The sequence below is a fragment of the Python bivittatus genome, unplaced genomic scaffold, assembly GCF_059951505.1.
Source record: "Python bivittatus isolate LINGU-HERP-01145 unplaced genomic scaffold, Pbiv_v1 ctg000350_np1212, whole genome shotgun sequence".
NCBI lineage: Eukaryota > Metazoa > Chordata > Lepidosauria > Squamata > Pythonidae > Python > Python bivittatus.
The window spans coordinates 14,315,342-14,387,430 of record NW_028277074.1 but is presented as its reverse complement, the minus strand read 5'-3'; the positions used below and the strand labels follow the sequence as shown (position 1 = coordinate 14,387,430).

Genomic DNA, 72,089 nt, shown 5'->3' with positions numbered 1-72,089 from the left:
TACTAGAATTCCCATATCTATATACTACTAAAACTCTCCTGTCTATAACTTTCAACTGGACAAAATGGTGTTTAATAGGGAACAATTTTTGACCCAAGGTACCTCAAATGGACTAACTTACAAAATGTGTCCAAATTCCAGGACTCATTACTCCCGTGGGATTGAAATTTGGTAAATTTGTGGCTGCTTCAGCAATGCACTGCAGCAGTCAGCCCAGGTAACATTATCATAGGCATATTTCTGTCCTATTTCCCACCTCCCATTTGGTTCCTGGATTATTTATTAGAGATGTCATCAGAATATCCCCATGCATTGCCTGGTAGAGACCCTGCTTTCCTGAAAAATATCCTTGGCACTGTCTAAAGTTATGATCAATTCCCTGATAAGATGGGTTAGAATGGATGTGGATTGGAATATCTTTCTTTATCAGTTAACTCTCTTAATATTTATTTAATGTTCCTGTCTGTTTGTGAGATGGTGACTATAATTTGATGAATGGAATGGAATGGAATATATATATTATTGAATTAAATATTAAATATATTAAATAAAATCCTTTTTGGCATTTTGTCCTGGTTTGAGCCTATAGTCCTTGAATCCTAAAAGAATTTATTTGCTCCTAGATTGCTCCTGGATTGCAACCTATTCAGCCATACTAACAAATATTTTACCCTGAGGACAGATCAAACAGAGAAGGGAAATATTTAACCCATAAATAGAAGATAAATCAAAGAAAAATAAGTAGTAATTCCTTGAACTGCCACCAAAGAAATAGTTATGTAGTTACTTTTAATAGATTCTAGTTTCAGGAACCATTTTCTACATCAAGGTACCAGCCATGGAATCAGCAGAAAGTGTTCTTCAGAATTCTGTAGCATAATTAGAGCAATTACTCAGTTCATAGTGGGATCACCATCTTGGGGAAGCTTTTTAACTAGCTTAGCTCATCTGGTCAGTTTCCTAAGGAGTGAAAAATGAGTATGCTCTTTTTAAAAATGGAACCACACTTTCCCATAATTACAGACCAATTAGTTTTACAAAAGTTCTGCTAAACAATATACAAAACATGTATTGCATACTCAGGAGAATTGGGCTATCTCTGATATTGGAAAAAATTATTGTTATGTATTAGTCAGAATAATCTAATTTTTTAAAAAATTATTTTATAGGACAACTCTAAACCTATAGTTTATATATACAGTTCACAATAGCCTACATTTATATTTTTGCACACAGAATAACCATCCAACCTGATTTATCTATAGTATATGATAGTAACATTTTTCTAAGATACTTTAGAATTTAAAAAAAAATCGAATAAAAAAATATTTTAGACAGATACTCCTAGAGTTTATCAAGAAGGAAAGCAGTAAATGCCCATAGTTGTTTCTGAAGGCCAGTAGAAGAATGTTATAAATAAAAACATGTTTAATCAGCAGAAGACTGGTTGGCTGTGGGAAGGGTGGCATGATTGCACTCTTAAAATACCTGGAAAGATATCACTCAGAAACTTTGAGGAATTCGGTTTGCCCAAATTCCACTGAATGGACTAATGGATTTAAATTACATGCAAAAATATTTTGACTGAATGTTAAGACACATTTCCTAACAATAAAAGCAGTTTGTGGGTGGAATCAGTTATTCAGAGACATAGATGTGTGCAAGTGAGGCCTATACAGCTCGGCACACTTTTATTTGGATAGGATTAATATCTACATAAATCTTAGTATAGAGTTGGGCTCAATCACTTAAATGATCCTCACAACTCTATGATTCTATTTTGTCCATATTATACTGTCAAGGCATCTATGGAGTTCATGCCTCATTGACTATAATCTAATATCTTCAGAAGCCTCTGCATCATATTTAGCACTAATCCCACAATGAAAAGAAGGCTGATCTGAGTCCCAGAACATTTGTTTCCTCCTTGACTTTAATAGCCTTGATTTAACAGTATCATTTACTTGGAGAGCTGTTCAAAATTTTCCATTTTTTTTTTATTACTGCATTTTATAGATCTTTTAGGACATGTGATATTTTTCCATACTTACCAAGAATTTTCTCTCTAAGCTTATCATCTATTATAATAGTGATAAATATATACTGTAACTATTTTGTAAGTTGTATTTTTTTGGTTTCTATTGTTGTTGTTTTGCTATTTGTTATGAATTAAAACAAAAGCAATATTTCTACCCTAATTCTCTGGCTTTGGCCAATCTTTTATGGTATTTGTTGTTAACCAGAAGACACAAATGGCAGTTGCCTTTAGCTAGACATGTCAGGGAAAGATTAATGGTGGAAAAGAAATTGTCTCCCATTACTAAACTTCCCGCTGAAGAATTTATGATAAATTGTCAGTGAATGCTGGGTAATCATAAACACTTGACTGTGTAGGAAGCAAATATTTGAATATGAGGTTCCATTTCATCCATCTCCATGATTCCCCTGTCTCTGAATGTGGAAGTATTTTATGCAGTAGCATTATCTTCTCTTTGTTTCAGATAACAGTAGTTAAGCTTTATTTCCTTTAAATTACAGATATTCCAAAAAATAAAGATTGGGCAATCTGACTTACTTTTCCATAAAAAGGGATTAAGAATGTCAGGGAACTAATTCATGAATCTTATTTTTTCAGACTGCAATGGAGAAAGTAAAAAGAAAAAGAAAAGAAAATCATGCTGTAAAATAATGCTGAGTCAAGAGCTCATTGTTAATATGGGTGTAACACAAATATGTATATGTGAGACAATAAAATACTGTAGCCTTCAACAATAGGAATGTACTTGTAACTAAATATCCTGTTCACTGTATTATCAAAGCGGTTTTCTGTATTGAAGTGTTCAGTTGCTTGTTTCCCATACAGAAAGCAGCTGGAAATGAAGCTGGCTTAAGAAATGCCTTTTCAGATTTCATAGTGATAGCCAAGGTGTTTTGTCTGCATTGGGCTAGCATAGACTCTGATGCTCGCTTCTTTTTCCATCCCACCCAGGCCAGAAGAACAAGTGCCAACTGCTTTCCTTTCATGACTATTAAGGAAAGCTGGGAAAAGAAAAAACTTAAAAAATACCTTCTTGTCATTTTTAGTAGAAGTAGAAAATTTGGCAGAACTCTTGCCAAAAACACAGAAAAAAAAAATCACTGTGTCATTATTGAACATATTAAAAACAAAACAGAAAAGAAACAGCCAGTTTTTCCATTCCATTACTGAACATGTGTCTCCTTCTGTTTGGAATGAGGTTTGCTCCATTTATGTATATTTCAGTTACATGTATTGAGTGTATTAAGAAAGTCTGTGAGCAATATGACCATCAGTTTTCTATGGGAAAAAAAGAGAGCAGAATTCTACAGAAGGAAAAACATGATTGTCTAAAATCAGATCACAGGAGCATTCCAAAGCTGAGTCACATTATATTACCTCCTCACAGTGTTTTGAGTATGTGTGTTTAAGGGATCATTTGGGATAATCTATTTGCTAGTTTTTGTTTTTATATTGTATTTAGACACTAGGTAGAAAGTGGTTGAACTTTTCCAGCCCAGAAATTAAGGTTATAAAATCTTCAAAGTGATGCTTATTTTTGCCCTTCTCTGCTTCTCCATTTTTCCTTTCTTAAAAAAAAAAGACAATTTTACTTTGACTACAGACATTAAAATGTTACACTATTTTGAATCAAGCTGATCTTTCCCAGTTCAGAGCATACCCATGAAGCTCCTTCATGAAGCAACGTGTTGGCCTTTCTTCCAAGATGGAAGTAAAAGAATCAGATTGTTTTTACATTACAATCTGGCATTACTCACCGAGACTTCAGGTGAGCTGTGTCAGAAGACTTGCCACTCTGTCCTTTATGGCAAAGCTTTCCAAGGTTTGGTGAATGATATTTCATGTTATATCACATGCCTTTTCTGGCATGCCTTTGCTAAATTGGTAGTCTTCTGCAGAGATATGACAGGCAAGAGATAGGGACAAGCTTCAAGTCAATGTGAAATTCTCAAAGCACAAATCTTTTTGTTAATCTAAAGGCCAGGGGAAGGCAACTGTTCTGCTATTTCCATGTTTCCTCTATATTTAAAGTTAACTTAAGGAGTCCAGATTAACTTGCTCCTACTTCTCAACTGTTCAGGTTGGCATTTTTCATAGGCAGCAGGGGCTAAGGGCTACTAAAATCTGGCCTAGCTCAAATTTCCTAAGTTAGCAATACTTATATAAACTATAGCACAGGTTATATAAGCAATACGTATATAAACATTTCTGCATGATACTTCTTCCTTTTTCTTTTTCTTTTTCTTTTTACTAAATACAGATATTTTTTTTCAGAGTCTTTTTCTTCCCTTTTTCCTTAAGCTATGTTGAAATCTTCAGTGGCATCTTATTATTATTATTAGCAACCTCAGTGAAACTAATCTATGAATAGGGCTTTTTGAGGTGGAAGAATTTGGCTTGATTCAAAATAGTGCAAAATATTGCTGTCTGCAGTCAAAACTATAAAATAATGTTTCTCAACAGATTCTGAGTGTTTTTAAAAAATGGAAGAATGGAAAAACAGAGGCAGTGACATCGGTAGATTTTTGATTTTCCAATTCTGCCTTGCAGGTTACACTTGTTATGAACCATTTTGGTGGATCTACTTAAGCTGACCATAAAAATAATTTAGGTGGTGTGTTTATGTGTATTCTAAGCCCTTCACATAATGGTATTGTTATGATAATTAAAACATATGCACATATTAAAAGTAATTTAATGGGTATTTCAATTTAATATATTACATAATCAAAACAAAGTTTCGTTCTCTAATGGATAACATTTAAGAAATTCCTTATCCCTGTGTCTTTAAAGCACTCCTACTATAAGCTTAATTAATTATATATTTTATGTCTGCAGCTAGTTACCTAAAACTGTGACCTCTATTTGTCAATAGTGCTTTGTTGTATGAATTTTTAATCCAACATTGCATCTTAAATAAGTATTGATAACTACACATGACTGATTTAACTATGACTGATAAAGCCCTATGAAAGACCCTTTTGAGTATTGCATTAACTTGAGTGATAGTTTTAGGGTGAATGTAGCAAAGTTTATATCCAAAAATAAGTTAGCTTAGTTAGAAATAATTTCTTGATAGTCTTTTATTATTCTTATTCTTATATTACTCTTTATTCTTAATATTATTTTGTTATTATAGTAAATAACACATTGAAAACACATAGCAATTTTTATGCTATTTAACTTAACATTTTAGCAAGATTTTAAATCAGACATTTCAGAAGTATTTTTACAGAATATAACATGGCAGTGAATAGATAAAATGAGATTTTAAAATCTAATTTTTAAGCTAGATTCCTGAATAGCTAACTATTCAAGAAAATCAAATGTGGGTGATTCAGAACACACCTGAACTTGCTGATTTTGCAAGAGGCCTGAGCTTATAATAAGAAGTTTTCCAGAATTGGTGATATTAACATAAGCTTATACTTAACATGAGTGGGATTAAGAGAGTTCAATTGCAATATCATATCTTTTTTTTTTTTAGGTTTCAAATACCTTTAAAATACCCTATAATGAATGGTGTGCAATTTTATGTAAAATTGCATAGAAAACTTTGCAAATGACAGGTGCTTAATGTTGCACACAGACAGTTGAATGGCAGGATTGTTTTTTTTTTTTTTTTTAATAATATGTGACTAATTTATGGAAAAAAATACTGGCACTCTTAGCTTGCAGACTGTGATAGAATTTCATTGCAAAGTAAAAATATATTGGTATAATGACAATTCCAGTTTCCTTAATCAAGATGGAAACAAAACAGAAATTGACAAAGGAAAGAAAGGATCAGGGTTTACTCATCGAGATTTAAAACATATACAAATACTGTATGCATTCATATCCTGCAGCTTTTATCATCTATTTTTTAATAATATGCAATGTTGGAATAATATTATTAGAATATTAATTCAAACCTTTTTATGTAGTTTTACTTGACAGCATTCAAATCAGGTAATATTCCAATTTGAAGAATGCACTGCTACTATGGTAGGGAATTAGATAAAACTAGTGCTGTGATTCTTCCTAAAGCAGCACTGTTTTTCTGACTCTTTAATGTACAGTGCATTTTTTTAAAGAGATTTTCACAGAAAGGACATGAAGAAGGCACATTATTATATACGTGTGGTGACTGAATGGATAACTAATTTATCTTTTCTAATCTTTAAAAAATCTGCATGCTGGCAATAACAAAACATTCTCCAATGAAATTACATTAGAGAAATCAGAAGTCCCATTTACATAATTCTATAACATTGCAAAGAATCTGGCACTGCATGAGTTTCTTTTTGTTTTAAGAAAACATCCAAGAAATACATAAAAACAGGGAAGTGTGAAGTTCCACATAGCATTGATTAAAATCTCAATATTTTCATTAAAAAAAAAATGTTTCCATAAAATTGAATCAGTTTGTGTAGATACAGTTCTAGAATTGACAGTTTTGATTCTATTGACCAAATCATGGCATTAAAAGCCAAATACTATGTGGTTAGAATATACTCAAACAGTAAGGAATGCAGGAGGAGGATGCTGTGTGGTCAGCAGTCGATAATTCTAGAAAACATTTCTACTTTGGCATCTAAGCAATCTAGATCTATAGCTTGACTATATCATATGATTCAGAGGGTAGGATCTGGGTGAATAAAGGTAGAATTACTATTCCATATAATGTGTTGCCTGAACGAGAACAGGGATATTGTAATAGGCCTTTGTCACTCCAAATGTAGGTGCCTATGCAACAAAAGGTTTACCCTCTTAAAATTTATAAATTAGGACACATATACATGTATGTGTGCATGTGCACACACCCAGAGAGAAAGAGAGAGAGACAGAGACTTAAATTGTTGGGAAACCTTAATCTTAGGTTTTGTCAGTTGGTGACAATTGTCAGTTGGTGCCTATCTCAGTGACTAAAATTACTCTTCAGATTTTATTTGAAATCCTTGAAGATGATCTTCCAAACAGCTAGAAAATGGGATAAATATAGCTGCATACTAAACACTTTGAAAAGACAACAAAAGAGAAAGGTGTGAATTGGCAGAAAGTAGTAAACACCTTTGGGAAATACTTCTCTAAGGAGATCTAAGATCTTCATATCAAAAGTGCCTATGTTTGTATCAAATATACTTTACATAAATATGTATAAATCTTCCAGTACTACCATGGCATCTAATTTCTAGTGTGTTTACTTATCCAAAGGAAACTGTACTGCAGGAATTTCTCACCACTTTGAGAGGTATTTTTTAGAAGAATGTGGAAAATTATTCAGAAATAAGAGTTAAATGTATAGCATTAATTGTAATTAAGATCCGGTAGATAAAGTTAGAGATTCTTTGAAGTTATGGTTTCACTACTTTTAGATTCAGGTTGAGAAGATATTTTATTTATTGAGTTGGCTTACATAGACAAACCTGTTTATATGTATAATACATGCAGGACAGTCTTATAATTTTAACATGCAAAATACAAATGGAATATATTTTATTTGAGAATTCAGTTATTTTCTGTTTGGGTGATTTGTTTTTAGACTAGATGATTGCTATTATACAGTGTAAAATAATTATCAGATGAGTGTTTTATGAGGTCAGAATAGTTTCCTTTGAAACTGTAAACTGTAATGTGGATAGGTAATACAAAATATATTGTTTTGATTTTATAAATGTCTTATTCAAGATGAAGATAATTTTAATAAATTCTGATTGCTAAATTATACACTTAAGCCTAATTTGCATAAATTTATCTTTTGTAAGCTCATTTAGTTTCAGAGTAAAATTAATCATAATTAACATTTAGTATTTTGTTGTGATTGCTTAAATATCATTTTGAAGTTTAAATACAATTTTGAACCAACTGTTAATTCATTAAAACAGAACTAGGGTTCATTTCCATTTGAATGTTATTTTTAAGTGTGACTTTTATCAGTGTACCATGCTTTCTTCACTCCTTTGACTAACAGAAATAAAAAAAAATAAAATCTTGACATCAGTATCTAGAGACAGACAATGGAAAACATTTCTGTAAAAGGGTATGTCAGACTGTAAACGGAGTAATAACCTGGATATTCGCTTATTATAAACAAGGACAGTATAAAATTTCCATTTTAAAAATGTAATTCCCTAACCAAGGAAAGCTAGATGGAGGCTCCTATATAGTAGTGCCATAGTACTAACACATAACTGATTAGAGGATGGACCACATTCTCCTAAAGGTCTTGTGAGAAAGCTTTGTGAACTATTTTATCTTCAATTAAAGGAAAATGGAATGTATTGTTCTTCTGACTCCCCCACTCACCCAAAGTAGCTCTAACTATATTTGCTAAAGTAAAAATAACATTCATGAAATTGCAAAACAGATTTTAGCCTAAGAGACATCCTATGGCATCCACATATCACAAGGTCATGCACTTCATTTGTAGCATTACACCTCATGGCAAAAAAAATGCTGACTTTTTTTCTACTTTGTTTTTACAGTGCTTTTGAACTTATTTTTTTGTGGTGCTTACAAAATAAAGAATATCAGCCTAAGTACGACAAAAAATAAGTTCAAAAGCACTGTAAAAACAAAGTAGAAAAAAAAGAAGTAAAAGCAAATTAAAAGAGAAGTAAAAGCAAATCTAGTATCCTTTTGAAGGCTCTGCAATGGAGCTTGGGCTCGATGTTTCCCATGACTCCCAGAGTGCTCAACCCACTGGGGTGCAAATTTGGTCTCTCTTCACAGGGAGCCTGTGGAGTGCTTGTGGGTGATCCAGATATCTCCTTTATTTGGAGATGGTTCTGAAAAGCCAGACATATCGTCGGCTCCTCTTAAGTGCCACGGCCATCAGATCCACAAAAACAGAGCCATCCTCAATATGCCATTACTCTCCAGGAAGCCCTATTCTTCTCCTCTTTTTGATAATGTACGTATCTCCATCATTTTTGTTATTAATTAAAAAGCAATAAAAATAATAATAAAAAAAATATTTCCTGTCTGGTCTACCTCTTGAGGCTGACACTGAAAATGCTACAGAATGATGATAAGTTGTGTTGGGCTGATTATTTATTTTGTAACAAATTAAAAATTGAAAAGAAATCAGCTTTTCAGGACACTATTTAAAGGGAATAAACATCAAGATTTTTAAAAACAAAAAGAAGGAATATAAAGTTGGTTTATTCAATCAAGGTTAAAAAGTATATATTATGTCCTTTCTAGTAGTTCTTAATAGTTTTTTTCTTGACCAAGGGTGAATGATGAGGCTTTAAAGATTTGTTTATAGATATGATGTGAAAAGAAGTTTTTCTGTTAAAATATAAATGTTGTTATTTCTGGTGTTAAACTTCTGAAGCGGTTTCTGAGAAAAGAAAGACAAAGACAAAATGATAAGAAATTAACTTGTTGGACACTAGTTGAGGGGATTAAAGATTAAGATTTTTAATATGTTGCTGTTTCTGGTAACTCTTAGTGGATTTTTCTTGACTAAATTCAAATGATGATACTTTAAAGATTTGTTTATAGATAAGAGATAAGAAGATATGGGAAGAAAAAACTTTTTTGTGGTATTTATAGAGAAAATGTTAAGTTAAAGGTAACTGATTTATTTAAGGCCAGAATTTTCTCTTTGCTTGTTTGCTTATGTAATAATTTAATCCACATTTTTTCTTCCATCCTATTATATCTCTAGTATACTACAGCCTCCAATTTTTCAAGCTAATTATAGTTGATCATAATTATTTCACGGATGCAGCACATTATGCATTTCTTTCAAGTTGTATGATTTAAATGGTCAGCAAAGCATGGATAAAAAGAATCATTATTTTTTTCTATATGAAAAATAGAAGTTGTTCTATTATAGAAGCTTTCTAATAGAAGCCTATTAGAAGTTCTCCATTAAGAAATCTGAAACTCCAGACTGGATATACTTCAAGCAGTGTCCAGTTCTTGAAAACTGCATCATAGTGTCCTTTCTTTCTGAATTTAAATAATATATGAAAAAGCATACAGAAAATTGTTCTAATATAATAAAACAACCTTTCCTAATCAATAGTTAATTTGGCAATAAATGTTATTATGATTTAAATAGACGTGCCATGTGCAATTGGTTCTAAAATGGCTGTTGCAATAAAATAAAATTAATTTTGCATTGATTATTTGCAGTTAATGATTGATGAAGTCTTCTTAATGGACAAGAATTATTGATGAAGTCTTCTTGACAGCAGCCAGTGAAAACAACTTGTTTTGGCACTTCATATTCAAAATGAAGATATTCCATGAATTTCAAAATACTTATTTTTCATTGTAAATGCATGCAGTATAGAATTTATACTTGGGGATTTTTGATAAAACATTTGATTGTTTGGAATTTAAAAACTTATAACCTTGAACTAATACACTGAGGCTTTTATGAGGAAGAGAAAGTATTCTGTAATCTATACTTTGTCTTCTAGTTTATTAAGTTGCCAAAACATCAGAGACTGCTTGGCCAGATATAAGAATTCCATTCTGCCACTGACTGAATTAAGCAGATCCTAAGGAGATTAAGGTAATGTTACAGAGACCACAAGAAGGGTTGAAAGCATTAGATTGTAAGAGACAGGAGGAGCAGTCCAAGAAAGCAGCATTTCAAGAACAGTCATGGATTTTGGGTGAACAGAAAAATGCCAGAAAGAAAAGTCAGATTTTTCTTTAAGTTACCAAATACTTAATACTTTGTTATTAAGTTACCAAATACTTAATACCTTGTGTTGGACTATTAAATTTTAATTGTCCAAATAATATGGTCATCCTTATTGTGTGTGTAGGAGGTGGACAAGATTTCTGTTTATTTGTCTATTTTGTTTATCTATTAATTATAATTTGTATTAATTTTCAATATACAAAGTAGAGAAATAAATTCAGTCATCCCTTATGAAATTGTATATATCTAAGATGGTTAAATTATTTTGGTAATTAATGTGCAAATTCACATCATTTTCTTTACCACCATCACATTCCTTTTTTTTTTCGATCAAAACTTTTATTAAGGTATATAAAAAGTACTATTAAAATATTTGTTCTGTACAAATCAGAAAATATAGAAAAGAGAGAAGATAGAACTAAAAAGAAAAAGACAAAAACTAAAAGGTGAGATCGAATAGAAAGATGAAACAAGAAGTGACTTCCGACTATCTCCAATACAAATATAATGCATTTTTCAGTTCTATAGATTTTTATAAATATTCAGTTCTATTGAAGCTTTTTTATATCTCTGTGTTATAGTCCTTAAAATATACAAATTATTATGTAGATTTATAATATAAATTGGTAGCATTCTAATGTTGCTTAACCATTTTTGGATATTGGAGAAATTTATTTTTAATTTTGAATAAAAACTTTAAAAGGATTTAATTTTTAATGTGGGGCTGATAGTCATTCAATCTAACCTCTTTAAAGGTAGAAAGATACATGCACATTTAGACTAAAAGCTGAATGCTGCTATTATTTGTTGACAGCACTTTAAACACAATCAGTTTCGATTCTTTCTCAGCAAATATTCTCCAACAATAGCTGCTTTATTTCTTCCATGCCATGATACACACTGCAGCCTGTTTATGCAGTGTCAGAGTGTCCAATGTTTCGCTGTAAAAAATTGAAGATTTATTGTCATTAACTGTACAGAGAAACTATGATTGTCTCATATATATGATTGCCACTAGGAAAGGAATTACATAGACAAATAATAGTGTTTTCAACAATGTATAATTTTGCTTCATATTTTTTCTTCTCCCTTATCAAGACTAATATGTCTTTGTTTAGACAAGGGCTTTTCTGCTCTATTGCCAGTATTATTTATTGGCTTTATAAACAAAGAGGTTACTAACAGCTTAAAAGCAATTTGGGTGCAATAAACATCGAGTACTCAATAGCAGTGTTCCCTTTTTTTATTGGGTAGGGGAAGAGATTTCTGCAGCCTGATAAAGTAGTTTGAAGAACCTTAAAAGACCAATTGTATATTTATTGTTTTCTTTTGAGGTTTTGAATTTGCCATTATGAGTGGTAACCAGCAGTTTTCTCCCTGTCAAAGGTATATATTGTTTTGGAGATAACAAATCAAAATATATATTCTCATGTACCAGTGCTACCTTTTAGAATTTCATTTAAGATCCCGTGTGGACAGGGATAAAACTAACATTAGCCTAATCTAATAACAGCAAATCAGTCTTGCAATTCTACTGCCTTCTGTAGTTTCCTTAATAATGTTGGAGTACAAAATAGACAAGTTTCCCACCTGCCAAATTATTTGAATCTTAGAGCTATTATGCTTTAAAAAAAATTAAGTGGACAGCATATATTCTTACTTAACATACATATTTCAGGGCTACAGTTGGAATATTCCTAGTAAATAACTCAGTGAAAAGATGTAGTGAGAATGAACTTAATTCACTTAAGTGAATATTGAAGGATAAATCATAATAATTTTTAATTTGATATTGTACATTTTGAGAAGAGGTCTATACATATATCTTCATGTTCTGTGTTTCTACTTATCTGACAAGGTGTGAACACCATTAAAACTGCTAACTGATAGATAACTGATATCCCAATTTTTATTTTTGTAAGATAACCTGAAACATTAAAAATAAGTTTAGAGCACTAAGCCTATTCATAAAAACTATCAGTACAGAACAAGCTAAGGCAGAGATGGAATTAGAATATGGAGGTGTAGTACTAATCTGGTGAATGTATAGATTTAGCGATGTTCTATAACATGTTTTGAAAATGGAATAGATATTTGTTCTTTTAAATAATCTCTATATTTCCCAGTAATTTTTCTTCATTTCTTCTAGAAGGGTAGAAAAATATAATTTATGCTGTCAGAAAGTAATATTTTTGAACATGCTGAGGAGTATCACAGAAAAGTTAAAGCCTTCCTATTATAACACATGTAAAGTAGGTTTGCTTGGAATTGGGCTTACAAAGTACAGTAGATCTGTGATAATTTATCATGTGTTTAGATGTTCTGAACTTTCTCAAAATGAATTCAGAGAGACTTAGTTTTCTCTTCCCAGAATTCCTTGGGGGGAAAGGGAATGAATGCATTCTAAGTTATGTTAAGGGTAATAAAATCATTATTTGTTCTAGAACTAGAAATAAAGTATTTATACAAGGGCCTGGAATTTTAGTAGGAAAATGTTCTGCTGTATTGTGTATTTTGTATTGTGACCTTATATGTTTGTTTGTTTTTTTAAAGCCCAAGCTTGATGAGGCCAGCTCCCTAATAGATACTCCCCATGCTTGCCAACTGAGAGTATTCCTTGCACAAAAGGATTGTGGAAAACTGCCTTGGAGGTGATATATGGCCTAAATACACTATTGCAATACAAGACAATGATTTATATTTAGTATAATCCCACATTTGCATCCCTACCCTCAGAGAAGATACAAGATACCTATTTGTGCCATTAAAGAACAAAAGTTTACTTTAAATCCAAAGGAAATGTGCAATAGATCAATAGCATTAGAATAAAGTAGACAACATGTGACCCATTGGGCCATCGTTTCAGACACATTTCCTAACATAAACAAAGAAATGGAATGACCAAGGGCAAAAAAGCAGTGGGAGTGGGAGTGACTTACGACTTGCTGATGGCTTCCCCATTGACTTTGCTTGGGGGAAGCTGGCAGAGAGCATCAGAAATTTTCCTTCCTTCCTTCCTTCCTTCCTTCCTTCCTTCCTTCCTTCCTTCCTTCCTTCCTTCCTTCCTTCCTTCCTTCCTTCCTTCCTTCCTTCCTTCCTTCCCAGAGATAATATAGGCTTGCACCATTTCTCCTCTCCTCACAACCTTCAGGAGAGCCCCTGTGAAGATTCCTCCTCTTCAGCTGACCCACAGAACTGCCTGCCCCTTTGCTGGTGGGAGGTGGATCAAAGGGAGCTGTGGACTGTGAGGAAAACTTCACCCCACTCCCCATTCCAGCGTGTCCCCAAGGGCCCCCTCCCTTGAGGACATTTTCTGACTGTCCAGATCAGGCAGATAGATTTGATCAGGGAATGGCAATCTCTTAGTTACCCATGTCCCAAGTCAATAAGGGCTTTAAGAATAGCAACAGCACCTTGAATTGTCCTTGGAAACACACCAATGAGACTCCTGCAGCAATGCTGTAATATGGCAGTAATGAGACCAACCAGTAAATACAAGGACCACTTTATTTAAGGTGTCTTGCCTTATATTTATGCTACATATATACAGAGAATACTGTTTTAAAGGTTTCACTGATTGTGAGGCTATATAGAAAAAAGAAAAGGGTTTTTTTGTGTGTTTTATTACAGAAATCATACATTTGACCACACAAACAATAGTCCGTTCTAGTGAACAGGCACTGGGTATTACATGAAACTTTCAGGATATGATTCCACATTATAACTATCATTATATTTTAGACTGAGACTTTTCAGAATAGTGTGAAATATCAACAAGAGGCCAATCAGGCAGCATATGTTGTATATTAACAAGTGAAGTGAAGTAATAGATAAGAGATAAGAGATAAGCTAAAGAAACAATGTTGATACTATGAAAATATTATTCGGAAGAGCAGAAAACTACAGTAAGTGACTATGATTCTGCATTCTATTCTGAATAATGATAAGCATCATATTATTGTGGCTCCATGTTAAATAAAATGGATGAGTTGAGAGCCATAAAAAGGAAACTATATTTGGTGCCAGGCATATGTTAAGGTTGTCCTATTAGCTCAAGAATGCTGGCAAATGTTTACCTTGTAGTTAATAACTTTTAGAATTAAAGAACTACTTTATTTTTTAAAATTGCTTTTTATTAGCTGTTTTGCCAGATCAGAGGTATAGCAAATGCATCCACATTTGCTTGCTTTGCCATTGAGTATGGAGTATTTTTCATATTCATTGCTTTCAGTGATGCTGCAAGGTCTAGAGAACAAGCCAACTGAATCATAGCTAAGATATTGCTGTTCCAAAAACTGTTCCTTTCTTTCCTTTCCTTGTTTCTTTGTTTGTTTGGAAAGAATAGAAATACTTCTTTAGAAATTCGCAGTAGAGAAAACTGGGAAGGATATGCTTGCATTGTTCAATAAATGAAAAGAGGCTGAGGGTTGCGTCTTTCTTTTACAATAAAAAATATAACCCAAATGCTCCCAGCAGTAGCATCTTCTACAAGTTTAAGATCGACAGGATATCCTGCAGTGCAGAGGTGCTCATTACAGTGCGGGCATAGGATCATTTTCCAAAGTGCAGCAGATTTGATCTTCACGTGCACATCTTCATACACAGGCTCCTGGCCCTGAGAAGTGCTTCCTTGGCTCTGTGTTAAATAAAATGGATGAGTTGAGAGCCATAAAAAGGAAACTAAGATGCTGCTTTCTGATCAATCCAGGAAGCACTGGGAGAAACTAATGAATAAAGAGAAAATTGTTAACCGCAATGCTTGTTTGAATAACAGCACAACACTTCAGAAAAGAAAGTTATGTAAAATTTGGATAATCACATACTTTTTTCCCCCCCACAAAGTTTCTTTGAATGAAACAGGGCTATGTTTTCTACCTTCTATTGCGGGTTCTTTTGGATTTATGAGGTGACACTAGTGAGGTTTCTTCATTTTGCAAGGTGGCGAAAGCTGCTGTTATTTTTTTCTGCACATCATCTCCTTCAGAGACTATTGATTACTGCAGAGATAATTGTATATTAAAAGGCAGTAAACAGTTTCAGACACCCCTTAGATGCTTCTAACACCATTAAGAAGTCTCATTAAACTTTTTCCTTTGCATAAACATTCCAAACAGTATCTTTTTATCAAAGTATAATAAGTTGCTTCTGGGTTTTTGTTTGTTTTCTTTTGAAGAAACATCTGCTTGTGTCATACTGCAGAATGGCCATAAACTATAGTTACATGCTAAGACAGTGGTAGGAAAAAAAAAGAGTTTTAAACACTATTATTTCAGTTCCTCATGAGGTGTTAAGTGTTATCATTCAGGCATCTGGAAGGATTTTGGAAGTCATGAAAGTGCAGTACATTTATTAGTTACCTAATTCATATTCTGTTCTTTGAAGGATAAATCTGCATGTGGTTGTAGGAATAGGTTATTGGTATATATTGTTTGTTAATATTTGAAATAGGCCAACTCTTTTTAAACAAGGATTTTCAAACAAAGTGGTCAGAATGTTTTGTTTATAATACAATGATCCAGGTTTATTTTTTGTTTTGTTTTTGTTTTGTTTTGTTTTGTTTTACACAGTAAGGCTTCTTCTCATAGAACCTATGAGACAGGGAGGTGGGAATAAAAATGGGTAATTACAGGACAAAGTAAATAAGGCTATGTAATAAGTAGAGAAAGGCCTCTGCCTCTGGAATATTGTCCAGAAATAGACACTGTTTTTGTCTGTAGAATAGTGAATCATTAATCAAAGATGTGCCTTGCCTCTGATACATACTTACTGTATATAATTTCTTTCTCATTCCCAATGTTTCTTTTTCCTCAACAAGAGAATCTGAGAAATTAAGCATTTCATATAGAGCATCTGATATGTGATACTTAAAAAACACAACAAATTAATTCACTGCTTCAAGAGAGCAATTTGGCCTTTTGTATCAATCCTTTGGCAATGAAGAAAACTTCTAATAGCTTTGCCAAGGCACAGCAGTTTCACTGGAAACATAATGGTATATTACCTTCCTTTCTCACTGCCCGCAATTAAAATACTTACTTCCAGCAGCATTCCTCCTCAAAAAGGCCAAATTGAGTCCTAAACTGAAATGTCTCAGTGTGATATACTCAAGGTTAGCTATTTCACTGTAGGGCCATTAAACTGAACTGAGAGAGTTGCTGTAATACAGACATCCCTAATGCAGGTCTGTCTTTTCTGCTGTCATTAGTCTCCCTATCAGGATACATTGAACTGCTGCAATTCAGTTCATTCAAAGTTAGTATATTTTTCTTGATAGTCAGATTTTTTTTATCCAAAGCAATAAATCTATAACTCACTATTGTACTAATTAGGAATAAAATTTAGGGTCTGTCAGCCTATTTGAAATAAAATAAATTCAAATACTAGACCTGTGGAAAAATAAAAAGGAGTGCTCCCCTTGAAAGTTTGTGTGAAGCACCTCTTTGAAGCTGTTTTGCAAAACAATGCTTTTATCTTCCACCTACAAACTTCTAAAAGCAAATTAGCTAGATTCCTTCATTTCATCTTACTTCTGTAACTTTGTCCAGCAGTTCCATTACTCTTGTTTGACAATTCCATTAGTCAGTTACAAAGCTTCTGTACAGCTATTGAAAACCTCAGAAGAGTTTTCTGTGGAATCACAGTACAGTTGTACCTCTACTTATGAACGCCCCTACTTACGAAATTTTCAAGATACGATCAGCTTCGGCCCCAAAAATTTACCTCTACTTACAAACTCGCCTCGACTTACAAGCCATTTTCCGCCTGTGCCACGTGGTCCACGGCCATTTTCCGCCTGTTCCATGTGGTCTGCGGCCATTTTTCCACCCATTCCACGTGGTCCGCAGCCATTTTTCCGCCCGTTCCATGTGGTCCGTGGCCATTTTCCGCCCGTTCCACGTGGTCCGCGGCCATTTTTTCCTCCCTGCCACGTGGTCAGCAGCCATTTTTCCACCCCTGACACGTAGTCTGCGGACGCCGGAACAGATTAACGGTAATTACATTAAACCTTATGGGAAAATTTACTTCAACTTGCGACCAACTCGACTTGCGATCAGAGTCACGGAATGGATTAAGTTCGTAAGTAGAGGTACCACTGTATATAACTCTCTTCCAGTGAATAGCACTGCTGGCTCAAACTTACCTCTATGAAACAAAGCACATCTTGTCCTCACCTCACTAAGATGAATCCTGGTGCATCTATGCCACATAGTACCTCATCAAAGCAAATCATAACTACCTCATACACACTTATGTTAAATGTATTTTAACATAAATGTACTAAAATTGTTCATAAATAATGTGCTTATGCATTAAATACTGTGCAGCTGTTATTACTGTATTTATGCCTTTGAGTCAGTTTTGACTCCTGGTGACTGCCTGGACAGGCCTCTGCAGGTTTATATGGTGTAGGCTTTCATGGCTGCCATTAACAAAGCAGTGGTTAGCTTTTGGACTGAATGGCTGTGGTCTAGTTTTCTTTTGTCCTGATGTTTGTTCTGTAGGTTTCTTGGAAACATTTTTAGAACTGGTTTGTCACTGCTAAGTGAAAACCAAGTTAGTTACACAGTAATGCCAATAACAGTCACTGTCCTAGGAAGATAAGAATAGAATAAATCTTGGCAACATTTTTGTAATCCTCATGTTCTGCTTAAATTAAGGGATATCATACTTTGAAGATTTTGAAGATCTATACAGAATGGATATTGCAGTAACATAATTTCATCAAAATCACTCTGCATTTTCTCTACTTCTTTTAATTCTAACCATTCCTTGATCTTACTGACTACATAGCTTGCAAAGAAATTAGGAAACATACAGAAGATTGTTATAACCAGCTGCTCTCTTTCAAATATAACATTAAACATTAAACTTTGATCACATGGAATAATACAGGTAGTTCTCGACTTACAACCATTCATTTGGCGACTTTGCTGAAAAAAGTAACTTATAACTGGTCCTCACACTTATGACCATTGCAACGTCCCCACAGTCATGTGATCAGAATTTGGATGCTTAGCAACTGGGATGTATTTATGACAGTTGCAGTGTCCGGGGTCATGAGATCCCCATTTGCAACCTTCCCAGCCAGCTTTTGACAAGCAAAATCAGTGGGGAACTGCATAATTCACTTAACGACCATGTGGTTCACTTAACAACCATGTGATTCACTTAATGATCACCACAAAAATGTTGTAAAATTGGGTGCGGTCGTGTGATGCCTTGCTTAATGACTGCACTGCTTAATGTTGGTCCCTATTGTGATTGTAAGTCAAGGACAACCTGTATTGATCAATATTTACTGTATATTTCTTCGATAAATAATAGAGCTAACAGTTATCTTCAGTCCAAGATTGTAAATGTAGAATGGTATAATAAAAAGAGTTTTGAGGATGGGACAAAACCTCTGGAGAAGAAACCAGCATGGCAAGCCAGATTAGGTCCATTGGTCATAAGTGTTCGATTCCTGAATTAGGGCTTCATAAATCAAAAGCAAAAAAGGTATCTTACGAGGCACCAAGCATAGATTTTGTCCCCTAAATTTGCAATATGATTTTTCATCTCTTGTCCCATTTGCTCACAAATAAATATGGACTACTTCCAGATGATGATGATGATGATAATCTGATTGTCTGCATGGAAATTTTATTGAGAGATTCACTACTTAAACTGCTTCCTTTCGGTTTCCTAAATTTCTCCATCTGATGATGAACATTCAGTTATAGGTTTATTTCTAACCATGATCATCCAAAATGATGATACATGAGCTACTGTTTTCTACTTGCACTGTAACATCACACACAAGTATATGAGGAGCAGCATCTGAGCTGTGATATCAAGATGTGCATTTTGTCACTTATTCCCTCCTTGTCCTTCCTGCAGATACTTGTCCTTCTAATTTTAGTATATGGTCAGCTGTAGCCTCAATTCTAGTCCTAATAGTACAGTTATCCCATTTTTTCTATTTTATTTCAATTAGCCTGGTACAATACAAATATTGGAAGGGAAGGTATCTTTGTTTTCAAACTCTGGTGGTAAAAGCAAGGAGGTAAAACAATTCTGTGCTATTACTAGTGTAATACAATTAATAAGGAATAGTGCTACAGTGAACATATCATAACTACATCCATTGGCTAGACAATATTATTTGAACTGCAGCAATAGTAGATACAAAGCTGTCTTTATCATTCAATTTTTGCTATTTACTTAATATACTTTGCATTAGGCCTGTTCCATCAGAACATAGCTGGAGGATTAAAAGAATATAATCAATAAGGTACAAAATTGGTTTTGACTACAGACTTCCTTTGCTTCAGATTGGAACTACTTCCAGTTTATCTTGGCAAAACTAATGGCTATGAAATATTATTCTGCAGTTCCAACATTCTCAGGAGGTTTAATTCTTCTGTCTTAATGTGGCAATGTGAATTAACTATAATAAATAAATAATATATATAAACTATAATAATAAATATTATCTTAGCTGTATAAGAGTGCATCTTGACTTTAAATGGAATTGAACCCACTTTTCACTGTTTCTGTTGGGGGTAAAAATACACTATCAAGAATTTTCTTTTTTGTTTCTTCTGTTTGTTTTGCTACATAAATATTTTCCTACTCTTCTCCCACTCATTATAGGCCTTGTGCTATTTAGGGAACATTTGTAGGCTTAGTAATGGAGGAATAACCATATATTTAAAAGGCATATATTGCTAAGGAAGATTTGTTGGTGACTTTTACAGAAGGTAAAAAGAATAGAGGAAAGCTTTGTCTTGGAAAAAATAAGAAGCTTTTATTCTGAAGTATATCTCAGAATCAACTTGGGCTTAAAGAAAATCCTAACTCAGTTAAGGTAAATCATGTCATAGATGGAGTAATCAGTAAACTGGATGTCAGCATTCATAATACCTGTAACTAGCATCTAAAGGGCTATTTCAAGGGTGCTTAAGGCTTTGGCTAAACCGATGGAACTTTGTATGTTTAGAAAACAGCATGAAGTGTTCCCATGGAGAACACTATTCTAGGAATGCAACCTTTTGAGTAAATTAATAAAGTTCTCTATTTTTGGCAGCTGGACTTACCTATATTGTTGTCCATTTTCTGTTTAGTAGATTTTTAACTAGAACTGGGTGTGTACTAGATTCAGTTAAATCCTAACAAGAGAACTAAATCAAGCTAGTTTGGAAAACATAATTGTTACTATCTATCTATCTATCTATCTATCTATCTATCTATCTATCTATCTATCTATCTATCTATCTATCTATCTATCTATGTTGATTATTCAGTGTTTTGAAGAGACACAAATACACTATATCTTTCAGGGAAGGGACATGCCTTTTCAGGCTTTCATATAAGGAAAATACCAGGGTTGGGAGAGACAGTAAAGAAAGAAAAAAGTATGTGATTGACAGGTCTTTCTTCTACTTACAGTGAAGGGGTTTACCGAGATCTCTATCCACTGTGCTAAAGAATAATGGAACAATATATGTTATAGGACTGTTCCAGTAATTACTGCAGTATTTCTCTCCATTTATTACAAGATTAAATTAAATATTGTGATCAATGCATTCTCTAAATAATAGGTCATCTAGAGAGTCTAGATTATCAATTTTTAAATTATAAACATTTTTTTAAAAATAATTTGTATAATAACAAGTTGTATCAGGATAATCAATGGCTTCTGAAAACCCATTTCTTTTCAACTTCTCCCAACCTATGCTTATTCTTTCCATTTCTAAGACATGCTGAGAGAAAAAGAGAGAGAGGGAGAGGGAGATGATAGATACTGTTACAATAACATTCATGAGTTTTCATGACCTGTTCATAGTCATAGTACACATTGTAACTGAAGATAGAAAATCTATTGTGAAATCATTTTTTTATTCTTTTATTAACTGACTGTAATGTAGACCTTCATTAGTGACAGAATCTTTATGAAGTAGTCTTCAATTCCTAAAATGAAGCTATTATGCCAGCTTTAGGACCATTATCACCTTTCCATCCAAAGATATACAAAAGGAACTTATTCACAGTGGTTTTATTTATAATGCTGGGATGAAATAAAGGCAGAACTAAGGTCAGTAATCATTTGTGTACTACTGCTTGCTTATTAAGGGCAAGTGGTCTTTCAGCCGCTATTCTACAATCCATTAACTACTGTCAATCAATACAACTATAGTGCGGCCAATTAATGTTATATATTGTAAGCGTAAGGTGTGTCAAAGAAAACAAGAGTCTTTTCAAAGAAATATTCTTTCCAAAAAATCCACTTTTTTAATCTTGGTAAAACTGTGGCTCAGCTCTTCAAAATAATTAAGTAAACAATTTGAATAATCTCCAAAACTGGATACCTCATCAGGGAAAATCTGAATTGTTGACTATTTTCATAACCCATATTTATGACAATTATAGGTCATAACCTTCTTGGGATTTTAAATCATTAGTATTTAAAACAATTATGTTAATTTAGGTATGCAAATTGCAGTAATTGATGTTGCTTCATATGAGTATCCTCATAATCATACTTAGGTCAAGTTTTTTCTATTTTAAGGCAAGAAATTTCAAACAATTTGGTAGGGAAACTCATTTTCATAAAATTACAAATGACATTTATATTGTCCAGATGCAGCATCTTCTAAACACAAGCACTGCCATTTCACTAATTGTGAAATGTTTCCACTGTGGAAACAATGACATTAGCATTTTTCCCTTCTTCATGTAACAAGGATAATAAGCTTTTAATATGTTGATCTTTCCCTTATCTTTTTTCTTTTCTTTTTAGGCACATAATTTAACATTGGTTGCAACTATTTTACACTAATATATTATATATTATATATTCATAACATTGCTTCGCGCCCTTTTCGGGCGCGCGCAGTTTTTCGCGCTTACCGGCAACTGCTCCCAACTCCTTTTTTGCAAGGCGCCGCCAGCATTTTTCCTCCCACCGGAGTGAGAGTCCCCATGTATCTACTCACGTAAGTTTTCGAACTGTTGGGTTGACAGGAACTGGGGAGGAAACAGGAGCTCACCCTGTTTAACACAAAGGCTGGACTCGAAAAACCGCGCGCGCCCGAAAAGGGCACGAAGCAACAGAAACCCCGCCTCCTGCGCTCGCCAGCTGGGCTCTGCCCTAGGAAGGAGGCTCTGGCAAACCACTTCCGAAGAACAGTTGCCTTGAAAACTGCAAGGACTCGTCCAAGCAGTCACTGCAGGGTCAGCAATGACTGAGCGCAGACAAAAAAAAAAAAAAAATTCATAACACACACACACACACACACACATATATATATATATATATATATATATATACACATTTATATATATGTTATATATTCATATATAACTGTTATATATTCATAACATATATATATATATATATATATATATACATTTATACATACACATCATAATATTCCATTTTAGAGTAAACAAAATTATATATTGTGCATAAAAGAATAAGACACATAATAAGTAAAATAAAGATATGAAATAGGAGAAAAGAATAAATCTAGTTTATAGAACTCCAAACAAGAAATAAATATTTTAAATAAGTTGCTTTATAAAGGTTTCTTTAAAGACAGTGAGTAATAGCATTCTGAATATGATTTACCTGTAACATCTGCTTGGTAATATACAGTATACAATTGAAACATGTACTGACAAAACAATATGGCCTAGATGATTTAGCAGCCTCAGAGGTACCTACAATCTTTGGATACTTAAGAGATGCAGTACTTGAAGTGAATCCAGCAAGTCAATTTAATATGGATTTTTTTTTTTTTTTTTTTTAAGAAAGTTAGCATTAGTTACATACCTGAACTGTGGAACAAAGAATTGGAATATTCAGTCTTGGAAAATCAGTGGGTCCAGATTTAAAGAAATGTAAAACATACTTCATATAATATAAGAATTAATTCATCATGCAGTTTTGTTTGTGTATATTGGACTCCCAAAGAATCTTTTAAAAAGGATATATATTAGATTATGTGTGTTGGTGTGTGTGATTATGTGGGTTGTTGTTTTAAGAAATTTTGAGACATCTGATTTGGTCTTACTACCTTATGGACCTCTTGACTTCATGTTATCTTATGTGTAAATACCAGTTTGGGTAAAAATAAAGTTGTTAAGTATTTAAAGTTAAATAAAGATATTTATTTAAAGTTGTTAAGATATTCCAGAAATAGGGAATTTGACATTTTATAAAGCACTCTGGCTCTATCAAGTCTGGGCATTAGCTAAAATAATCTTTTCTCTTTAACATAGTCCCCCTGCCCCCATACAACAAAAGCAATTCATTAAATAATGATTTATTGTTTCTTAATGTAATATACTTCAAGATGTAATCTTCTGTACACCGTGGTTAACAACAGATGGCCCCATGAGTATTGTACTCAGCTGCCTATGATGGCATTGGTCACTAAGGTGAAACTAATTAACTTGCTAATACTTCTTTATAAAATAAGAGTAGAAATTAAAAGCCTTAGTTGGGCCAATGCCATGTGAGGATTATCTGCTAATACTAAAGACACAATTATTAATTTTATCTATAATTTTTGTACCCTACCCTCCAAGACTCTGGGTGGTGTACACTATAGGTATACATAGACATAGACATAGATATAGATATAAAAACACAAGACAATACTAATTAATTTCGGCACATGTGGGACAGTTTGCATAAACTCAACCAAAGCACAGTTTTATCCCCAACATGGTTATACTATTATATGCATGCTAAGGTATCTAAACTAAACACTACCTTGCAAGCCAATATAATGTTGCCTGCATCCCACAGTTAGGAGGTAGAAGCAAGATATTAATATAAGGAGGATATGTATTTTAATAATTACCTTTAATTCAGTTAGTCATAAAAAGCACTGGGTGACCATTTTCTCTAATCAAAAACTACTTCAAAGAATTTTGTTGTGGACTAAAACTATAGGAGAATACCCATGTAATCCATCTTGAACTCTGAAAAAAGCCTGGATATGAATGCAATAAATCATAAAATAACAAAGTGTCATTTTGAAGAGATTGGATATATTCATGCAGAGCATTTGATCACCACAAAAGACAAAGCACCCATGTTTAGCTTGTTTCATTTACCTACCCATCTGTGTGAGGATAAAAACAACACCACTTGAATCATAGAATCATAAAATTGGAAAGACTATGTCCTGCTCAAACTACGATTCCAGGTTAAAGCTTTTCTGACAGATAGTTCAGGCTCCTTGAACACAGTGAAAGGGAGTATACAGGCAACCTACATACTGTACACCTCCAGCTGGTAACATTTCCAATCATTTATCCTTGTGACTCATGGAAATATTAGTTGAAACTATCTGGAAAATGTCTTGCTAGTAGTCTAGTTGAATGAACATTGGAGAGATTTGATTGGATCTGTTCTCAGGTAAGAGATCTGTTCTCAGTTCATTGTGAGAAATGTTAGCAGGTCCAATTCTAGTTTAATTTACCATGCAGAGGTATTATGTTGAGAACTGAGCTCACCTTCAGCTTGTTAGAGAAGGCCTGACATACAACTCTCACAAAATAAACCACCATAGAAGCTTTACAATAGACTTGCACATTACTAAAGATTTGGAGACCAATGGCAGTAAAGAAACTCAAACATATATTCACACTTTCATATTAACAACATTAAAACCTGCAATCCTAATCATAATTTCAGGAATTCCACTGATCAAAATGGGCCTTCTTTCTAAATAAATATACAGCAGATTCCACTAATAAAAGTTGTTTGCTCATGATGTAAGTTCTCAAAAATCAAACAATATTTCTTACATGCAATTATATAAAATCTCTTGATTAGTTTTTTTTTACATATTGTTCTCATTCTAAATTTTGTTTTCTTCATAACAGCCTTAAAATAATCCTATTAATTTAACAAAAAATAAATCTATATTAAAATAATATTTCCCTGTGTATATCAAGGTGAAGGGGAAAAGAATGGAAAATTAAGAACCTCTAATTTCATAGTTTTCAGAAAACATATAAGCAATGGATTTGAACTACAGGTATTAGTGGGATAAATATAATTTTTAAAATAATAAATACAGAAGCCTTGAACTTTCTTTGCTATCAGTGACCATACAATTGTTTTTAACAGAGTACTTTGTAGAGAACTTCATCTGGATTTGAAGAAGTATGATCTCTGGAGATTTTTTTGAAGGACAGATTTGTACTACAGGTATAATAGAAAAAGTAACCTACTGGAAATCAAGTTAATCCGAATGCTATATTCCTTCCTATAAACTTCTGCTGAAACAAAAAGCTAATGGTAATTTAGCTAAAAGCTCAAAAAGAATTTGCTCAAATAGAATATGTGTGTGTGTTCTTATTTCTTAGCAATCTGTGATGTGTACAGTTCTATTATAGGATTCTTTTGCTGAGCTAATTTCTAACTTAACACAATTCACTTGATTGCAAATTTAAAGCAATATATTATGGTATTCTCAATAAGCAAATAAAAAATTCTTAAAGCAGAGAAAAAAAATCAATTAACTGTGTCATAGGATAAGTTGCTTTTGTTTGAATTGTATTTTATTATACAATTCAAAACTATAAATATGCAAATAGGTTATTACAAACATGAATTTTTATGGAATTTATTTATTTATTTTAATTCAACATAAAGTCTGGCATAGATTTCTTGGATCAAATATTTTACAAACAGACTTTTATAACCTGTATAAGTACAGCTATTGATTACTGGAATGATACCAAATTCAGAAAGATTTAACAAGTGTGAGTGGTAATTTGTTAAATTGTTCAAAATCTGGAGAAAATAAATGTGGTGTGTGATACAATTAACACTTAATTGGTCTATGGAAATATTATCATGAGTCAATATTACTTTAAAAGTAACTAGTAGCACAATTGTATAAGGCAAGCTCAGCATTTATTATGTCATTAACTATAGCAAAGTTTTCTTAGATATTGAGAATTTCTTTCTGATTTCCTTACAGGCTTCATTAAGTTAATCAACTCTGGGTAATTTATATTCCTGCCAAATTATCATTTATTCTGTGACTATAATTTATCTTAATGGCACCATTACCTTACTTTTAATCCCCACATTAGCTCTTTTAATAGCTTCAAGCAAAATCACAGCTCTGACTCTAAATGTGACATTATTTTAAAAGACCTTCAAGCACGATGATGATTTTGTTATTGATTAGTCAACTTCTACTTTGTTATTTATTCTAAATAGAAAATTAGAATACATTATTAAACTCAGTTAACATATTGGATTTTCATGCAGAAAGTACAGTTATATATAGATGGATGGAAGGATGGATGGATGGATGGATGGATGGATGGATGGATGGATGGATGGATGGACGGACGGACGGACGGGCAGGCAGACAGACAGACAGACAGACAGACAGACAGTTATTTCTCTCAGTGACCAGAAAAAAAACAGAACACATATAAACTAAATACAACAAAGAGAAAAGAAAAAAACAAGCAAATAAACAAATCATCCACATAGCTATAAAATAAGTGAACTACGTATGAGGATGTCAGTTATGTGCAGTAATCAGTTGTTTGGGCACATTTACAGCTGCTATACAGAATTTTGCTACATTACGGGTGATAACACTTTTCTTGTCTGATAAAAGGAAATTGACATGACGTTCCTCAGAATAAATTGGTGCATGGAGCCAGGGAGGGAAGATCCATCTTCTTTGGATATCATTGTAGAAGTACCAGTGGAGCAGCATGTGGAGAATGGATTTAACTGAACCATCACCACAGGGGCAGGTTTGGCTAATCATGGGGTTTTTATTAAAATCTCCCATATAAAATTGCAGAGGGTAGAGTATTATATGGCCTTGAAGAAGAACTTTTGTTGAGCTGGAGAGAAGTAAGTTGATGTAGTTGGCTGGTTTCTACCGAGCAAGGTTGGACAGAGTTTGGGATGAGCTGCCTTCCATTCTGGACTTCAATATCTAAAAGCCTTTCTTTAATAACTCTCTTATACATACAGGTGAAACTCAAAAAATTAGAATATCATGCAAATGTTCATTTATGTCAGTAAGGCAACTCAATAGGTGAACCCAATATATGAGATAGACGCATTACATGCAAAGCGAGATATGCCAAGCCTTACTTCGGTATAATTGTGATAATTATGTGTCAGAATTTAGTATATCTTTTGATTATGGTAACTGCACACATCTACTAAAACTTAATACTGAGGATCGCTGAGGCTATTAGCCTTGAGTGGTGTGTCAATTCTGAAACAGCTTCTGTTTTTGTTTTTTAAATCTCTGTTGAGCAGATTTAAGGAACATCCATTAAATATGCTCACCAATATTCTGGTTTCTCTTCAGAATATATATGTCTTTTGCTCACCAATAGGTCTCTACCTTAAACTCATATTATATTCCTACTAATCCTGTCTGTTCTGATCTAAATAAAAAACTCAGTTCTCTTTATTTACATGAAATGAAGACAAAAGACCATGTAGGTGGCTGGAACAATATTTGCTTCCATAACTGGTACCTGCTTATGTAACTAAGGTAACTGGTATCATTACCATCAACTTAAATGTGCAGTCAGTTTATTGCTATCACTGTAACATATGTAATTGCTACCTGGAACAGCAGCTGTATTACAAAAGCAAGCATACCTTTTCCATATCTGACACCCATTGTAACTACTTTGGAATTCTTCCACCCTGACAACTTCTTTGTTGTTATTCAGTTCTGTGTACAAATGATTTTCCCACAGAAATTTGTGTGACTCCTACCCTTGAACATAGAACAAAGATTATGTTCTGAAAGACCTACAAACTTGGCTGCACTCCCAGGTCTTGGGGCAGGCTGAAGACAAGTTGGTGAGTTTTAATATCTATCTATCTATCTATCTATCTATCTATCTATCTATCTATCTATCTATCTATCTATCTATCTATCTATCTATCTATCTTATCCATCCCTCCCTCCCTCCCTCCCTCCCCACACATACTCTCACACGCATATATTCATGTCCCACCCACACATACACACATTATTTTTTTAAAAACAAATCCTGGCATTTGTAAAATTTAAATTAGGAAAACTAACCCACATGCTTTCTAGAATAGTCAATGTAACATTTTATGATTAATGATAGCAGCTAACAGCAGGCTATCTATATACAGTATGTATTAGAGGAGAAACACTGAAAGAAGCTCACAATTTAGTACAGTTTGCTGTTGTCTGATAGCACCTACTCTGGAAAGACATGGCATTTTTTTAAAAAAGGGGGTTCACTGTAGCAAGAGTCATGAGTTCACAATGCATTTTGCTTAACATTTTTAGAACAACAAAGAAATGCTTTTGGGAAGTATACTCACTACCTCAAACATAATTTAAATATTTATTAAAATAATACACATATACTGAAGCCATATGTACGGTGACAGAATCACGCATAATTTTTTATTTATACTATTGGCCTTAAAAAAAAAAAAGAATCTTGATAAACTTAAAGAAACCAAATCTGTATTTGCTGGGAAAAGAACCATAAAATAGTTCTACAAATAGAATGGGGGAAGCATTTGTTCAATGTTCTATAGTTGGGGGACAAAAAATGCAAGATAGGTGATGTGTCAGTTCCATTGTGGTTCTCCCTTCCCCACCTTTCAATTCCAGAGAACTAGGGAGGGTCAATTCTGAGATGCTTTCTCTATTCCATTCCAGCTTTGGACTCAAATTTCTCTTATCGAACCATAATCTGATGGTTTGCAGCTCTTCCCCCTGTCTCTCAAGATTATTATCCAGTCTTAACATCTGGCTGACTGTGCAACCAACCATAATAATAGTATTACATGGCCAGTGCATTAAAAAAAAAAAAAAAACTTGCAGGCAAAGCAGATAACAATAAGACCTGACAATGGCTAAGAGCAGGAAAGTTGAAGAAAGAGACAGAGGGCTAGTTCTGGCTGCACAAGACCAAGTCTTAACAACAAATGCATACAAAGCCAGAACTGAGAAGACAGAAACAGAAAGCAAATGCCGCTTCTGCAAAGAAGCTGAAGAAACAGTGGACCACATAGCTGCTGCACAAACTGACTACAAACAACAGCATGACAAAGTAGCAACAATGGTGCACTGGAATATCTGCCAGAAATACCATTTGCCTGCAAGCAAGAACTGGTGGGACAAAGTAATAGAAAATGAAGAAGCTAAAGTGCTCTGGGACTTTAGAATTCAAACAGACAAGCGTCTACCACACAACACCCCAGACTTAACAATTGTTGATAAGCAAACAACCAAGCTCAGAGAACACCACAGAATCCACGTTCAACCCTGAGTTACAGATATTCTTTCTATTGGAACGAAGCTCTTTGTCATGTAGGGCTTTATAGATGATAACCAGCATCTTGAATTGCAACTGGAAGCCAACTGGCACCCAGTGCAGATCACACAGGAGTATTATAGGGCTGTTATCTAGCAAGGCTTGCCCATTAACTGTTCATGCTACCATATCTATATGGTACACCCAGAAAAGGGCTTCTGATTAGCTAACTATAGACACAATAAGGCAGAGAAATAATTACATTTCACCACTCTTGTGGCCATGATTTAATCCCCCTTTTTAAAATTAAAACTTCATTAATACATTAACTGAATACACACACACAGACACACAGACACACACACACATATATATACAGTATATATCTATATATACACACACACACAATGTATGTATATGTATATATATATATATATATATATATATATATACACACACTGTATGTATATGTATATATATCTATATATACACACACTGTATGTATATGTATATGTATCTATATAGACACACTGTATGTATATGTATATGTATATGTATATGTATATGTATATGTATATGTATATGTATATGTATATGTATATGTATATATGTATATGTATATATATCTATATACACACACACACAGACTGTATATACATGCACACACACTGTATGTGTGTGTATGTATATATATATATAGTGTGTGTGTGTGTATATGTGTGTATGTATCTATGTATATGTATATGTGTGTATATGTGTGTATGTATGTATGTATATGTATATATGTGTGGGTGTATGTGTGTGTGTGTGTGTGTGTATATATCTATATGAAGAGAATAGAAAAAGCCATTATTTAATCTCTAATATGGGCTATTATACATGCTTAGTCAGATTCATCCTTTTTTTCCTCCATCTCTGATGTTTAATCTCCTGAAATTCCACAGAAAACCAAGGAATCCCTTGTACATTGGTAAAGCAAAAGACAATGTAGGAGTGACCTGGTCCAACGCCTTTTTCATCTGACCCTTCTAGGACGTCACTAAGGCCTTAGTAAACAGCTTATCAGTTCCTTGGGGACAAGCTCAAGCTTTCAGACCACCCTGTGTCCATTAGGCATCTGGGGCAGACTAATCTAATAGGTCCTATCTCCCTGCATCTTGCTTTTTTTTTTTTTTTTAAACAAGCTCCTCCAAGTTAGCAAATGCATGTAAGTTAGAAATAAATGACAATTATTCAACTTCAAGTCAGAAAATATTTTCTGCTATGCTCTTGTTTCCATTGTTCAGTATATATTTTACATAAAAATTCTCTCTTAAGGATTCTGGAAATACCATTTCATTGTTTCTCATTATCTTATAACTTAAAGTACCATAGATCTGATTTACTGTACAACTGTTCTTTTTAAAAATAATAATTTTAAAAAGTAAGCTACTTTTGAACAATATTAAGATTAATACTTTCAATGAGATATGGTCAAATTATAATGTACAATGGAAATACAGGAGTTGCAGAAATAAACAAATAAGAAATACATCTTTATTTAATTATCTTACCAATATTAAATAAAGTATATAATTATGTTAGATAATGCCAAGCACCTGTTAATTCAATGTAAGTAACATAATTTAATTAGATTGAAACTATGTCCTTAGAACATCTCATCTTCTTGTATCATTATCATTAATAACATTTATTCTTCATCTAGGAGATTACAATTGACTTACTTTATGACCTGAATTATACACAATAGATTGAGACAACAGGTGTTTTTTTTTTTAATGTATTTTGAGTGCTGGATTTTTCATACAGAAATATTAAAAATGAAACCAAATGGTTTGGCTGAAAGGACTCCAAACATTAGCAGTTTCTTATTAATGAAAACCTGGATCAACATGCACATAGAGAGATAAACAACATCTACACACTATTCAAAAAAGACAATAAAACAAAACAAAAGATCAGAACACCTCTTCACCAGCAATCATCACCCAGATAAGCAGAGATTAACATCAACATTATTACCAGACATACAGTATAACCAAGCAGTAAACAATACCCTAATCAAGGAACTACCTGTGGAGGGGGGGGGGAACCCTAACCCCACCAACACTGGCAGGGCAAGTATATAAACAGAGAGCAAACCCCACTCCATTCTAGCACTGAGGATGTTACCTAACAGGGTAACAAAACGTTTGCAAGGAAACTACCAAGTTAAGAGAACCCCAAGGACTCCAAAGTTCAATCCTGAGCTACATATATTCTCTTCCATTGGCAAGTGTTTTTTATTTGATAAGTTTGAGTGTAAATGATTGTTTGACCTGAATATAGCTCTCTAAATTCTCCAAAAGCTGCTTATAGTGTAAGTGTTCATGCTTTACGTCAGACTGATCAGGAACCAGACTGAAGTATGTGCATAGCTCAGTATCAGCTGAATCAATCCAGTCTGAAAACAGGACATTAGTAATGGAACACTTTGTAAAGATTTAACATGGGCAGCACAAATTTCAATTTAGATTAGTAATCAGCTTACTGTACAGTATTGTTATATCAAAAAGAGATTCAAGTATAAAAAACAATGGTAGATGATGGACAGTAGAAATCTCATTTCTAGTAACAAAAGCATAATGAATTAATGATTTTTAACTGTCTTATTTAAATATTTTTAACAAGTAAATAAAATTATATCTACCAATTCAGGAACAAAATGTCAAAATACTGTACGCTTGCAGGTCCAATTCAATAACTAAAAGCTACAGTAATAGCTAAAAGTTTAAAGTCTAGTAACTTTTATTTTAATAAAAGTGAACAAATGTTAGCTCTGATTTTCCAATGCACTGAAAAGTGCTTATTAAAATCAATATTATTTATTGTGTTATTCTTTTTGTTAGAAACTGAAAATTAAATTTATAAACATTTCAGTGTTTCATTATAGGTACCGTATTGCATTTATTTTTCTCATAGGCTGTCATCAACAGTTAGCAATCATTATCATTCCAATTCCTTGCCAACTCCCATCAATGATGCAAAGTACCATTGTTTCAGTCTATTAAGGAAAATATATATGGTAGTTGTATATGAGGAGGCAATGAGAAATAGTTGAATTGACTATGTTTATTAAGATCTGCTTGGACTGAACTCTGACCTGGAACAGAAAGGAACCTAGCATATTGCAAGAAACATACCATGAGTCCCAACAGCATGGGTAAATTCAACTTTTGGTAAATACCAGCTTCTTTACACTGTTAGACCCAGTTACCTATTGACTAAAATATGCAGGTTTTTCCTAGACACCTATGATTGCAATTTTTTTTTTCATGCAAATTCTAGCTTATATTTTTGCACATGAAAGGAAATTATATATGTATGTATGTATTTATGTATGTATGAATGCATGTATGTATTCTGTTTTGGAGGTAATAAATTTACCTTCATCACCTGACCTGCAAAGTTGAGTAGCTTTAATATTGTAATAGGAAAGGTTTAGTATAATGAAGATTCAGTCTGAAAGTAACTATTGTTTAGACTCAGGAGAATCATTTTAAAGACTGATAGGAAGATATTAGAGAAGATTAGTGTAGTTAAGGAAAAGATAGTCATTGTAGTTTGAGGCAAGGAATTTCATGCCTCATTAACCTATCAGAATGCTTAAAGTATATTTTTGCTAAACCAAGCAAAATATGTGGTATATTGCACATGGATTTTTCTGACAACAGTTGATAAAGTTTCATAATGGAAGCTAATGTATAAGTTGCAGAGTTATGGAATAAAGCAAATGGAATGGTGGCCTCTGGGATTAGAACTTTGCTTTATTGCCACTGAGAAAAAGCATAAGTGAAAGCATTTAAGATTGGAAAAATAAGTCAGGAAAAAGATGTTAAAACAGAAACTGTATCTCTGAAATTTAAGGCGCCTTTACTGTATAGCACCATTTTACCCATAAAACTCTGACAGGGTTTTCCATTAGAAATCTGAAGAGGACAAATGAATAGTCAGTGCTCATAACCCAGCTTGAAGGAGAAAAAAATATTATTAACTACAGAGATAAAATAAAGGATTTGGTTAAATTCTCCTTTACCATGAAAATCTATTCAGAACACTGTTTCTTTTTCCTTCTTTCTTTTTCTTTTTCTTTTAGTTCCAGCATGGTATTAATTTACCTTATTGTAACAAAGAACATAATGGCAACCACTTAAGGAAAAGAAAAAAATAGATTTGGCATCTGGGTATGTATAAATGTATTCGTTCCTTTCCTTATTGGGAAGCAAAAGGGAATAAAAATTTAAGTGGTGGAATCTTGATTGCTCAACTCTTAGGATTTAGGGAATGGGTATGCTTTCAATTGCATGTAGAAAAGATAACAGAAGCACAACTGATTTTGATTTCATTATAGGCACTGGGTCATACTGACCTAGGCATAGTACAGATCACGTGGCAGTTTCATCCTTCAGCATCTGCCATTCCCCAATACTTCAGGCAGCTGAGTTGCCTAGTTGCCACTAAGAGAAGTGCCACTTTTGCCTTGATAGCAAACAGAATGCTAATTATTGTATACTAATTATTAGTGTTCAGAAGAGATGTCTCTGCCAAATATGAAGTATATGCTAATTGTAAACAGGATACCAGTTACACTGTAGACTTTCATTAGTAGAATCTGAATACCTAGATGGCAACAAAGTTGCAATATCTAGAACATTAAAAAAAAATGCCTCAAATATTCCTTAGAAATAATTAATGAACATTTTACAATGAAAAAGGAATAGTGAATCAATTCTTTTAAGAAGCCTATACTAGAGTCTCATTAAAGCCATGCTTATATATTTCCAGAAAATATTGGGGAAGTTGTCAGATGGTCATGAATGGCAAAGATGAGGAGGAGGAGGAGGAGGAGGAGGCGGTGGTCTTGGATAGTGGTTGACCAGGGACCAAAGTATAAGAAACAAAGTAATCTGGAGAAATCATATTTTCAATTTGATCTGTATGAGAAGATAAAGGTGATCTGTGGGATGAAAAGTTTCATAACTCTAAGTTATTTTTCCAGTGAATTAAACCATTAGCAAATATCCATAGTATACACACTAAAAGCTAGGTACAACAGGATCAGAGTTTCGAAGATAAATCAAAGAAATTAGTCTAGATAAAGTGAACATAAATATGCTCCCAAGTCATGCTGAATTCCTATAGGCCCAATGGGCATATCTATGCTGTTTTCCCACACTACAGAAGAAATTTGCCATTGTCTTCTTACAGACTGTTTTTATGACTTCCCCGTCTAGTGAGCAGTCCCAGAACTACCTAATGTCTCCCAGCCAAGTACTAATTTCACACAATCCTGAATTGTTCCAAGTATAGACAAGGTCATCCAGATGGTATCATCTGCTGAGTCCACTGAATCTGGCAAGAAATGGACAATAATTCATGAAATTACTGTGAAAAAACAAATACCCAGTTTTGCTAATAATTCTTCAGTAAGGAGGATTATCTGTATAATAAAAAAATATTAAATTTTCTATACTATATATGTACAATTATCCTGGCTCCATATTTAATTCCAAAAAGTTAACTTTTAGTGCTAGATATTAATATAAGCACTTGTCCTTGACATTATAATTATTTGCTACATGCATTTTTGCTCTTTACTGATTCTGACTCATTTACATGCATTTAACTCCATGCATAAAAGATGATTGTTTAGAAATTACATACTTGATTCACCCCTACGTAATGCGTTTCACCTTGATTTTTTTCCTTGTAACTATTTATTTAAAATATGACTGTATTTAAGCATACTTTTATTTACCTCTTTTCTCTAGCTTCAGATATTAACAGCTTTACATCCAATGCACAGTTCTGCAAAATAAAGGCCTAATACTTGCAAAGCTTACAGATTTATGAGGCACCAAAAGATACTGGTTGTGTAGCTTTTTATTGAAAGCCTTTTCAGGAAATGAAAAATAAAAGTTAAAGGTAGTATTTAAACCATTAATGGTGTTGCATGATAGAAAATGATAATTCTCCCTCTGGGAATAAATTAAAACAATTGATTACTTCAATTAACTGCTCAATCAAATCAGCTAGACATAAAAAAGGTACTGTTACTGAAATGTTCATTGTAAGAGCAATTGTACTGAATGTGTGTATGGGTATCAGTATCCATATGAAAATGCTCCTAGAGATGATATACGAATGCCAAATAAGAAGTAGCATAGAAATTTCAACACTGAATGTGAAATAGTTCCATGCAGAATACTTAACTGTACTTATGTCTGAATGTAAATAAGCTACGCATGAGAATACCCTGAAGAATCTTAATGCCAGTTATAAATGGCATAAGTAGAATACTATGGCAAAAGAAAGCGAAGAGAGTACCAATACTTATAGGCACCTTAGGTGCAATCTCAAAATGTCTGGAGCACCACTTGAACACCATCGGCATTGACAAAATTCTGGGAGTTGAAGTTCACACATATTGAAGTTGCCAAGGTTGAGAAACACTGGTATATTATATAATATGTATATATAATGTGTAGCATTATATAATATGTATGTATATATATGTGTATATATATATGTGTGTGTGTGTGTGTATGTATATATATATATATATATATATATATATGTCTGTGTCTGTGTGTGTACACACACACACATACACACACACATTTGAAACACTAAAGTTCTGCCAAAATTGGGGAAATTTGAGGCAATTCCAGTTGGTAGGAATTGTCTCAACTTGCTCTGCAGTTCTATTGCTCTTGCTACAAACCTAAACACTATCTGCTCAGCCACACTGTTTCATGATACCTCCCCACCTCCCAAAGATGTACTAGTAAAATATTTGTTCATCTTTGTTGTATGGAGTAGGAAGAAAGGAACTGTTATAGCTCTGCAACCAGGCTTTTTAAATTATTATTTCCTCATTGGTCCGTTAGAGGAAATCCTGATTTTTCTCAGAATTTCAAGGTAAGTAGAAGTGAAAATGACAGGAGGATGGCTTGAAAATGCATTTTACAATGAAAGGGTGGTAGTGTGGGTATTCCCAGGTTATCCCTGCTCAAGGGAAAACAAAACAAAAAAGGAGGGAAAAAAATGAACTATTCACTGTGGAAACACAGAGTCACCTGGAAGCTCCGTAATATTTTTAAATTAATCGTTTATACTCCTTATTAAAAGTTCTGTTTTGACACTGCCTCTGTGAGTTGGATCTTTGCTCCTGTTTTATGTACAGTCCTTAGTAGTAAACAAAAAAATATATTGTGTTGAGTCCCGAATCAAGTAGTAAAAATAAGTTGCGTTGAGTGCCATCAATCAACCTCCATATTGAGAGACTGTAGCACTATTGTCTCACATTTCTTCTTGAGAATAATTTCCCCATGAGGAAACTTTTTTTAGTTTCAACTTCAAGGTTTCCCATGCTTCTTTCCATTTTGACAAAAAAAGCTGGCAAGACTCTAGTTCAGTCTTTCCATTTAAATCAAATTTATCAGTTCTGGAGTTTTAAGTAATTTTTATGGTTTATACTTTAATTTTTTATTAATAACAGTCTTATGAGCAGAAACATGTCATCATCATCATCATCATCATCATCATCTCCATCCCCTCCATGGATACCCCTTGTCATGGGGGAGGGACTTGTTATGTCCTGATGAGGTTCAAAGCTATGCTGGTGGTAGGGTATTCTACCAGAAGGGTCACCTAAGCCAGACTGGTCTCAGCAGAAGAACCAGAATAAATGTATCTATCAAACCATTAACTATGGTGAGAAAACAGAAAATTAATCCTAACCAGATCGGTCATCACCCAGGTCAACCAGGACCACATCAGGTGTTAGAGTTCCTGGACCTCTGTCAACAAGTGGGCAATAGGACTCATGAGCTATGGCTGGGCAACCAGGGTTTAGCCTTGTAGGATTACTGGAAGAAGAAGAACAACAGAAAAGACAAACATATACTGTGTCTGAAAACCCCACCATTATGACCTGTTATGATAAATCAGAACCAACAAAGTGGGTCTTCTTAAAGCCAATGCTTGAACTGTGGAAAGGAATTTATCCAAACTGAAATATCACTGAACAACAATTAGCAGATCAAAGGAGATTCATTATGAGAAATAAAATATTCAGGGATCCAGAATTGGAAAAAAATCAGAAAAAATGTGAAAATGGAAGACCCAAAAACAATAGTAGAAAAGTAGAAGAAACTCAGATAACAACAATTGGAAATATAGAGGACACAGCTGATATTAACCCTGTAGTGATATTGATACATTATATCTGCCCTGCAGAAAAGGAGGCAGACGTTATTTCAAGTCAAACAAACTGTCAAAGAAGAAAAATATGTATTGGTTGATCATGTAAAAGACAGTCAAAAACAAGCACTGATGCAAGTTAAAAACTGGAACTTACAGAATGTACAGGAAACAAAATGTGTATATTGAAATAATGTAATAAAAACACGAACAGAACGCTGACAAGGAAAAGCATTACATGGTCAATTTCTTCAAAAGATTGAGGGTAAAGTGAATAAAGATAAAACCTGGCAATGGCTTATAACTGGAAAAGCAAGCAAGCAAGTAAGCAGGCTTGATTTTGGTGGCTCAAAAGTAAGCTATTTGAACTAATGCAATCAAGGCCAGAATTGAAAAATCATCAAATGATTCAAAGTGCAGATTGTGGAAAGAAGCAGAAGAAACAGTAGTTCATATACTCAGTTCGTGCAAGAAGATTGCACAAACTGACTATAAACAATGACATAACACAGTCACCAAAATGATTCACTGGAACATCTGTAAAAATTATCATCTGCCAGTAATGAAAAATTGGTGGGAACACATAGATGAAAAAGTAGTTGAAAATGAGCAGGTTAAAATACTGTGAAATTTCCGAATACAAACAGATAAAGTTTCGGCACATAAGACAGCAGATTTAATTGTGATTGAAAAGAAGAAAGTGTGAATAATTGATGTGGAAATACCAGGGGATAGTAGAATAGAAGACAAAGAATTGGAGAAGATCATAAAGTATCAAGATTTGAAAACCAAAGTTGAAAGATTATGACATAAACTAGCAGCGGTGGTACCAGTGGTTATTAGCACACTGGGTGCCATACCAAAAAACTTTGGATGGCACTTAGAAAATCTACCCATTGACAAACTTTCCATCTGTCAGTTACAAAGGGCCAAATTGCTTGGATCCGCACAGATACTATGCCAATACAGTACCATAACCTAGGTTCTTGAGAACTCAGTGCAAATGAAGGCAACACCAGCTAAAGAACTGGCAGCTGTGATTTCATATTGTTGTGCAAACAACAACAACAACATCCAAAGTACTCTTGGAATGTGATATGTCGTTCAAGATGGAGGCCTTTTATTTTAAAATTGCAATTAACTTTGTTCATATAGACTAATGAAACTTAAGTAAAAATCTTTATGTTCTTGATTAACAACTCTCAAAAAAAAAATCTTGCATTTTTTCTACCTGTTCTCATTTAATGTGACTCAAGAAAATTTGCTTTCAAAGGATAAGAGAGATTTAGAGAAACTTTAAAGAGATAAAGTGTGCTATATGTTGCCCAAGGGAACATTTCATAAAGTTGGTTGGTTGATTGTTTTATTGGGTGGTTCTTCTTTAAAGCAATATTTTAAATGTAGAACCAAATGTAGAATTAAACAGGTCATCATTTATTAAATAATGAGGGCTTTTGCACATTAGCTATTAAGATGATTTGTGGTGGTGAAAATTTCTCAGCTGCCATGAGAAACCCAACAACAACAACCCAAGAGATCTCTTCAATGTTACAATGCTCAACTAAACCTGAATTAAAATCTCATCCTTAATCCTTATAGTGGTAATCAAATAAATGCATACATAAATAAATAAGTTGGAGTGCGACTAAGATACCTACTGATTATCCCATATTTTTCCATCTATAAATAATCTTCCTGGTCTTACCTACTGTAGTAGAATGCATTGAATGTATTTCTCTCTTTTAACACAAATAAGTAGGGACATTTCAATAGGAGAAACTTATTCCAAAACCTTTCACACAAATTCTTTCCAATTGCCAACTTCTGTGTGTCTTTCAAATCCTGATTTTCCTCAGAGAGGTAAATACCTTATCTCTAACTCCTAAAGAGATTAAATATCCTTATAAAAGTTGTGTATGATAATTTACAGTAGCTATCATAGATTCCCAGTCATCTCTATTGCCCTTTTGATAATGTCCTTTCCAGGTATCTAGCTATTATATCCATCTATTTATCCCAGTTCAGGGTGAAAAAAAGATTAATGTGCCCAATATCTTAAAGAAAGTTCCCATAAAGCTAGGGTTTCTAAGACTCTGCTACTGTTATCTTCACTAAGATAAGACTACAAGCAGCAAAAGAAATAAACTAGTGTTCTCTTTTAGTGTTTAGAATAATGGGTGCAGCCATCACTATTAATCCTGATTTTTTTCCCCTAATAATTGAATGATATAATTTTTATTGCATTTTTCTCAACCATTTCAGATCTTTTCCCTTCTATACTCAGGACAGCAGACCTCCACTTAAAATCAGTGAAGCATTCAAAATGAACAAAGAGTCTCTTCAGTGGATCTAAGGTAGACAATTTCATTCTGTTCTTATATATGAATATACTGTATGCTAAAGAAAATATTTTTATAGCATTTAATTCCCTGACAAAAAATAGTTTTTTAATCATATACATATATCATATAGATATAGATATATAGGTAATATATTGATAGATAGATACTGTATATATAAAATGTATTTTTACATAGAAGTAATGCTCGGAGTTCTCTTCAGACCTTATAAAACTCACTTTCACATGTTTTTCATTGGGAAACAAATCAAAGGAATGTTGCCTTTTCCCTTAGTCTTTCAGATTTTAAAAAATGAAGCAATTACTTTCCAGTGCATCAAACTATAGCAGAAGAAGCAGTGTAAATTGAAGAAATAATCCATATAGAAAGAAATATATGTCTCTGTATCTAAAAACAGCTTGAAAATTATAGTGGAAAGGTTTGCCTATGAAGTCATTTATCAATATTTGCTATACAACTTAGTAATTATTATTTATTATTTCACTGGGGTGAAATAATATCCGTTCAATAGCCATGGCATTTTTATGAGTCACCTGGGAAGCAAGGTATCTAGAAATGATGAAAAGCTTTAAGCTAAGTAAAGGATTCAAATACAAAGCAAGGACAGAGAGTTATACCAAATTTACCAGCAACAATTTACCTTGAGACTGTGTATGTATCATCTTATAAGGAGAGCCCAAAATTGATGCAAAAAGGAGGAGCATAGTAATGTCTATCAGAAAGTGGATCACAATCCAGATCATTAAGGCTGAGTTTCCAGCATCTGTCTGTACACAGATAGGCCAGGAATGAGAAGTTTCAGAGGAACACTGCCTCCAATCAACCATGAACTGAACGACTGTCCAGACTTTGGCATCTTCAATATTCACTGTTTTCTTATTTTAAATATAAATAAAAATATATATTCTTATGTACGTACTATATGTGAATAGTTAGTATGCATTTAAATACATTTAAATGTACAGAAAGATATTATGTTTGCACCATGAGGAGGTTGTGGCAGCTTCAGTTCACATAGAAATTTGTTGAAATTTTGACCAGAGGTGATTAAAATTTTGCATGCAATTGTAGATCAGTTCTTAAGATTTATGTATAGTTCAGGGAAAAGGTGACATTTCAAATTTCATAGTATTTAGAATAAGGAACAAGAATAAGTTACTTTTTCAAGAGCTGTTTCCTTTTAATTATTATATTATACTATTATATATATATATATATATATATATATATATATATATATATGAACAATATACCCCTATTATTAATTTCCTCAATCTTTATTTATTGTAATTTGGGACAACTTTTAAAATAATTTACATTATTTAAAATTATTTCAATTTAATGCATTTTTTATAAAATATTTTCATAAATAAATAATTTTATTTCTTTTATCTAAAATAAATAAAATAAATTATGTGGAAAAATTGTTTTGAAAAAAAGACTTACAACATATTAAACATATTCTAAATCTTACTTGCTTACTTTTTCTTGCAAAAGAAAGTTGATCTATAATCATAGCCCACATAGGAAAACCCTTTTGTTTGATGGTATACATATCGATTCTATTTTTTTCCTTTCAACCTATAATTATGCTAAATGAAATGATCTAACCATGTGTTTATGAGAAGCCAATTGTAGATAAAAGAACTATTGAATATTTGAGTTTCCCTTATTTTTGATACAGTGAGTTTAGTAGTGTGTTTCAATAAAATACTGGAACAGATATCAGCATACTAAGTTTATGCTGTATAGTTCTAAATGGCATCCATTTGATTTTTGTTTCATATCTTATGTTACTAAGGGTTTGTAAATGCAATCTAAAATAGAAACTGTATGTATTTATACTGAGATATTTTTAAAAATACAAAACTATGTTGATTTCTATTGTTTGGAAGGATTACCTCTGAACTTGTATGATAGGAACATCTGTGTACTCTAACTAGATGAAGTTAACAAGAAAATATTATTGCCTTAAAACAAAAATGATTATACATTATGTTTAAATTCACCCAGCAATTTTACTAAGTTATTCCTCTCCTAATAAATAGTGGTTAATTGTCTGTTTTCAGGGCAACAAGGGTAAGGGTATCCTTGGGTAAGATTAGAGGTTTTCTTACACTGATATCAGTATCTGACGGATGAGGTTTACCAACTTATTTAACTCTAAACCTATCAGAGCTCTTTTAGGGATTGTTTGTCTTTTCATCAACTCTCAAAGTGGCTAGTCACAATTTTTCTATCTCTTCTCTGTTCTTATATTTGAGCTCCAGGCTGAGTTTGGACTTTGGGGCTAAATCTTACCCATCAATTCCATACAATTAAGGCTGGTTTAAGTGTATCAGCAATCAGTGAATGACTAGGTTTTGTTATAGCAGTGTAAGGATATTAATAACACTTTTTCTATACGTCTCTCTCTCCCCCTCTCTATCCCTCTCTCTGTCTCTTCCTCTGTGCCAGCCCCCTTCTACTGCCTCTGCTAGCAAGCAATTTACCAATTAATATGGACTATTACCAGTAAGCCACAACTCAGACACAGCCTACTTGTTCTAGTGATGAAGGAACAAGCTGGACAAAACTAGTTAATGACATCAGGAAAGCAAATCTATATTCATTTTTTTCTGAGAAAATTTTGCCAGTAAGTTTCACCTAGCCTGGTACTCCACCAAAGCTAGTGATGACAGTGATCTTTTCAGAAACCACCCACCTACACCAGCTTCCCTGGCGCCCAAGAAACCCAGTAACTAGGTAAACAACAAATTACCATTAAATAAGTCACCAAACATTCCTGAAGATATCTATCTGAATCTCTTCTAAGGGATCCATCTTTCCTGTTATTTTCATTCCTTTTTGCCCAAACATGAAGCAGTTGTAGACATATTGATATTCTGTATTATATATCCCATGGAGAAATCATTTTGTCTTTATTCAAAGCTCAGATCTTTGAATCTGCCTTTGTATCTTAGATTACAAACATAGTCTATACTTTTTTTTAATCTTGATTTCAAATTGAATCAGGGTGATTCACACAGGCCTATTAGTAATAGTTTCATCATAATCTTGACATTTACAGACCATTTTCAAAAGGAGGTTTATGTTCAGAGTGTGGCTACAATCCAAATGGGATTATATACAGGTAGTCCTCGACTTATGACCACAATAGCAACCAGAAAATTCATTGTTAAGCTGTGCGGTTGTTAAGCAAGGCATCACGAGACCACATCCAATTTTATAACTTTTTTTGCAGTGGTTATTAAATGAATCATGTAGTTCCCCATTGATTTTGCTTGTCGGAAGCTGGCTGGGAAGGTCGCAAATGACAATCATGTGACCCTGTAACACTGCAACCATTGTGAATGCATGCTGGTTGCCAAGCACCCAAATTTTGATCATATGACTGCAGGGACACTGTGATGATCATAAGTGCAAGGACTGATCATAAGTCACATTTTTCAGCCCCATTGTAACTTTGAACGGTCGCTAAATGAATGGTCATAAGTCGAGGGCTACCTGTATACATAATACATTTGAAAACCGCAAGGTTACCTATAAAATAATTTTTAAAAACCAGGAAATAATAAGAGAATAGTGATAAATGCTTTTATATTAATAGGTAGAATTAGAATGATTGGCTTGGCACCATGTAACGTTTATGACAAAAAAAAAAAAATTCAAGAATGAGAATAAAGACATATAAGGTGTTTTATTAAACAAGAAAAGGAATAAAGCCATATAATTACTTAAGAAAAGTAATATTTAGATAATTAGACAATTATAAATGTCAAGATCAGTGAAAAAGACAAAAGAAAAGAGAGGTGAGAATACATTAAGAAAATACTTTGCTATCAAAATTCATAGTAATATCCTAAGTAAGAGTCCTATGACATTTTCTGTACTGGAAAAATGCAAATCACTGATTCAAAGTCATTTAAAATAATCATGCTGAGATTTTGGGAAGGCTTTGTTGTTGGTATTGTGTTTCACAATACTAATTGTATATAATTTTTATTTTTATTTATTAATGCATACACATAGCAAGCAAGTATTTTAATAATGCAGGTGAGTGGGATTGCTCTGTTTTACTAAGGAAAGACTTTGAGGAACTGGATTTTGGTCTACTAAACAATCATATCTGTGTGCTAGAATCTAGTGGATTCTGAAATAACTGGTAGATCTCCATTTATATTTAAACATAAGTATCAATAATCAATAAATAAAGTACAATGTGGTAATGTGAAATATTCATTGGAAAAATTATCCTGTAAGATGGATAGGTCAATATTATGTATATGTTGCAGCTCTTTAAGAAATTATTTCTAAACATTGAAAGGAAATATTTCACAAATTTTGGAGTATTTATTTCCCTCAAAGCATTCTTAGAATGTCCAGATTTGTTCAATTGCTTACTGTGCTGCACTGACCATTCCTTTCTAATAAAAAATTGAAGCAAAGGGTTCCTGTAAAGGTGAAAGAGGTTTATTGGTGTTCTCAATGGCCTGAAAGATATATAACATTCTAGAGGGAAAGCTTTGTTGTTACATTTGCAGAGTTATCCTGTGTACATTTGTTAACGTCCTGTAATTTCAGTGAATATTTCACAGATATAATATATGTAGGCTTGCAACTAAAGATCACAACTGAATTTTAATGACTAACAAACATAATGTGGCAGAAACATTTCTGCGTTATTGAACCCTTGTTCAGTGCAATACATGCTACAATAATTGAGTTAGTTTTAAGACTGGTATAAAACTGCATTAGTTGTTAAGATGGTATAAGATACTTTTCTGTAGCTTTGTCCGAAGGACATGAGGACCTTATCCCCATGTCCTTAACTTCTGGAGAATTCACTGCATAAATAAGCAAACCCAAATTGAATAAATACAAGGTAAATTTTATTTACTTTGCATTTGTTTATTACTCAGAATTTTTATTTTTATTCCAGACATAACCTTGACTCTGTATTTATTGAAAACACAGTAATAAAAGTCTAAAGAGAATCGTTTAAATGCATATTTGCATTCATTATGCAGATGATGCAGAATCATAGAGCAGTAAAGAACTTGATATGAGTAGTAGATCTAGCTGGTAAAATATACATTCTCAACGCACCTCTAAGATTATCACTCAACATTTCCTTTGGACTAGGTTAGGAAGCCTCTGCTCCATGACTTCAGTTGGCCCCCATTCTCTTTTCCCCTGTCCATTTGTTTAGTATATTTATATGCTGCTTCAGATGCTACAACATTCAGAATCTGTTTACAATAAAATAGCAACAAAATACATTGCATTAAAGCAATATTTATTATACTACAGCAATGCATCTACTGAAAAGATGGGAGGGAAGACAAAATAATTTCAAACTACCATACCAAACTAAATACCATTAGTTCCTGAATTAAGAGGTGAGTGTTCAAAAGGTACTGCCCCGTGTGTACCAGTACAGACAAGGCATACTTGCAAGCAGCCACCAGATGGCATTCAGCAGCTATATATGTGGCAGGACCTGTCCTGAAGATCTCAGCATTTACCCAGGACTTTAATGGCAAAGGCAGCCTGATAAGTATCTTGGTCCCAAGTTTAGGGTCTTTTTTATTAGCGCCAAAACCTTGAATTTGCTTAGTAGGCTAACTGGTGGGCAGTATAATTGTTCAAAAACGAATTATCATATATAAAGTCAATGCACCATTTAGCAATCTGGCTGCCATGTTCAGCACCAGCTGCAGCTTCCAGATCAAGTGCAAGGGTAGCCTCTCATAGACATGAGGTTACCAAGACATTAAACAACTGTATCTAAGCTGCCCTGTTTAGTGAGTCATTTGTATCAGGCAAGAGAGGTTCTAGTAAAACCCCCAAGCTATTTTATGCTTTCTAAGAGAGTGAAACTCCATTTACAAAAGGTAAACTCTGCAATTTCTGAAACATAAACTACCGATTCACAAGATGTCCATCTTGTCAGGTTTAGTATCAGTATATTTGTCCTCATCCATGCCACCACAGCATCCAGATGCTAGTTCAGGATATAGCAGCCTCTCCTAATTGACTACCTCAAGGAATTTCATACATATATTAATTCGTACTGGGTCAAAATAGGTTGTGGCACTCCACAGCATATCAATAATCTAATACTATCTGCTGAGATAATTCATGGAAAAATGAACACAACTAACCCTCAGACCCAAAGAAGATCCAGTCTGATGGTCAATTTTATCAAAATCTGCTGAGATATTAGACATGATAAAAGTCATCTTCCCTCTGTCTCTCTTCTGCAAGAAGTCATCTTTCAGAATGAGCATGGCAGATTCTGTCCCAAAAATAGGCATAAAGACAGACTGGAAAATATGAGATAATAAAAATATGTCCAAAAATGTCTAAAGCTGTACAAACATCACCCTCTCAAGTGCCATCTTCTTTTTAAAAAAATGGTGACTAGATGGTAGTTAATAAAATATTCTGGATCCAAGGAGTGGGTAAAGACACATTTAAAGCCAGGACTTCCATTCCATCATGAAAAAAAAATGCAACCACCATTGCCTGAAGCCACTCAGTCAATTCTCCTTATCTAGCTCTATGTTCTGGGCAGAGGTCCAGAAAATCTGTGGTAGACCAGGCACGTATTAGTATCTTGTCAATATACCCAGATCTCAAAAACACAAAAATACCCAGATCTCAAAAATACAATTGGACCAGACATTCTGCTGTATACCACAGAATATATTGTATCAAAAGAAGTGTTCTAGCTGACCCAAATATAGCCAATTTTATCTTCCATATGCTTTGCAAATCTATCTTGTCAGGTCTTAGATGACTCTAACATTGGATTTTCTAGAACAATTGACAATAAAGTCCTTAGCCATCTTAAAGAGCTTTCTTGGACTGCTTTTTTGTTTTTTCCACAGCTTTCACTACCATGTTGTAGGCCTGATTATATTTACTAAAGGATGTCCAGTCAGCTTCCTGACAAGTTATAAATCACTCCCGCTTTAGTCATAAATCACTTCTGCTCCTGGCCTGTTTCATTCATTCACAAAGTTTCCTAGAAAACCAGGATTTACAGTGCACTTAGGAGTAATCATATCAATGGTCCATTGTATTTCTATTTCTCCATCCCAAAGATGAAGAAGAGCTTTGACAGGATCACTGTTTCTGATTTCTGAAAATTCCCTCAGTGCATTCAAGAATCCAGATTCTGTAAATTTCAGAATATGGACCAAATTAATGGATTCTGCCAATCCTTCAAAGGGTATCATAATTGTCTCTTTGTATGATAGATATAGATATAGATATAGATATAGATATAGATATAGATATAGATATAGATATAGATATAGATATAGATATAGATATAGATATAGATATAGATATAGATATAGATATAGATATAGATATCCTTTTTTAAATTGTAGGCTGGGAGTCAAATGGCCCATAAATTGTGTAAATGAATAACTGATACCATGAAACTCGTATGGAATGCAGCAACTTTCCCCTGCTTCAGCTTTAGTTGATGCTGCACTGAGAAACAAAAGCCGAGTCAATTTCATTCACTCCAGCTTCAGTTATAAATGTTGAGTCAGCTTCTTTGTAGATAAGTGAGATCTTATTTCGAACTGATCTGGCATTTAGCAGCAAATTTGAAGTGAAAAACAGAAGAAAACTATAGTGTAATCTTAAAATAGGTATAAACAGACAAATCAACCCAGCCCTGCTTAGAAGTACTCCTACATTAAGGTGTTCAGTTCCTTCAAAATAGTAAAGAACAGAGCTTGGCAGCCATAAGTTGCTTTTGAAAATATATCAAGACCTAGTAGCAATGATGCCTATGCTACCTCTGAGATCAGAAGCAGCATGATTTTCAGTTTCCAGAGGTATTTGGTTTTTCATTTGGGAATTAGATTCTGCTCTAAATTTGGTCTGATCCAACATAGACCTTTGTGTGTTTGTGTGTGTATGTCTTTGTGTCTCTGTGTTTTAAGTCTAAGGTTCTAAATGATTTCAGTGAATGGGAGAGTTTTTCTCTATTTATGTATGTGTGTGCATGTATATTTATGTACAGTATGTATGTGTGTATATACACACACACACAGAGACAGACAAATATGAAATAGACTTCTCCTTTGGTACTAAGTAAATATGTTAGAATAAGCATTTGCAGACACTTACAACATATATGTTCTTTAAGCTATGAATCTATGAATTTAAAGATGAAGTGCTTGCCTATACTTCATGGGAATCAGGAAGTTCCAATTTTCTTTGGAACAATTTTTAATGAAAAGAGATACTAAATTTTAAAAACAAAGCAATCCCATAAGTTTATTAAAGTTTGCAAAGTTTCTTTCCTTCTTACAGCCTCTTATTACCCTTATTCATTTCATATTCTTACTAAGCATTGCAGATTCCCATGGAGAATTAAGCTGATGTTATTTAGCACATTTTCAATTATAACATACTGCAAATAGAACAGGAGGTTACATAATGTTAGACTTAACAAGAAAGGAAAAAAGAAACAGAGAAAAAGATGTAAGAGCCCCAAAGTAAATGGAATCAATGACTAATTTAAAGGATTACATACATTTGAAAAGCACTTAGATTACTACATCTGAACTCTCTAAAGCAGCTTAGGAAAATTAATTCTTGATATTTCAGAGTGGGTTTTCACTTAAATTGAAGCATAGTCCAGTTGCTTCTACTCTTTTGAATGTGCAAGTGCAGTGTACATTAAACTCATATATTGTTTATTAATTAATACATTAAATCCCCAACCTATACATGAATGTAATTTAATAATTTTCTTAATTCCCCAAAACACGTAGCTAAATAATGATTTAGATACAGTATCATAATGTGGTCTAAAATTTAGACAAAATAAAGAAAACTACCACAGCAGAGACATGATGGACAGCTCCTTGGATTCAGATTGAAGGTAGAAAGAGCAAATTCAAAATTCTTTGCAAGAAGTGGAAGAGGGGACTTTATACATGTGGGCAAATAATTGACAATATAGGTGAAATATTACACTTTTGTTTTAGCATTCTGCCACTTTTTAGCCTGATGATAATTCTTACAATTCCTACTGTTTGATTGGGCTTTCGGCTGTTTATCTATGTCCTCTATCTGAAAATTGGTATTTGAAAATGGTATATAAAATCAGAAACTTGGATTTGCATTTGCCAATAATGAATTGGTAGCATTTTGCCATTATTTATTGGGGCTGGCATATTTTCAGAATTAATTGGAATCCAGGCTTTGTGGAAGTCATCTAGTATTTTTAAGCAGACGTAGTTGTTTCTATGTCTCTTTTTTCCTCCTGTATTAGTCTACTGTCTTTAGCTTTCTTTTCAGGTTTATTGTCCATCTTTTTTATACTTCAGAATCCTTGTGCTTTCAAGAAAAACAGGGCATGCCTATCATCAAAGATTTATTTTCAGGTTATTTCACAGTTCTTTTAGAACTCCTTGTGAAATGACCTGTGAACCAAACTCTTATTTAGCTTCACAACTCCTTCAAGTCTTTGTCTGAAATGCAGATGCATTCGCAGAGGAGTGAAGGAAGGAAAATTACAAATACTGTTTAAATAGTATTAGAAGTGAGCATTAAAAATTGGATAAAATGCATTAATGTCTTCCCAAAACCTTTTCAGGAAGAAGTTTAGATATTCATAGAAATTGGATAAAATGCATTGATGTCTTCCCAAAACCTTTTTAGAAAGAAGTTTAGACATACATCTAATTAACATTATTTCTAGTAGACTATCTACTAGAATTATACACCATTATTCCATACCTGCCTGATCCCCTGCACAGCATAGTTGTGAACCAAAGAAAGACATAGTATTACCTATGGTTACTAGCTTTAAATCTAAGTAACGATCAAAATACCTACATTATTTAGCTGTAATTTAATTTCATTTTGATAAATAACAGTTGTTCTTACAAAGCATCCATTTTTATTTTGTGCAATATCCTGTACTTGGTATGTAGTTCTGTACATGTTTTAGGGTTCCACTCTGCATAGCACTGAAGAGCATGTTGAGAGAATAGCCAAGTGAAAAGGATACTAACATACTATAATTTAGGATTAAAATTATCCAAAGATATAAATGATTCATTTAAGAATTAGGAATAATTTGAATGATCAGGAATAGTGTGGTTAAAATTACTTTTGTATACATTTTTGTTTTAGACTAGGAGATACCATAACAAGATTCATTGAATTCAGTCTGCCATAAAGACTAAATATAATTTAGAATAATAAAAAAACCCTCTATATTTTCATAAACTTGATAATGTTGATTATATAATATATATTACATATTTATAATATATTATATTATATAACATTAATATGTTATTAAATTAATATGTTGACATGTAATCATCTTGAAACAAAGTATGGATTTGAAGTAGCAGAGATGTGTCAACAGACTTACATTTCATAAGTTTTTAAGATGGGGTAAAGTTGATGGTAGAAATGCCATAATCATAATACAACTTAGCAAGGATTTGACAAATTTGAATGATATTTTAATTAGTGTTAATTAGTAAGTTAATTAACAGTAAGCCAAGTAGCTTGGCTATTAGGTAGATGTCCAACAATTGAAACTATACCCAACAGTTCCTCATCAAATTGAATGGAGATAACTGACAGGGATACCACAGCACTATCTCTTGGAAACAGCATTCTTCATTACTATAAGCTCACAAAGCAGGTGGAGGATATCCGTCTTCTATTTGTAGAAGTACAAAATACTTGGGAAAAGGATCTTAGAATTGTAGCTGATTACAAATGAAATATGAATCTGCTAGGAATATGACTGCATTAGGAGGGAACAGTTTCTTAACTTTGGAAAAAAAATAGTTTCATTCTATTCTGCACGGTCAAACTTCATTGCTAGTATGATCAAATGAAGTGCATTTTAACAGCTAGGAATAGTCTGGTTGAAAAATGTGCTAAGACCAATCTGAAACTGAAACTGGTTACTAAGGAATACAATAGGTTTCCCTTTGCTAAATGTCTTCAAGCAAAAGCCAGACACATCTGTTGAGAATGTTTTTATCTGGATTCCTTCTCTGAACAGGACATTAGATTCAGTAGCTTAATTTTTATACACACTCTCCCATATATTTCTAAAAGTGAAAGCATTTCTTTTAAATATTTTTTTTATCCCACCTTTATTATTTTTATAAATAACTCAAGGCAGTGAACATACCTAATACTCCTTCCTCCTGCTATTTCCTCCACAACAACAACCCAGTGCGGTGAGTTGGGCTAAGACAGAGTGACTGATCCAAAGTTACCCAGCTGGCTTTCATTATGTGTTGTAAAGTATATGTTCTGTCTGTAAGATGAGCTTCCAACTTTTCCTCAAATGAAGCAATGAAAGAAAACATTTAGAAATCTTATCCCATCAAAAATAAAAATAGAGTTGAATCCTCCTCTAGAGATTATGATCGCTTTTGTGAATATCATTACTCATCACAGCTTGAGCTATTATAGTCCTTCACTGGGTATACTCAAACTTCATCTTTTTTTTTTTAAATGCACTGATTTATCTCTTTCAATCAGCATATTAAAACAAGGAAAGGAAAACAATGAATTCTATAACAAGAACTGAGATCATTTTAAAATTCCAGATCTGATGCCAAACTGAACATTTGCACAGGAGAATGCAATTATAAAAACACAAATGACAGGAAGCCAATGCCTATAAAGAATTCTTCTTGAAGTGTCTCATCGAAAACTGGGAAATGGGTATGAACACAATGAAATTCATTACTTCATAAAACATTAAAATGCAAATATCTACTAACACTGTGAGTTGCTGGCAAATGCAAGAAGGGGGGAAAAGATGTTAATGTACTGTTCATAAGGACATAGCAGTATATATAAATATAAACCAAATTTGTCCTTATTGGTTACATATGCCTCATTCCTTAATTTTCATTTTCATTTCTCTAATTGTAGAACTCTTGGAAGTGGCTGTTTTGTTTGTTGTTGTTGTTGTTGTTAAAAATGGCAGTACAACAATAACAACAGCAGCAGCAATTCTTTCAAAAAGATCTTGTTTGATTGGCCTTTGAAAATGAAGATGATTTTCAGTAATCATGTTGTAGGTCCTGAATTTGGTCTTGTTCTACTTAATGTCCTTTAGAGCTATCTGCTGTTAAAATACTTTATCACAATACAAACATGGAATATGTCTGATTTATTATTATTATTGTGTAGACAATAGTGTGAAATCTCAGCTGCCAGTTCTTTACCTGGTGTTGGCCTTCATTCTCATCAAGGTCTTCCCAAGAACTTAGGATGTCGTAATGTATCAGCATAGTATATGTGTGGATCCAAGCAGTTTGGCCTTTTGTAACTGACAGATGGAAATTTTGTCAATGTGCTGTCCAAGGTTTTTTTGGTGTGGCATCCAGTGTGCTGATAACCACTGGAACCACTGATGATGATGATGATGATGGGTTGCACAGTCAGCAGATGTTTAGACTGGATTTGGCATTTTTATCCACCTATCCAAGTCCTTTCCAAAGACCTGGGATAAGCAGATGTTGTTGTCTGATGGTGTTAAAGGTATTGTCGCAGTTGTTGTTGTTATTATTTTCATGATTGTTAACATATATTTTCTGAATAGCTTACCAAAGAAAGTAAAATGCAACAGAGTATTTGCTTTAAAAAAAGAACATTAAAATTAAATATTAAAAATAATCAGTGTGATTTGTTTCGAAACAGATTATTTAAAAGGTTTGGGTAAAAAATAAGATTTCAGATGAAAACTTATAAAATGTACAGAAAAGGTTCTTCCATAATTCCATGGCAAAGGATTTTCTTTAGAGTAGCCATAAGCCTTACATTATTTGGAATACGTTTTTAGAACAAAATCTTAAAATTCAAGTAGTGGTGGTAGGAAGAGTATAGAAAAAGGGATTTTTTACATCAAAAGGATATGTTCTGCCAGTGAAGTTGATCCTTAAAAGAAATAATGCCAATGCAGAAGAAATTTTGAAGTTTCTTATTAAATATGCAATTTTTTATCCTAATGTACACTCCTTTCAACTGACAATTGTCAGATGACACTGTCATATAAGAACCCATAAAAGACAAAGCAGATATATTAATAATGATTCATTCAAAATCTTATTCTTTGATAATCACCTGAAGCTCTATGCAATATTATTTAAGCAGGTAAAAACAAAATAACAAAAACCTACCAGAGTACTGTCCTTTCAGTCTATGTATGTGAAATCTTATCTATTCAGTGAAGCATAGGTGGGGGATATCATTTGTAAAATTCCTCCCATTATTTCCCTGAAGACAGCAGGAAGCTATATTATGTTAGTTGTTAAGGCAAAATAGCTGTTTAGAGGGATTTTTTTATAAATTGTACTTCTTGCAGGAACAATTTAAATTTAATGGTTCATTAATTGATAGCATACTTAATAGAATTGTTCATAGTCCTGTACAGAATATAATTGCCCAGTGCATCAGAGGTATTCATTCATTTTACAGTAAGTATATTAAACACAAAGCAGTTGACGAGCCTGCATGAGTATAAGGATCTTTATTTTGATATAACTGATGAATAGAAAGAGAGAAAGGTTAGGTCTGTGAAATGTGTATGACCTTTCTTTTAACTAGTGACCTTCTTGGTTTCTGCAATTCCCAGAAGATGAGAATTAATTGGTTGCCACAACATTTATTCCGAAAGCTATGGTCTGCTTTGTACCTACACAGTTTAAAGTTATTTATTACCAGAACATATTGAAAGACTTATGACCATAAAACTTGAGAGAGAAGTACACAGAAAATAACAAGCATTTTTCTAGAATTTCTCATAAGGACTGTCCACAATCATACACTCAAGAACAAAAAAATAAAACTAAACTAAACTAAATGACCTTTCTGTGACTGGTTTCAACAGCTCTTCAGAAAATAAATAAATAAATAAATAAATAATAATAATAATAATAATAATAATAATGTAATTACATTAATGTAAAATAAATTACATTAAATTTATTGTCTCTCTCTTGTGCCCTTTCTCTCTCTCTCTCTCTCCCTCTGAGCCTGTTAGCCTTCCACATGCTTGGGCCAGGAGGTTAAACAAGCTCTGCTGTCATTGATGTGTGTGTGTGTGTGTGTGTGTGTGTGAGAGAGAGAGAGAGAGAGAGAGAGAGATTGAGGCTTACTGTTTTAACCTTTAGTGTCATGGCTTTTATGGTGTATCCCTCCAAGAATCACTTTTGTGAGATGGATGACCACATCAACCCTCCCCCCCACACACGCACACACAGAATGAAACATGAAATATTTACTTTAGTGGGCTATATTATGGCATTTATTTTGCAACACAATCACCCTGCTTAAAATCCTGAAATTCTGAATTCAGACCAATTATATAAAAGAGATTCTTAATAAGAAAAAGAAAACAGGAATATTCTTGCATTTAACTCATAAACGAATATGCTTCCTGCAATTGCCTTCTATAGAAATAAATAAATATGATTTTCTCTTCAGTATCAGAATCTTTTCTTCAAAAATATAAAATATCATATTCTTTTTCCTATTGAGGATAAATGTAGAATTGGCTAACTCAGAAGTTGGCATTTCTTTTTACATCAGTGGAAACAATTATCCATGTTTATATCCTATTCATTTATGCAATGGGTATAGTGGGGAATATAACAGTTTTAATAGCTTGCAAGACTTTCCATGGTTTAATTATCTTGATGTTATTATGCCATTTCAGTACTAGTATGTATGGAATGGGGTATTATGACTGTGAAACATTATATTAGATACCAATCAATTTTTTTAAGATACATAACTTTGTGTCTACCTTTGCTTCTCACTTTCAGGAATGATGCAGAATGTATCATGAGTAAAACATCTAAATTCTTGCTAGTTTTCCCAACTGGTCCTAACCATATAGTTTACTTGTGAAGATATATACTGTAGCTTCCATATCTTCTTATTGCTATCACTTTGGGCCATGAGGTTGAGAATTAAGGATGCTAAAGTGACACCCATCTGGAGTACACCAGGTTAGAGAAAGGTTAAGATTTGCTATGCTCTAGAACCTATATTATATTCCCCTTGATTTTATGAAAAAATAATTAATTAAATCACACTAGTGAATAATACCAAACTTTCATTAAGTTGCTGCTTTTCCTATGAGGTAAGCTTTGCCAGGTAAGATATATTACAGAGTGCTATAAAATATCACAGGGGATTAGGACAGGCTGTCATTAACTCTTAGATTTCTACTAACTTTTTACCCTAAATTAGAAATTCAGTTATAACATGATTTTTTTCTCTTGAATGACTTTATAGGCAAGCATAACTTGTCCCATTTGCTTATATGGGATTGTGACTTTAGCTTTAACATTAATACAGTAATACACATATATAATTTCCCAGGAGCATGTTTAGCCATAGTCTGCCTGTTTGTAATATGGATCTCTAGATGGTAAGCTATTGATGTTGAATTCAAAGTCAACCAGTTCTAATTACTCAATTAATTCTAATTAATTCTCAGTTAAAATTCTAGTCTAAGGAAAGTGACAAGAATGACAGGAGAAGTTACAATATACATCATAATATACAGATTTTAAGAAGGCATGAAATACTTAAAGTCTAGTTTGTCTCAACCAATGGATGGATGGATACTGTCATGAATTATGTACAGTATATGAGGGCTCAGGTGAACTTTAAAAAAAAAATCCTGATCTTCTGTGAATAAGAAATTAATTATATAAGTATCTCTGGGATTTCAATGGAACTCAGATACAAAATCAAAACAGGAAAATCTTAACTATTTGGCATTTGTTCAGATTGAAGCAATATTATGGAGCAATGTTTTTTTCTTCTACAAGTATGACTTTGGGAGGGATTCAGGCAGTTCTTACCACAGCCTCTCCCAACTGATTGTACACATCATGGTAAGCTATTGTACCAAACCATAGATTACTGCATAAGTCATGATGTGCTGGGTTGAGACATCACACTAAGCCATAATGAACACAGTTTGTTAAGCCATTAACACATTTTTGTGGCTTAGTATGATGTATGAGCACACCCTTATCTGTGAGACAGCAACGGTTCTCAAAACTTCTAAAACAGATTTTAAAGCCAGCACCAAGAGATGGATATACCCACTGCTTCCAGTTCAGTAGGTGATTCCTGACAGACCACCTGTCCACCCGTTAGAGTAACCAGGAAAGTGAAAAACTCGTTTTGCTATTACTAGTGCTTCTTTCCTACTGAATAATATAAGGTCACTTGTCATTAAATTGATAAAATCCTCAGGATTAAATTACATAGATATGTTCTGGTTCTTAACAGCAGGTTGTTGGCAGGGTAATTTGGGTATTGATTTGCCATATTCCATCTGAAATATGGGAAATGAGTGTTTCTGAGATCCTCTTAGATTAGTTGCCATTAGCTGCTTGTTACCCAACTGAGGTATACCACTGATATGGACTAGACTATTGCATGGTGGATGCCAGTTTTAGGAGCCTTACAAAACAGACTGATACAAACATATAGAATGCAAACATATAGAGTCATCTCTATCTATCATCTCCAAAAATAGGAGCCAGCCATAACTGTCCCAATTGGTAAGAAAAAGTTAAAGCCTATGAGCAGGCTTTATGTGAAATATCTTTATTGGAAATTGATAGGCTGATTTTAACAGGATACCATGTTAACGAAGTAAGTAGTTGAATTTAGGGCTGCCAAATCTATTTTACACCATTTGGGGGGGGGGGGACACTCTAGAGCCTAGGAGAGCACTAGCTACTGCCTTTATCATCCTTAAATCAGATTTTTATTTCATCCCTATGGATTCTGAGGAAACCTGAATTACCTTCCTCAAGCTGATGTCTTTTATATCTTATTCAGAAGTTCTGTCCAAATCCCTACATACGATTTGAGCTCCATTGTTATCCAGCCAATATATGTGATGCTGTCCCAAATTTCATCCACTTAGCTTGGCTAGCAAATATGGACTATCATCTTATAGACAGATGATACAATGATCCTATCTGTTAAGACAATAGATTTCAGCACACCTCCCAGTGTTCTTGATTCCTATTTTACAGAGGAAGGCATGGGCAATAGTCATAAAAAAACTAAATTATGGCCTTTGCCAAACCATGGGAATGGTGTAGGTGGCAACTGAATAGGAACCCAGTAGAATAGGTCAAGCTGATTAAGTATCTGAGGATTGCCTTTCAACATTTAATTTATGAAGAACAGATTATAACCATGTGGATATGAATGCCACAACCATCATTAAATTTCAGAACACAGCTGTCAGACAAGATATTCCATAAGCACATAGAGTGTTTAATGCATAATCCAAAGTTTAGATATTTAACAGTGTCAGATGCACAGAAGCACATAATGGGGAAAAGAAAGTGGAGGAACGTAAGCAGTTTAGCTTAGTTTAAAGAGGTAAAATTTGTCCATGCAGCACTTTGTCCAACTAGGATTCACTTCCTGTGGCTAACAAGGGAGAAAGAAATATCAGTTGGAAGTTCAGTCTGCAGGAAGAGTGAAACACTGGTTTGCCAACAAGGAAGTTGCCCAGTGGATTGGCAGCAGCCATGGTGGGGGCAGGGGAGGGCTAGGGGAGTAGCAAAATCATCATTGCACAAGTGCTAGCCCTTTTGTATATCTGATGTGACATTACATAAACATATGAAAAGGGAAGAACTTGTATTGTGACAATGCGAATCAAAAGATGCATACTTTTGACCAAATAAGTAAAGTCTATGAACACTTTGGCTAAATAAGACTTGAACCTTCAATTGCAAGAGGAGGAGAATCAGACTTAATTAGACAGGTCAGGCTGGACAAGATCCAGTCCAAAAGAAGGGATCAACGAAGAGAATGAGAGAAACAGCTCCATGAGCTTTTGTGCAGACAGTTGCTGTGGGCAATCACTGGAGGGAGAGAAATGGTTTGTTTACATATTTACTCCATGTTTGAAATGTATTGCGTCCCTCAGGAAATTACTCACTCTGTTGGGTATGAACTGCTAGCTGTCAGCAAGCCTCTCTAGATATAAGGAGACTCATCTTGTGGAATAGTGTGGTTTAAAATTATTTTTTTCCTGTATTTATGTATGGTTCCTGTTTTTCTAATACAAGTAGTCAAGTTGTTTTTGTCTGTTCCTAACTAGAGAATGGATATTTTTTTCTTATTGGATGTCCCAGGATGAGAAGGAAAATTACCAGTTAGACCCTTCCTTGCTGCTTGGAGACTCAGAAGCAGAATTGTTTAAAATGGATTGGAGAGGTGCTCAAGGAATCTCAGTGGATGATCCCATGGGGTTTGGGGTGGGGGTGGGGACAGCTCTTGGAATTCAGGACCAGCTTCTGTTTTGAAATGATTTTTTTGTTTCTCAAACACTGCATTTCTCTCTTTATGAAGAAACAATATCTGAGCAGAACCTGCTAAAACTGCTTATAATTATGATCTATGCCATCATGATCAGTTGAAGGAGAATCCAGTTGCTAGTTTTACCACATGCACAGAATCTGAAATGCTATGATCCTTCTGAGATGATCAGCCAGAGAATTAGCTTCTCAGATTATGTAGATTCCAGGCCATATGATCCTTGAGCTAGTCCCATTCTTGAGCTCATGGGGGGGGGGGGGGGAGATGATGTCCCCTGTATTAGTCCATGAAAGTCTATACTGTTATCAGTTTGATATAAAGTGCTACAGAAACTATTTTTTTCTCCAATATACTAATAGAGCTAATCTTTTCAAATATTTTCTCATGCTAGGTAGTGTGTGAAACCAACGTTTCCTAAAGAAATTAGGGAGCAACTAAATATAATTTTTAGGAACATACAATCATGTGTTATGCAGCATATAAATACTGACAGATCACATGCAAAAGCACTCTATTTTTATAACTAAGCGCATCATTAGCCCTTTTGTACTTTCTGTCTTATAGTTCTGAACAGGATATGCAAACATCTTTGGATAGCATACCAAAAGTTTCCATTATAAGGTGCTTTTTCAATGAAAAGATCCATATGCAAAACAAATCATTCTGCTGATGTTGTGAATTTTTATCAAACTGTTGATAATACAGTTCTATGCACTAGAAAACAAATGCATTTTTGAAACCAGTAGATTTTTAGAACATGAGCCCTTTTTAAACACTGATTTGACAAAACAATGTAGGCACAAACAATGTACAGTGCACAGCTGGTGCAGCTGCCAGAAAAACAGGAAAGACTGAACACTGAAGTTCATGAATATTTACCATTGTACAATTTGATGTTTTATATTCTGATTTATATTCTGAAATCACAGTCCTGTTGTTTGCTTTCTTTTCAGGTATTATTTCTTTTGCCAGGAGTTTTCAACATAAATATGATGCTAGTTTACTCAACTGTGCTTGGCTTTCATTGATTGCGTGGTATTTGTTCCTTTTCTGTTCTATTTTCATTGTGCTTCTAATAATATTAACAAGCTTTTGTTTAATATGAGAGAGAGAGAGAGAGAGAGAGAGAGAGAGAGAGTGTGTTTATATAATTTTATATCTCACTGTTTAGTGAGAAAGCTAGATATATACCCAGTGAATAGACAGAAAAACTGAGAGGATATTCTTGTCTTTGTTCTTGACTTTGAAAATAATTCTAAGTTCTTTTATTTGAAGTAATCTGTCTGACCATAGCTGGACTTCTTGCTGTGACAACGTGCTTTGGATCAGTATATTTAATCTCCATAATTGAATTCGAAATTCACAATAGGCTCAAACAAGAAGAAGAATACAATTTGCAGAATGCTTATAATGTGATTCCATGAATGGACAATCTAATTAAAAGGACTTTCTTAAGATTGCTGTCAAGATACTGACTGCATAGGACTTGTGCACTCTTGCACAAATTCTTGCAATGTATATGCTCATCATAAATCCAAATAACGCATTTTTCCACTTTCTTGCAAATTCCATGTTATTATTCTTTTGTCTATTGTTATCTTTGGTTGCAATCCAATATCCTTTCAAACAGAATTTTGGAAAAGGACATTGAAATCTATCAACACATATTTCCAGATACTATTTGCTTAAATTATTGGAACAATCCTCAGGAGATATAAGCATATAGAAAATAAAAGTAGCTGAAGCAGCAGTGGCCACATTTCAGTTCACTTTCCTTCTGGCTATGGGTGAGAATAGTGGGAAAGACATTTTGCATGCCTAGTGAGATGTGCACACATTTATTCATACCTCAGTCATATTGTAACATAAACTAATAGATGCATCCAAATCAGGAAGCTTTGCTTTATGTATGTTTATTTATTAGATTTATATCCTTCCTTATATGGGGTCTCCCTTCAGTTTATTCCTGTAAACTAAATTGGGATGACTAGCAAAAAGTCACCTGCCAGTTTCTATAACTGAGTTTAGACTTGATCCAAATCTCCCTGGTCCTAATCTAACCCCTTCAACTTTAGGCACTAGCTATCTGTGGATGAGCAGTCCATTGGGAAAATTAACTAAGGGCAACCCTATTCAATGACACAAATAATATCTGAATTCAAAGGGATTGCAAGGCAGTCTTTTAAAAAGGTAAGGACTTAAAATACTGTGGCTGGATAGATGATTCTCCTTTCTTTCTTTCTTTCTTTCTTTCTTTCTTTCTTTCTTTCTTTCTTTCTTTCTTTCTTTTTCTTTCTTCATACGCATCTTTTCTTCTAAAGCATCATGCTAAGGAAGATCTTCATGTGGCCTTCCATTTCCCACAACTCTGAATTAAATATAATGGTTGAAGAGAAGGGTAATTAAGTTTTAATTGTTAAGCAGTTATATAGAGTTGTTTGACTAAATCTAAGTGTCGAGTTAGCCAATTGCTACATTTCTATTCTCTCTTTCTCTCTCTAAATGTTTGGATTTATATAACAGTATGGTAGAATTAATGTCTTTCAAATGACTACTTGCTTGATCTAATTATTTTGATTACACATTTCACATTTAATTAGAACACTAACTTTGTTTCCCACATTATTCTGCTATGGGTTCTGGTTTAAAGACAAAGGAAAATAGTGTGGAATTTAATTCAATATAAAGGCTGTAATTTTTACATTAGTAGTAAATATAAAAGGTAAGGTAGAATGTCTATTTCTTGATCACCAAGCTTTTTATTTCTATGTAAATACACCCCATTCCAGTGTGTTGTATTGAAAGCTGTCCAGACAGCTCTGTCTATTAGGCAGTTTAAAGATAGATAGATAGATAGATAGATAGATAGATAGATAGATAGATAGATAGATAGATAGATAGATATAAAATAAATAAATTCCACAGATTGCTTTGTTCAAGGTAACATAAAGGTAGGAAAACAAAAGCAAATCACAATAACTGGTAATAAAAGTGTTAGCTAATCCAAGGAGCTACTGCATGAATGATCAGATAAGCTTCTGTATGAACTGCAGCTTTTGTCAGATAAAAATGTCTTAGAATGGAACCAATCCTCAAGCAAGAGAACATAGATTCTGCAGGGAAGAAGTGATATTACACATCTTGAGTCATCACATAAAGGACATGAATTATGTGCTTCATCATTTGCAGAATGACTTCACAATGAATACAATGTCATTTGTAAGTAACCATGGCTTCTACATATGCCCATGCAAAGAAGAAGAAAAATAGACTCTACTCAATATATTGCAGACAAGAAGTATGACTGCAGGTGGACCCTGTGCCCCGAAAAGATCATTTTTCTCCCTCCTCTTACAACACTATTCCAATATATATGAACAAACTATTAATCTCTGCTTTAAAAAAAAATCAAGAAAATGTTAAGTTCTGAGAATATTACTTGAAAATAATATGTATGTTCTTCAGATCTGTTGTGGTTTGTCTAATATCACTGCATAGTGAACTATTTTACATAAGGAAGTTAATAAAATGAAGGTACTAGAAGATTTTGAAACATTAGTATGCTATTGTTAACTCCTATTGACTTGCTTTTAGATATGCACATTCGGAATGCAAATGACATGGTATAAACCCCATATAAGCTTTAGAGGTGACCTAATCAAAAATTACAAATGGAACACTCTAGCAAACTTCTTCAATCTAAATGGGATCATCTGTAGTACAAGGTTTTGTTGTTTTGTTTAAGCTTTTTTTTTTAAAGAAAGCTAAGATCCTGGAGAAAGTTCTTATTTTTGTCTATGTAACAATGAAATATACAAAATAATTTCATATAATCTAATCTTAAGGTATATTATTTCTAGTATATAATAGTAATTTATAGAGATATTTTCTAATGTTGAAATAAAGCTTGTTTGTCCTTCAGATACAGAAAGAAAAAAGTAACAAGATACATTGATTTAGGAATCTCCAAGCTGTATAGATCATTCCATCCAATGTAGTGCATTTTACTAAATTATTATATGTTGACTACTCTTAAAATGTTGGACAGTAGCTAAAAAAGGCTTGGTGGCCCCGTCCTTTTGCATCCTTATCCTTTCTAGAGATGTTGTACTCTTTATTCTCCTTAGCGTAAGGAGTCTGTACCTTTTTCTGTTTTTGTGTGCTTCTGTTTCGAGAAGAGATGTCTCAAATACACACACAAAAGCACCCAAACTAACTTTATAAGGGTATTTTTCCTTATCACCATTAATTAGTTTAATGCACAAGGTATTAAACACTGAAAATTGCACTGACATTTCTTCTATATTTACTCCAATATTCATAATTTCTAAAACAGGAATTTCTAAAGTACATTCCATTTGGGATTCCAACCTACATTATATGATACCAGAGTATATCATGCTCCAGGTTTCAATAGTATTGTAATATTCACATCATTAGTCAATTGGAGCGGAAGATATATTAATTTTAATGTTCAAATGGACGAGGCCCATTTGAACCAAGTATTGGCTCAATCGGAAATGAGAAAGCAATTTATGCTTCATTGGAATGTGAGCATGATTGCCATAATGCTACTACAGCCTTCAAGTTCAGTATTAACTATGTGTTATAAAAAAATGCAGAGATCTTTATCCTGTTTCCTCCACACCAGAACAGTTATTTATAGAAATAAAAATACAGGTCTTGGCTACAAGTCTGTTTTGCAACATCCCCCCAGCCTCTTAAAAAGTAAGTGGAAGAAAGAAAAAATGATACCACTGACCCTATTTGGTGATAAGGAAGACAAAGAACAAAAAGAAGGATAATAATGAGGGAAGAGGGAACAATTTTCATGGATCAATAGGAAGAGAAGAAAATTAGCACAGTAAAGACAAACTGGGGAATGAAGTACCCAGGATTATTCATGAGGAATACAAAGGGCATTTTCCCCAAACTACCACAGATTATAACCTTTCCAAATATCTATACTCATCTTTTAGAGTTGGTCCTATTAAAATCTGAATTTTATTCTCCAAAGTTAACCAACAGATCTGCTTCAATTCTTCCTATGCTAATGATGCAGCTATCTTTTGTATAACTCAGGTGGCTCTCAATCTTTCCTCATATTGTAGAGTGGAAAGACTAATCTTCAGTTACGATAAAACCAAAGTAATTGTTTTACTTACTTATCTATCTATAACTATCAAAAAGTTTTCCCATTTGACATCACTTCTAGAAAATTAATATATTACCTGTTAAACAAATTAAGATATTTAAATACTTGGGCATTTCCTTTCAATCACTGGCAATCGAAAAAGAACTAAGGGCCATTTCTATCTAGGCTCATAGACTTGCAAATGTCTATGTTTTGTATTATGCCAACTGTAATATAGCAGTTATGCACTTGCCACAATAAAAATCTTTAGAGCAAAGATAATTAGACATCTGCTACATGGTGCACAGATTTGTATTCATTAAGATTCAAGCCTTGGTGAAGTAGTCCAGTATAAATTTTTAAGAACATTTTTAAAATCTCTTTTGTGTCAGATTCTTTGCAACAAAATCTGCCATTAAAATAAACAAGGTATTGATGGATGAATATGTTGAGCTATAAACTTAACAATGAAAGTATTAAGCTAGGCTCAGAAGTGATTAAGATAAAATAAATTATCATAAAATACATTTTGGTTTGTTTCTTTTTCTATATTATCCCTTCTTCAGATCACTGAAATTGGATGTCTTTCACTACTACAAGGGATTATAAAATGTACCCATTTGTCTCAGGTCACAAAACATCTCACAAGTTGGCTCCCCTACACAATTGAGTAATTCAGTGTTTGCATACTGATTTCCATTTAGACTAACTATTTAAACACATTTTAGTCATCTTGGAAACTAGACTTTATAGACTAAAGCTCTTTCAACCCTTCTATCAAGTGTATTTACCAGTTGTACCTGTTAGTGAAGTCTGTTTTATATAATTTGTATAACATCTCCCTCTCGATCTTGAATAGACTTTGTGTAGGGGAGGGGGTTATTTATGTAAAATGCAGCTCTCAAAACAAATGTAGTTGGTTGCTTGTTCTGAAGGACAGAGAAAAGGTGAAGTGCACTATGAGAGGACAAACTAAGTCACATCTGTATAGTACAGCTTCATTGCTCCATTACAGCAGTTGAAAAATGTAGCATTTATTTTAATTTAGTGGTGCACTGTGTTGAATCTGTTATCACCACTGGCAGTGGCAGTAGCATTTGTCAAGTTAACCTATACAAAATCTTCTGTGGAAGAGAATAATTGTATTCCAATATACTCTTCTTCTATTCTCATTTCTTCAGTTTTTAAAAAAAGTTATAGCAAAATAAGTCACAGTTTGCCTACTGTTAACTATTCATAAGCCTTACTGATTTTATTTGCAGAGATAATTAGATAAATTATTGGGTCTTAAAATGCTTAACTTCTGTTACATTATAGTGCATGAGTAGCAAACTAAGAAAGAGTCCTTTCAAAGTGAAATCCTGTCCATATTTTTTGGAATAGGATCCTAGTATAGTTTCAGATGTTGGGAACACAAATGGGAAAACCTATTGTATATGTTCTGACCAGTTCCATACATGGTTCCTATTCAACAAATGATCCCTGAATGCTAACTAATATTTTATTTAGGGAATTAAAAAGTAAACAGCTTTTACTTATTAATATCAGGTTGTATTCAATTAATTGAAGATACTGTATATCAATCAAAATCAACAAAACAATTTAGAAATTATTTAAATGTCAGGACAATTCAATGAATTTACCCTGGATTTAATCTATCCACATTAGATTTAGAAAAAGAAATGTTGATATTCTAGCATTTTCTGTGTTTTGTTCACTTAATTTTCTACAAAGTCCTAAGCAGGATATCTCTCAGATGTTTACATACACTATTTTATTTTCAGGCTAAGCAACATTAATGCATAATGCATAGAATTAGTTAGAAGGAATAAACAGCAGAAATTTAAGGAAGGAAGCAAGAGAAATAAGAGAAAAGGAGATCTAAATAAAGGTAGCTTATACCAGCTCTATTCACTATGCCTCTCTTTCTATCCTTGCCCACTACGTTCATTTTTATCATGTCCAAGCCCTTGTTCATAACTTACCTTTTGTTTATTAAACTTCTTATCCCTTTCCTTTTGAAGATTTCATTAACTTCATTCAACTACATCCGTCTCAGTCTTCTTCCTCTACAGCCATTTGTTCTTTCTTCATATATGTATTTTGTAATTTAATTCTCATTTATTCTCTCTATAAGACCTAGCCACCTTGATCTACTTATTTCATATTCACATTTGTGTTCACGTTCATTCATCACCTACTGATTCTTGACCTTATCATTTCTTGTTTAACAAACACTGTTCTTAAGTAACTAATTCCTACTATTATGTTGCTCATGATATTTATAACTCTCATTTCCATATTACAAAGTTGGCAGATGCATGCTTTTATACACCACCATTTAATTATTTTAACAATAATTCATTACTCATAACAGACCACATATTATATATTATCTTTCTGACAGCATTTCTACTTCTCCATTTTCACACATTTTAGTTAGATATGTACATATTTATGTATAAATTGAAATCATTCATTCGGTTTCTCCTTAACTCACAATTAACTTGGTATTTAATGCATTTATGTAGCATCTATACTTCTTGTTGAATTGTGCAATCTTTCTAACATTTGCTGCAAATAATTCCGGTTCATAGCCCCCAACATTTTCTGCATAGAAAAGTACGTGCACATTCATGTAAACATACCTGTTTGACTTCTGTTCTGTTTTGTTTTTCCCAGAGAAAGAAAGGAAAAGCACACTACAGTAAGCGGTTCTGCTATACAATTTTGGAAGATGAATTTAGGATGGTCTGATAATTTTAAAAAATATATGAGCCAAGGATTGTCCAACCTCATTGGACTAAAGAAATAAAGACTGTAATAAACTTAATCAAAGTTACCAGTAAAACATCTCTCTGACTTTACAATTCTAATTTTCCCACTGGCTTCTAGTATTTTACCAGATACTCTTGAAATAAATGCATGCATTTTTAAAAACAAAAACATACACATGCATTTTTTAAAAGAAAATGTGTACTTTTTAATCTGGTTTATTCTCTTCTATCAACTTCCATAGCTTTTCTTATCTTTCTTTTTCTGAATTGAACATACAGAAAGTCCATTATAAATAATAATAGTAATTTTAAGGGCTATGTCTTAAAAAACTTTTAAATTATTTTTCCTCAAATTATTTACCATTCAAGAGTTTCAAATCTCTCTCTCTCTCTCTCTCTCTCTCTCTCTCACACACACACACACACACACACACACACAATAGATGCATTGAATACAGTACAATCACAAAGCTATGCATATATTTACACCACATGATGGTTCTTTAAAGATAAGCCAATGACTCAAAATTTTTCATAATAGGAGATTATGTTTTCTTGTATTGTTTGTCTCAGCAATTAAAATTAATGAGATCATTTAATTAGACTCAGCCTAATTATTATGCAGTAAAGCCTTTAATATACCTTCTAGCTTCAAAGTGAAGAAAAAGACATCCGTGGGATGCTGTGAGGTAGGAAATGAGAGATCACTTGGCGTGCAGGGAAGTCATTATCCAGCTATAGATAAGCTTTCTTCATGGCTGGCCCATCATCAAACCAAATTAAGATGATGACTGTTAAATTACATGTATGCTTCTTAACTTGCAGTCCTCTTTATGCATCTGAAGTGAAAATACCTAGATGAACTCCTGCAATAAGAATTCCCAGGTTTGGCTCATTGTATAATCCTGGTATTTTGGGTTCTTTCTCCCTTTTTATCTGTATCACTGTTAGAAACTTATGTATATACTATGTAGAACTTTCAGAGAGATACTTGGCAGTCCAAAGATTAGGTAAACCAAATGGAAGAGCAATGATATGTGAGAAGTGTGCATAGTCAATGAAGTCTATTCATATGGTATATGATTGGTACTGTTCTCTGGCTTATCCATATACATTAAAGAACTGGAGCTTTGAAGATATGTTTCCATTGAATCTTCAGCCAAATGAAGCACTGTTTCAATACACTGAAGCAGTATCCTCCTTTAAGTGCCAGATTGGAGTGGCTGCATGACTGTATGTGCAAAAGTCCTTTCAACCAAATGTCTAGCTCTTCAAAGACTCTAAATTTTTATTATTTACTTGTACAAATGAAAGAAGTGGTCATTAAGTTGAGCTGAATAACATTCAAATCTCTCTCTAAAATAAAATAACATGAATTCATGGCATTTAAGTTTTCTTTAGCTAAATTATGTCAAAAATAGGATAGCTATTACAGTTATCTTCTCCAGCATATTTATAGAACTATTCCTCATTGTAAGTATCAATTTTAGAAATATATCATACTTTAGCCAGAGAAGAAATCATGGTCATAAGAATTAAACCAGAACATTTTAAACCAACTATTTTGAGCTATTTATAGGGCATTCTTCAAGATTAAGTGCTTTGGACAGTTCATAGAATAACTAGACTAAAATGAATATATTAGTAACATAGCAATAAAGATGCAATCCAAATGGAAAGTTATGAGAGCATGAACATGGATGTTTAAAACAAGGCTACCACAGTGAGAAGCCAAGTTTAGTGGCATGGAATCAGAACATGATTTCACAGATAAACAACAAGAATTTAGAGTGAAAAAAGTCAGTTGGAGAAGGTAAACAATGTGGATTATGTAATGTGATTACTATCTTCCTTAAATTCCCATATACATACCATTTTTTTACCACATACTAATTTATATCTCAAATTAGAAAAGTTTCTTCAACATTGTAGACCAACTTTTCAGAATGTTTGGTAGTAAGAAAGTGATGACAAAAAATATCAAAGTCAATAATGCGGGAGTAGATTATCTTGTCCATCAGGGTCTCATAATATTCTTACAACATTTCCTGCCCTTATAGACCCCTTAAGCCAAGTCTGTAATTTAGAGCAGTCTTTCATAATTTTTATAGCTCATGAAAGTTATATGATTTTGATATGAGCTCATGTAGTTTATATCGAAAGGAAACATTTTCGATCATTTATGCCATAATGATTGAACTTTCTGACCATTATGGCATAAAATTATGTGATTAAACTTTGACTAACAGTAAGGACTCTGGTGCTTTCTAATACAGGTGTATGAATTAACCAAGATCTGATTTGAATTGAAGATTCAAAATTCAAAGATAGCTAGAGTGTAAATGAACTGGACATTCAAGATTCAGAGGTAACAAGGTTGACATCACTGATTCAATATTTAGTTTTTTAGAATGCCTTCTCATTTATTTTTTTTTTAATGGGCAGGCAGGGATAACAGAGACTGAATACTCTTCAAAGTATATTAACCTGACATAGTTTCAGAAGGCCATTCCAAAGGTTTCACTGCAATACATTTTTAAAATATTCTCTCTGCATGTCTTTTAAAATACAGGTAGAAGAGATGAGAAAATACTAGCATAGCAACCTCCAAACTGTCCACCAAACAGCCTCTTGAGAAATTATGCTGAGCAAGGATTTTTTTAGAAAAAATCTTCACTAAGGATCAAAGCATCCATCTGATTTCCTAGATTGTTAGGCTCTTTTATGTATGGCATACATAAGCTCCTTGTGCAACATTAAAAAAAAAAAAGAAATCTAAGCATTTGTGAATGTGTATATTAAGAATAGTCTAATAGCAAGCATATTTTTTCAGATCCATTAATTCAATGAATTACGGTCTCTCTCCACCAAATGCACATGCAGTGCAAAAACTCTAGCTTAAACAGATGCTTTCACGAATGCGTTGGGAGTGCTCCTGTAAATGACAATATTTTCATCTGATTATCAAGGGGTCCATCACACCACTGCCTCCCCTGACACCTGCTTTGTCAATACATGGAAAAAAGCCCACACCAATGTTTGAGACTCTGCAAAACCAGAAGGCTATTAAATATCCAAATCACCTTCCAACCTTTCCAAAGTGATTTCAAATCACCTGATTTGATCTGATAGCTCTGAAGATTTCAAGGTCTCTGCCTGATCAAATAGCTCATTTGAAGATTACATATATTTACTCTCTAATGTCATCAATGTAAAAGAAAACAAAAACGTAGTTCATATTCTTTGAAAACTCACCTAATATAAACCACCAACTTATAGTGGTATAATGGCAACATCCAGTTTATTATTATGTGGAACCAGCAGTGTTTGGACATTTTTATTCACTGAGCTTAAACAAACATACACTTTTTTAAAAAATAAAAAAGGCAGTTTTTAAGTTTAATGAGTGGTATGTACCAATGGGTTTTAATTTCCTTCAAAGTACCACATTTTACCTTTTTGTTCGTAAATTAAGGGGAGTATAAAGATGAATATGATTAAACAAAAGAGAAACTCTGCACACTATAGTATTCTCATGTGACATTAAAGAGATGACAATGAACATATGGATGTATTTGCTGATAATAATTTAAAAATATTATATAATACCTAAGTCACTACAACCCCAGCATTAAGTTTTTCATTATAATTAGAAGAAATAACTGTTGGTTATAAAATGCAAGAAATAGGAATACAGAAACAAAATGCCAAGATATTGATAGTGCAGAGAACACCTTGCTGATAGTATATAATTAAAACAATGTCACTTTTGAAAGCTATAATCAACCACGTACAAAAAAGACTCTCTCTCTCTCTCTCTCTCTGTATCACTCCAAGTATGATTTAAAAATTTGATTTGATTTAATTTAATTTATTCAGTTTAGGCACCACCTGACTCCAAAGTGACTCTGGGCAGTGCATAATAAAACAAAGCAAAGCAGTAAATACAACATAATGCAGATATATATGATCTGTATTTTATATATATATATATATATATATATATATATTTATATATATATATATATATAAAACAAGAATAGGTGGCAAATCTAACTAACAGCACCAGCAATATGTCAAGAGCCCCAACCACCCAAATGCAAGGCCTGGCAGAACAGCCAGGACTTTAAGGCTTAACCCAACAGGGTTGGAGCCACACAGAGGGAACCACATTTCAGGGATCAGGCACTGTGGCCGGGAAGGCACACTTCCTGGGTCCCAATCGATGACACTGTTTAATTGAAGGGACCAAAAGTGTGCCAACCCTGTTAGCTCATACTGGCCAGGCAGACACCATGGGAGATTCCTCAGATCACCACGCCTTATGCAGTCCCTCAGATCACTACGCCTTATGCCATGTAGGGCTTCATAGGTCATAACGAGCACTTTGAATCACATTTTGAAAATATAGAGGCAACCAGTGAAGCTCACAAACCAGTGTCACATGAGCATACCCATCATTGCTCATATTGCTGAATTCTGGATCAGCTGAAGCTTCTGTCTAGTTTTCAAGGGCAGCACCAGGTAGAGTACATTGCAGTAGTCGAGCTTCAAGTGACTAGGTCATAAGTGACATCTGAAGGGCTTTCCAAACAAGGCATACCTGATGTAGCTGAGCAAAGGCCCCTTGGCCACAACTACCACCTGTTCACCGAGCAGGAGCTCTGACTTCAGGTAGACCTCCTAATTATTCACCACACTTGAATGACCACAGCCTGGGCAACACTGTATCATCCCTAGCCAGGCAGAAAATGTGTTGACATTTAAATTATTATGTATTCTTCATCTAACTGAATCCTTTCATTCATAATTTTAGTTACATGATTAATTGGTATCTCTCTTTTGTTATTGTAAATTGATTGTCTTCTTATGAGCTTTTTATTGTTATTTTTTTTAGTAAAGATTTATATTCAGTTATTTTTGGTATCATGATGTTTTAACTGCTTTGAACTGGTTGTCTGTTATATATTGTATTATAATATAATAGTATAATGCTATTATATTATTTATATCCTATAATAATAATTAAATGCTTCATTATACAGAGGCATAGTGAGCCATTATTTTTATGGGAAAAAAACAAATAATTGACTTTGTTGACTAACTAGGTCTGAAATTAGCCAAAACAGTGTTACTTTCCTTCATTGCTTAAACTGATTTTTTTATATGTGTC

General features: G+C 33.4%; 1 pseudogene; it reads left to right on the top strand.

Annotated features, from left to right (window-relative positions):
• The first annotated feature begins 29,529 nt into the window (after nt 1–29,529).
• Nucleotides 29,530–39,225, top strand: LOC148215122 (uncharacterized; annotated as a pseudogene).
• The last annotated feature ends 32,864 nt before the right edge of the window (nt 39,226–72,089 follow it).